Below are 72,089 nucleotides of genomic sequence, written 5' to 3' on the forward strand. Positions count from 1 at the left end.
GGAAGCTGTCCCCATACTGTGCAATCACCCTGTTCAATCATGGCTTTGGCATCTTTGAGAGAAGCCATAGTTGTAGTTGGAGTAGCAGGAATATGCTTGGTGGTATAGACATCTGGAGAGACCACCTCAAATGATTGGCATGGAGTTTCGATGAATTCGTCCTCCAACTCAACATATTTGGAATTGCTTAGGTGACTAACCACATATTCCTCTTCGCCATAGACTGTGACAATCTTTCCTTTTACTGGATATTTTAACTTCTGGTGCAGGGTAGAAGTTACAGCGTTTGCCCCATGTATCCAAGGACGTCCAAGTAAACAGGAGTAGGCTGGGTGAATTTCCATTACGTAAAAGATAGAATCAAAGATTTGAGAACCCACTCTGATTGGGAGATTCACTTTTCCGTATACCGTTCTGGTTGACCCGTCAAAGGCTCTTACCACAACATCACTTGGCTGTAAAACAATCCCTTCGAAGTCAAGTTTTTCTAGTACTGTTTTCGGTAACACGTTCAAAGAAGAACCGTTATCTACTAGCACATGAGATAGAGTGGTGCCATTACATTCAATGGAGATATGTAAGGCTTTGTTGTGATTTTTTCCAGCAGGGGTTAGATCCACATCAGAGAAACCGAGACCATTGCTCACGGTTAGATTGGCAACACAATTCTCAAATTGGTCGACTGAGATCTCTTGAGGCACATGCGCAGCTTTCAGGAACTTCATCAGGGCTTTGGCATGAGCTTCTGAATATTTTAGCAGAGATAGCATTGAGATTTTTGAAGCAGTGTGCCCCAGTTGCTCCACAATATTGTAATCACTCTTGCAGATGATTTTCAATATTTCCTCCATTTCTTGCTTTGACGGATCCTCAGCAGTGATCTCCACCGGGGTTTGAACTTGTTCAACTTGTGGCTCTTTGCCTCGAGCGTTGATATTTTGATTAGGAACTGGGACTCGGACTGGACCAGCAGCAACATTTGGAGAAATTTCTGGTGAAAAGATTCTTCCACTTCTCGTGATCTTGCTGGTACCCACAATATTACCCACAGTTGGAGTAGTTAACTTTGCGGCCTCTTCAGTCGAGGTACTCTGCTTAACTCCATGAACGTAAACATTAGCGTCGTATCCCCATGGGACAGCTTTGTCTGAGGAGTATGGAAATGGAGTTGGACTAGCAATGACTACTGATGCCACTTTGAGTGTAGCAGAAATTTTGAATGGAGCCTTGGCAGAGATTTTGAATGGTAAGCTGGAGATCACTAAGGCATCCTCTATTCTCATCCCGTTTGCAAAGACTTCGCACAGCACGTCCATAGAAGGGAGCCTCTCAAACATAATGATACGGCGATCCATCCACTTTTGAATTCCCATCCTCAGATTTTCACAACCATTGGGCAGGCAGGAGCAGTAAAAGCAGTCGGGGTCACACCCTGGAAAGTAACCAGCTCGGATTAGCTTTCCTTTGACTTCGCAGAGTGGAGTTGATAATTCGTTCACATCATAGATGTAAACAGTGTCCAGGATAGCGTTAACAGTTTTGTCATGCTTTGGCATAGGTGCAGTGATGACATTTGGAGTTTCTGGAGGATCGAACTCAATTTCCCCAGCATCTATCATATCTTGTATTTTATTTTTCAAGGCCCAGCAGTGATCTGCGTCATGTCCTGGAAAGTTTGAGTGGTAGGCACATGTTGCATCAGGGCGATAATTCGGAGAGGAAGTGTTGACATTCTTTGGAGGACCTTTTAATGTGATCAGATCTGCTTTTAGCAAGTGCTGCAATGCCTGAGAGATTGGCATGTTGATTCTGGTGAAATTTCTTCTTGGTGCATCTGGTCGATGCGTATATTTTGGCTGTTGATCTTTTTGAGGTGCAGATGCGGAGATCAGAACTGCGCCTACAGATTGATGCTGCTCGCTTTTGCGACTTTTCTGAATTTGTGTTGCATTGACCTCATTTCTCCCGCTGATGGGCCTTTTTGTAGTACCAGAGGTGGAACCTATTTGAATTTTTCCATTTTGAATGCCACTTTCGACACGTTCTCCGGTCAGTATCAGGTCAGTGAAACCTGATGATGAGCTTCCCAGCAAATGGCTATAGAAAGGGCCAGTTAAAGTGCCCATGAACATGTCAACTAGTTCGCGATCAGATAAGGGTGGTTGAACCCTTCCAGCCATATCTCTCCACTTTTGTGCATATCCTTTGAAACTTTCTTTTGGCCCCATAGACATGCCCCTTAGTTGAGTACGGGTTGGCGCAAGATCAGCATTGTATTGGTACTGTTTGTAAAAAGCAGCAGCTAATTCTTCCCAAGTATGAACCTTGGTATTTTCCAGCTGATAGTACCACTCGAGTTGTGTACCCGACAGACTTTCTTGGAAGAAGTGAATCAACAATTTGTTATCTGTTGTATGAGGTTGTATCTTCCTTACATAGGATCTCAGATGTAGTTTCGGGCAAGAAACTCCATCATATTTTTGCAAAGACAGGAACTTTGAATTTTGGAGGGATAACAACATCCGAGATGAGCCCCAGATCATTGAAATCTAAGCCAGGTATTTTTTGTATCTCCATAGCTTTCATACGGTCTTCCAGCTGTTGGTATTTTTCATCATCCGGTTCGTCCCCAGAATGATCATTTTCTTCATTTGAAGAGAGAGAGGGTTTAGCAGAACCCTGGTTGCTTTGATTGTCTTCTGGTTCATCATCACCGACTGTTTCAGGGATCGGTGGCTTTTTGAACTTTTTGACTGGGATTTTGATCTTCCTTTTCAGGTGACTCAAGCCTCCAGATCCTTTGGGCTTCTTTTTCTTCTTGATTATCAGGGCTTTCAGTTCTTGTTGCCCCTTTGCCAGTTCCAGAATTGCCACTTGAACTTGGGCATTCTGTGCTTCGAGATTCTTGATGCTCATTTCAGATTCCATCTCTTCTGACTGAAATAAACAGCGAGAAGATGAGAAATCCGTCATGTGAACCTGTTATGCAATGTGTATGACTGGATGCCATGTGTATGCAATGTATGAAATGTATGTGCAATGTATATGAATGCAATGTATGAAATGTATATGCAATGCATGAAGTGAAATGTGTGTGCAATGTTTCAAGGATCTTAGAGTTTAGATTTGTTAAAGAAGAAACAAACGTTAGTTAATCAATTTATTTCTTTTTTTTGCTTCTTTTTTCTTTGCCTCATTTGGGCTTACAAGACAGAAATAAAATAAATGATCCTTCAGGTCTCCCGTGGACGCTTTCTCTTTACCCCCAGGAATGTGTTGATCTGCTGTTCTTCTTGAAGCTGTCCGGTGAGCTCCAATATCCTTCTCTCATAGTCTTGACAGTATGATTTGAAGGTGTCTCTTTCCTCTTTGAGTTGAACCCAAGATTTTTGTAACTCTTCTAGGTCAGTTGGCATATCCGGGTGCAGAATAACTTGAGGTTCGTATCCTTCGACCTCTGGTTCGATAGTCACAGGTAGAACAGCGGGATATGGCATAAGGAGTTTCTGAGCATGAGTGCGGACCCATCTGAGGTAGGGTTCCATAGGAATAGAATTCCATTGCCCCAGAGTTTTGCTTTCTATTCTATAGACACTGCCCCATGCATGTATGAACCTTCGTCGGTGTCTATGAGAATCATTCTCGTAATCAAACACAATGCCATGGATAATCATGTCATGAGGACCGTTGCTCCTTGCATATCCGAATTGGCGTAGAGCTAAAGAGGGATTGTAAGTGATGCCTCCTTTGATGCCAAGGAGAGGTACATTAGGGTACTCTCCACAATGATCAATGATAGTAATGTCTCTTTGAAAGAAGTTGTTCCATCGGATATCTGAATGAGACAAAGACATAATCCTGCGAGACCATTGCATTCTTTGTTCATTTCTCAACACTGATCGGGGAAGATGAAATGTAAACCACCTAGCCAGTAGTGGTATACAGCACATGAGAGTTCCTCGTTTCTTCATGGTACGGGTGTGTAGAGAATGTAGAATGTCTCCCAGCAATGTTGGTACCGGGTTACGGATTAGGAAAAGGTTGATGATGTGTATACTTATGAACTGGTCGGGATTTGGGAATAAAACCAACCCATAGATCAAAAGTGCCATAACTTCCTCAAAAGCTGGATAACTTTTGTTTTCTAGCAGTAGTCGAGCCTTTTCCAATAAGAACTTGGCAAGCAAACCCTTAACTCCACTCTTTGTTTCCCAATTGGACTCGATTTCTGATTTCCGCAGATGTAAAGCAGCAGCAATGACTTTAGGTTTTGGAATCCTTTCTAAACCAGTGAAAGGTAATTGATTTCGAACAGGTAATCCCATTAGTTCAGAGAATTCTTCCAAAGTGGGTACCAACTAGTAATTAGGGAAGGTAAAGCAATGATGTTCAGGGTCAAAGAACTGGAACAGGACCCGTATCATGTCTTCTTCAAATTTTTAGGTAACCAAATGGAGTAGGTGACCATGCCTTTCAGTGAATTGAACATTCCTGGGGAATTCTGACACTAAGTCTTTTAGTTCAGATGGTACCATTGAGATGTTGATTCGGATGTAATCTTTGGTGGCGGGATCCATTACCTGCAAAAACAAAGGTAAACTCTTTGATCCTTGAAGTGTTTGGTGCAAAAATGATATGCTTATGATGCAAACATGTGGCACACAAAGACAAATCAAACAATAGCCTTAGGTTTAAAGGCTTGCATGGAGCTAATAGGTGATACCCTCCCTGTGGTGGTCGTTTTCTTTACCTCCCCGTTTCACTTGGGAGGACGGCACGCTAAACCCTTCACGCGAAATTTGGAAGGAGAATGCGCCCGTGGTGGGATGAATTTTGTTTCAGTTCTTCCTACGATATCACACGAACTTTCTTATTTGTCCTACGAGTAGGAAAGGGAAAAAAATCTCAACTAAACCCTAGGAGTTTGCTAAGTGTGGGGATTTACACCTAGACTAGAAATTCTGGAGTCCGGGAGGTCGGTTATACATAGGGAAGTGTTTAAACACCCTACATATCTGTAGTACTCTACAGGAACCTTCTCTGTGTCATTGTGATTGTGTTTGCTGCTAATGATTGGGAAAGTTTCTCCTTTGTATTAGGAGAGAGAATTGAATTGATTTTAAAAGTCAGACAGACAGACAAACTGACTATTTTTGGTATTTTATTAGCTCGCTGAGATTCCTTGTGAACCTCATGCCTACATATCCCTAGTGGAAGTCAGAGCTTAATGTAGTTCGGGGAACTAACTAGGGAAATTAAATGTTTTTGGTGCCTTGTTTGAAGCTCAAGGTTGAAGCTTGAAATTAAATCTCTGTTTACAGTAAAGAGACATGAAATTATCTCTACAGAGAGGTATTAGTACTATTCTACCACAAACATTTAAAGGAGTGACAGAATAACTGAATTCATTTCATTCAAGAGGGGGACCTTACTTGTGTATGTGCAAGTATACCAGTCAAATGCCTCTTTAATGAAAGAAAGATGCTCATCCAAATTAGGGAAAGTTACCACATGTCTGGGTTTTACTGCCAGCTCATGCCTTTCAAAATCCTAAATGGGAGACTTGATTAAAATTGAATTGAAATGTTTGTTTGTTTGAATGTGGTAGAGTAGTAAAAATATCTCTCTATAGAGATAAGCTATGTCTATCTATTGTATAAAAGATTTGACTTTTAGCTGGCTTGTATGAGGCCCAAGCTTGAGGCTTTTTGATTGATTAATTAATTATTATTGACTCTGGGAGATGACTCCACTGGGGATTAATTACAGGGTATTTTAGTGTTCTGTACAAAGCCCAGAATTGAGGCTGACTCTACTTAGGGAGACTCTATTTATGTGCCTTGTACAAAGCCCAAGGTTGTGGCTGACTGTTGAGGATAATTGAATGACTCTATTTTATGTGCCTTGTACGAAGCCCAAGGTTGTGGCTGACTTTTGCTAGGGAAAAACAATATTTTCTGCCTTGTACAAAGCCCAAGGTTGTGGCGGACTCTTAAATAAATGAATTGAGTATGGATGACTATATGGGGAAAGATCCTAAGTGTTAGGAATCTTTGACACATGAAAATATGGTTTATCCGCCTTGTACAAAGCCCAAGGTTGTGGCTACTGAGTGATGAAGAACTCACTGGGGAGACTCTATTATCTGCCTTGTACAATGCCCAAGGTTGAGGCTGACTCTTAATAGGGGAGTTTTATTGTTTGGGTGCCTTGTATGAAGCCCAAGGTTGAGGCTAACTGTTTTTGTTGGTTTTGACTCTACTGAGGAGGTTTTATTTATTAAAAGACTGTTTTTCTTTGGAAGCTAACCCTTTCCAGGGATTTTGACTCAGCTGGTGAATTTGTCTGTTAAAAGACTGACTTTATCATGTTTTTTTTTTGGAGGCTGACCCTTTCCAGGGGTTTTGACTCTTTTGGGGAAATTATCTCCTAAGAGAATGAAATTATCTTTTTGACATTTAATGATTGACTTTGGAGGCTAACCCTTTCCAGGGGTTTTATATTAAAAAAATGAAAGAATGTGTGGAAGCTAACCCTTTCCAGGGATTTTGACATTTTAGACAGATGTTGGAGGCTAACCCTTTCCAGGGGTTTTGACATTTTAGACAGATGTTGGAGGCTAACCCTTTCCAGGGGTTTTGTATTGATATGAATGGCAGAAAGATTATCTAGTGGAGACTTCTTGTTTAAAGCCCAAGATGAAGGCTGACTCAATGCTGAGGATGATCAAACATGGATCCTAGACTCTGCTAAGGAAGATTGATGAAGATAAGGGTGACAGAGACTGTCCATGTCTCTCATTCCAAAAAGTGTACTCAATGCAAAATTGAGACAAACTTAGCTTGTTTAGAGTCTGGTTTAAATTGGAAGAAACTCACCAGGGTAGGCTAAAAGGTGACTAAAGACCTGTTCCTATGTTTATAAGAAACCTGATGGGTCCTTGTATACAAGCTCAAGAGGAAGCTGGAAATGCTTTTAAGAAGCCTGTGGGTCCTTGTACAAAGCCCAAGAGGAGGCTAATCGAGGGTCCTTGTTATAGCACAAGAGAAAGCTATGTAGTTTTGAACTTATTTTGGCTCTAAGCAAATGGGTAAGAGGTTTCACCGGGAATAATTCCTCTTTGGGTAGATGTGTCCTATTATTTGGATTCTAAGGTTTTTGCCAAGATGTTTCACCGGGAATAATTCATCTTGGGGGTTTGAACTACAGATCTCTAATTAGGAAAGAGCCTTCACCGGGAAGACATTCTCAATCCTAGGTCATATTCCTATAATATATATATAGTTTAACTGTCCTAAGGTTTATACTCAAACGCAGTTCTAAACTAATATATGCACAGTTTATATTTGACAGTAATTTAAACAAAGACTGTAAATTGAAAGCTTGTAAAGCCTAACCTGGATGGAGTGGAGGCCTTTGAAGAAGTATGTACAGAGCCTCAACAGTATTTTTGTTGTTTTGTTGATAACAGTTGAATATATATATATGATAAACAGTTAATGGTTTTTGAAAACAGAAGAAGTGAAGATGGACAAAGGTCACATAGGTATCTGAAGAGTTTCACCGGGAATAATGCCCTTCAAATACCAGAAGAATGTTTTGAAAACAGAAAGAAGATTTTGAAAATACAGTTTTGAAAACAAGCTAAGAAGAGAAGGTGTTTGGGACTTACACTCTATTAGAGGCCCAATTAAAAATGGTTTACTGTTTATGAAAACAGTTGAAAAGATACGGGGTTCTGTTGTTTGAAAACCTCGATCGTCTGTTTACTTTGAAGTTTGAACATAATTTGAATTTTGACAAAAGTCAACTTAATTGAAGTACAGACAAAATCTATACCTAATTAAGACCTAAATGATTAGGGTTTTTAACACTAAAACACTTATGAAATATTAGGTTTTGAAACTTTAATGAAAACATATATTGAAATATATTTTAAAATACTTAAAACAACACCATTTTTAACCTAATCAAAACATATAAAATAAATAATATTTTTATGATTTTTTTTGATTATTTATAAAATATATATATTAATCAATAAGTGCATAAAAAATGAATTAAAAAGGAGTTAATTTGATAGGTTAACTAATTGGTTAAAGTTGTGAAGAAATTAAGTGGAAAAGGTGATAAAAAAAATGGTTTTGTCACCTAGAGGGCTTGAACTCGCGCCCTCCAAGTCATTGGCCAAAACTCCCACCATCTGGGCTACGCGCGCAGTTTGTTATTCACACGCATCCAACATAATATATTTTAAAACAAGCCAGAAGATTCAAATTTTGCGCGCGCCATGTTCATCTTCTTCCTCGAGCTCAAAGATTTTCAAATTTCTAACTCTCTGGTTTCTCAACTAAATGGCATGATGTAAACATCAATCTCACTCGTTTTTGGACAAGGAACATGATTATGGGCTCAGAATTCATTTATTCTAAGTGTAACTAACGAATTTCATCATGAACACGAAGAACACATAAACCCTAATTTTAAAATTAAATGATGCACAAGATGAATAAATGAAAGATGATAGAGGGTTTTCAATCCTCTGATGATGCTGAACAAGATAGAATCGAGCTTTACCACAAAGAGTGCTTAAATTAAAGAGGTGGAGTTCAGAAACTTACCTCTGAAAGTGGAGGTCGTGAGGATGATTGAGAGCACCTGGGCTTGAATGAATGATCTCAATAGCTTCTCTGAGACTCAATGATGCTAACTGAACGCTTATTGCAACCTGAATCCTTCTGAATTGTTCTATGGACCTCCCTCGATTTCAGCTTCAAGTGAACATGGAGGGTGTTGATTCTTGAGTTACAGATGAGCTGCAGCCATCTGGTTAGCTTCACTATGACCTGAGGAGTGTGCCTGGATGATTGGCTTGGCTTGAAACCTTCTGAATCACTCCATGGACCTCCAACTGCAAATGCTCCAAAGTGAGAGCAACAATGGTGTTCCTCCACTTACAGAAGTGATCCAGGTGCTTGGATCACCTCAAATGACCTCCCTTGAGATGTTAGAATGCTCACTTCCCAAAGATAAGCTCTGGTTTGAAGAAATCGATTCTTCTTGCCAAAGAACTTTGAAAAACAATGAACAAGAGAAGAGAAAGAGAAAGCAAGTAATATGGTTGCTTTGGTGTGTTTTTTTAATGAGAATGAGGCCTCTATTTATAGGCAAATGTCTCAGTACTGATTGGGAGAGTGAGCTTGCTTAGTGAAGCAAGTTTGGTTTCTTAGCCATGAAGAAATTTCAAAGAATATCCAAGTGTGATCATTGCATTTTCGAGCCACCTCCCCTATCCATTGATTCTATCTGATCTTAGGGGACAATCCAGATGCAAAGTGAGCTCTAATTGGTTGGTGAGAAGATTCCTTGGGTGATTCATCAATTTGCCATAAATTCTCAAAAGTAATCATTACATAATCACATGTTCTTGTTTTAGGAATCTTCTTCAATTATCATGGCATGGTGAAAATGAATGCATGGTATTGTTTCAGACATGTTATGGGTCGTGTAGCATCCATTCATGAAGCAAAATGCACAAAATTGCAAAGTTCCAATTTGCACATGACCTGTAATTTTACTTCATGAGGCCAACTTTGAACAAGCATAACTCCTAGCTCAAATTGAATTTGGAGAAGGTTGAACACAATTTGGAAAGCCCTAAACATCTACTTCAAATCATTAGTTTATGTCTTCTTCAGAATCATTTGGGAAATTTGTGAAAAATGAGCCCAAAGTTGGATGAAAACTAGGTTAAAACACTTAGAAAAATTTCTAAGTGTTTATGACCTAAACTTCAAAATTTCCAAAACTTCATAAATGGTTGATCTTTTGAAAAAAGTTCCCTTGTAAGATGTTGTTTTATTTGGCAAGATCTACAACTTTCATGTTGGAAGTTTTTTGAGTTGTGTAGGTGAAATTTTGAGATCTCACCATGCCTTCAAAAACCCTAATTCCCGACTTTTCGCTCCTTGATGAATTTCTTTGAATTTCTTTGGCCAAATGACTTTGACATCCATATATTGATGATATTGATCTTTGAAAGTCATTTTTTGACCAAAAACCTTAAAAGTCAATGATGATCCTTCACAGTTGACTTTTTCCTGACAAAGTGAATTTTTGGGCTTTTGTGTAGGAATAAGATCTTCTCCCCAAATGGGTGATATAAATGGATTATATGGAGGTAGTAGATATCCTTGAATCATGTCTTGAGTTTTGGATTCATGCCCTGATCAGAAGTCAACTATCTTGGTGAATTAGGTCAAAACCCTAATTTGTCGACCATGTGAAAGTAATGACTGTAGACTTTGAATTGAAGTGTGATGTCCAGTAGACCTTGTGATATGAGTTATTTGAAGATGATTGATGTCTTTGAATGACCCTCTGAGGTTTTTTAGGGTTTCCCAAATGTGATCCCTGATTTCAGTCCTTGATAGGCTCAAAACCCTAGTCTGGTGACCTGAGTAAACCTGTACTCATATGACTGGATGTCTAATCAATCATAGATGAGAAAAGTGAATTTTTTGAGCCCCATGATTGTATTAGAGACTAGTCTTTGTATTGATTGATCCTTTGCCTGAGCTTTCTTGTCTTTGAGCATCCTCGATTAGGTACCAGATGGAGAAATGACTGCTCTGGGTACTTGTCTTGACCTGATGAAAAAATCCTGAAGATATGTCATCTCAGGGGGGTCAAAAATTAGGGTATGACAGATGCCCCTATTTAAGTTTCTTTTATCTGGAGGGAGAGAGATTGAGATCTCGATCTCTCCTGCGTAAAAGAGACTTAAATATCAAAGAATGCCCGAATTTTGGGCGCTCCTGAGATGTTGTAATTGATAAAATCTTTGCATGATTTGATCCCGTTGTCGCACTTGGCGGGGGATGAGGAGACAAACTCCTGCAGAAATACTTGATGTGGATTCTGGTGAATGGATGGCAATGTAGGATGCGCAATCCATCTTCTTTAACTAAGTGTTGATACTTAGAGAAAGGTAAACAACCTCCTCTCGTTCCGGATGTCCAAATCTCGAAACTGGTCTTAGTTGCGTTTGGACAATATCTCAGATAAAGAGAAAATTTCCAAAGGTTTGTTCCCTCGTCAAACTTCTTACCAGCACTTGGAGGTAAGATACCATTTGACGGTAATAAAGAAACTTCAAAGGTTTGTTTCTTCATCAAACATCTTACCAGCACTTGGAGGTAAGATACCATTTGACGGTAATAAAGAAACTTCAAAGGTTTGTTTCCTCATCAAACTTCTCATCAGCACTTGGAGATGAGATACCATTTGACGGTAATAAAGAAACTTCAAAGGTTTGTTTCCTCATCAAACTTCTTACCAGCACTTGGAGGTAAGATACCATTTGATGGTAATAAAGAAACTTCAAAGGTTTGTTTCCTCATCAAACTTCTCATCAGCACTTGGAGATGAGATACCATTTGACGGTAATAAAGAAACTTCAAAGGTTTGTTTCCTCATCAAACTTCTTACCAGCACTTGGAGGTAAGATACCATTTGACGGTAATAAAGAAACTTCAAAGGTTTGTTTCCTCATCAAACTTCTCATCAGCACTTGGAGATGAGATACCATTTGACGGTAATAAAGAAACTTCAAAGGTTTGTTTCTTCATCAAACTTCTTACCAGCACTTGGAGGTAAGATACCATTTGACGGTAATAAAGAAACTTCAAAGGTTTGTTTCCTCATCAAACTTCTCATCAGCACTTGGAGATGAGATACCATTTGACGGTAATAAAGAAACTTCAAAGGTTTGTTTCCTCATCAAACTTCTCATCAGCACTTGGAGATGAGATACCATTTGACGGTAAATAAAGAAACTTCACCATCTTCCCTTTTGACTTGGCATCTTTGAAAGGTTGTCATATGGGCCCGCGCTCTTTTGAGGGGCTAATGACTTTGTTTTGAAGGCAGACGAACTGTTTTCGGGGTGAAAACTGCCATTCGTCGAATGGTGCCTGGGGAATCAACAAACTGTTTTCTTAAGGGGAAAACTACCATTTATCGACTCTGTGGGGAACTAAACATCCCTGAAACAGACAAACTGTTTGAAGAAACTACCATTTGTCGATCTCTTGAGTATTTAACAGACAAACTGTCTTTCCTTGGGGAAAGACTACCATTTGTTGACTCCGCCGGGGATCATGAACTATCTTCTGGATGAAGACTACCATTCACTGATTCTGCTGGGGAATCATTTGTCGATCTGCTGGGAGATTCTGAATTATTTTCTTTGACGAAAAAGAAGGTGGCATCTCTCGACCTTGCTGGGGAAATGCCAAACTTTTGGGGAAGCCCAAAATGCGAAGCAGACTATCTTATCTGAAAAAGACTGTTGAATGTTGCTTTGCAGGAGAATCTCGGCAAAGGAATTCCAAAAGTGAACAAACTATCTCCTTGAGGGAGACTACCATCTGTTGACTTGCTTGGGGAAATCTGAGTTCATGCCCTCATGACTCGGGCATTCTCATGATTAAAAGCCTAATTTGACTATGCAGTTGTGATGTAATGTATGCATGAATATTATGACAATTATAAAATGTAAAGTGAATGTGAATGGAATTGTCGCGGATGTAAAATCCTAATGATACGACTTGAATTCTTGTTGATCAGAAGATGTCCTCTTCTTGTAGTTCGAACTCTGTTTGGAACATCTGGCTACCAGTTGTCTGCTGTCCGAAGTAAATAATATGAATTGAAATAAAGACTCGTCATAGGGAGATGTTCGCAAAGGGACCTCATGGGGAAATCTTGGTTCCCGGAGTCTCAACCGTTCTTGGAGCAACTGTTTGCATTCTTCCTACTGTTTGTAAACCTCAGAAAGAAATTTCACCTTTATTTTTGCAAGTAAATTCATTTTATTTTATGAAAACATTTGTTTCAAGAAAGTGACTGTTAAAATTTAAAATGCATTTCAAGAAACTGAATAAGACTAGATTGCAAAGGAAAAGCACAAGGCTCAAATTATTATATATGGAATGGTAATCAGCCAAATGCTTGATTCCATGGAGTATTTACAAAGTTGGAAATTGGTAATTTTCGGGAAAAGGGCTACGATGAAACGTGACGACCGTTATCTCTCCCTTCCACTCCGAGTTGCGCTGTATTCGTGCTTCGTAGAAGATGACCTACTGCTGATGAACACTCCGCTATGGATTTTGAATGATCAAGTTTTGTCCTGAACACAGTTACTTGCCATATATCCCTAACTTTTGCGTAAACTACCCCTTTCGGGTTTTAAGTCTACCGGGATTGATTAATATATTCTTTTTTATGTCTCTAACTTTTGCCTGAATCGCCCTTTCGGGTTTTCGATTCACCGAGACGCTCTTTTTTGCCTAAGTCGCTCTTTGCGAGTTTTCAACTTAGCGAGCTGTTCTTTTGTTTATTTAGGCGAAGTATTTCTTGACTGCGTCGACGTTCACAGGACGGGTGAATTCTTCTCCATCCATAGTCGTGAGTATTAAGGCTCCTCCTGAGAAAGCTCTCTTGACCACGTAGGGGCCGTCATAATTGGGAGTCCATTTCCCTCTCGAATCTGTGAGAAAAGATTGAATCTTTTTGAGTACAAGGTCGCCTTCTTTGATTGTGCGAGGTCGAACCTTTTTGTCGAAAGCTTTCTTCATTCTTTGTTGATATAGCTGTCCGTGGCATAAAGCTGTCATGCGCTTTTCTTCGATTAAGTTCAATTCATCGAATCTGCTTTGACACCACTCGGCTTCTATTAATTTTGCCTCCATCAAGACTCTCATTGATGGAATCTCAACCTCTATAGGTAGGACTGCCTCCATGCCATATACAAGGGAGAAAGGAGTCGCTCCAGTCGAAGTACGTACTGATGTACGGTAACCATGAAGAGCATACGGGAGCATTTCATGCCAATCCTTGTAAGTAATGACCATCTTCTGAATGATTTTCTTGATGTTTTTGTTAGCTGCTTCTACAGCTCCATTCATCTTTGGTCTGTAAGGAGATGAGTTGTGATGTTCGATCTTGAATTCTTCACAAAGCTCCTTCATCATTTTGTTATTCAAATTTGACCCATTGTCAGTGATTATCTTGCTTGGAATGCCGTAGCGACAGATAATGTGATTCTTGATAAACCTGACGACAACTTGTCTTGTAACGTTTGCATATGAAGCTGCTTCAACCCATTTGGTGAAATAGTCTATGGCTACCAAGATGAAGCGATGTCCGTTGGACGCTTTTGGTTCGATCATCCCAATCATGTCGATTCCCCACATGGAGAAAGGCCAAGGGGAAGAGAGTATGTTGAGAAGAGATGGTGGCACATGAATTCTATCGGCGTAGATCTGGCATTTGTGACACCTCTTTGCGTACTGGTAGCAATCTGACTCCATTGTCAGCCAATAATATCCTGCTCTCAGTATTTTCCTTGTCATGGTATGTCCATTGGTGTGAGTACCAAAGGAACCTTCATGTATTTCTCTCATGAGCATTTCTGCTTCTTTTCTATCAACGCATCTGAGCAGAACCATGTCGAAGTTTCTCTTGTACAGAACATCTTCATTCAGGAAGAATCTACAAGCTAACTTTCTCAAAGTCTTTCTATCTTTCTTTGATGCCCCAAGAGGGTACTCTTGCTTTTGAAGAAAGTTCTTGATGTCGTAGTACCACGGTTTGTCGTCGATGATTGCTTCTACTGTGAAAACATGAGCGGGCCTATCCAGGCGCATAACATCGATCCGAGGAATGTCATTCCAATGATTTATCCTAATCATGGAAGAGAGTGTGGCTAGTGCATCAGCCAAGTTGTTTTCTTCACGAGGAATGTGATGAAAATCTACCCTGTCGAAGAATGGTAATAATCTTCTCGCGTAGTCTTTGTAAGGAATTAGCCCTGGTTGGCGTGTTTCCCATTCTCCTTTGATTTGATTGATGACCAAAGCAGAATCTCCATATACATCCAAGTGTTTGATTCTTAGATCCATGGCTTCTTCGAGACCCATGATGCAAGCTTCATATTCGGCCTCATTGTTTGTGCATTTGAAAGTTAATCTGGCAGTAAATGGAATATGGGTACCCTGAGGTGTAACAATGATTGCCCCAATTCCTCGTCCATAAGCATTGACAGCTCCGTCAAAGATTAAGCCCCACTGGGATCCTATCTCAGGTCCTTCGTCTGGTAGTGGCTCGTCGTAATCTTTCATCTTGAGGTACATGACGTCCTCGTCCGGAAAGTCGAAACTGGTTGATTCATGACCAATGAGTGGGTGGTGAGCCAGGTGCTCAGCTAGAATGCTTCCTTTCACGGCTTTCTGTGCGTGATACTCAATGTCGTATTCTGATAACAACATCTGCCAACGGGCAATTCTCCCGGTTAAAGCAGGCTTCTCAAAGATGTACTTGATTGGATCCATATGAGAGATCAAACAAGTAGTATGTCGAATCATGTACTGGCGGAGACGCTTGGCAGCCCAGGCCAAAGCACAACACGTCTTCTCGAGCATGGAGTAGCGGGATTCACAGTCAGTGAATTTCTTGCTCAGGTAGTAAATGGCATGCTCTTTTCTCTTTGTCTCGTCTTGCTGTCCAAGGACACAACCCATGGAATCTTCTAAGACGGTTAAGTACATTATCAAAGGTCTTCCTTCCACTGGAGGAGACAAAATGGGTGGTTCGAGCAGATATTCCTTAATGCTGTCGAACGCTTTCTGACAATCGTCTGTCCAGACGCAACTTTGATTTTTCCGTAGAAGTTTGAAAATAGGAGCGCAAGTTGCAGTCATGAGATATATGAATCTCGAGATGTAATTCAGACGTCCAAGAAATCCTCTAACTTGTTTCTCGGTTTTGGGTGAAGGCATTTCTTGAATTGCCTTGACTTTGTCTGGATCTACTTCAATTCCTCGTTTGCTGACAATGAAACCAAGGAGTTTTCCTGAATAGACACCAAAGGTGCACTTGTTGGGGTTCAGGCGAAGCTGAAACTTCCGTAAGCGTTGAAATAACTTTGTCAGATTCTGTATGTGATCTTCTTCATTTTCTGATTTGGCAATCATGTCGTCCACATAGACTTCCACTTCTTTATGCATCATGTCGTGGAAAAGCGTAGTCATGGCTCTTTGATAAGTTGCCCCTGCGTTCTTTAGTCCAAAAGGCATAACACGATAGCAGAACGTGCCCCAGGGGGTGATGAAAGCTGTTTTTTCCATGTCTTCAGGTGCCATTTTGATTTGGTTGTATCCTGAAAATCCGTCCATGAATGAGAACACTTTGGATTTTGCTGTACTGTCCACCAACATATCAATATGTGGTAAAGGAAAATCATCCTTAGGGCTAGCTTTGTTCAAATCTCTGTAGTCGACGCACATGCGGACTTTTCCGTCTTTCTTAGGAACGGGAACAATGTTGGCTAACCACTGAGGGTATTCTGAAGTGACGAGGAAACCTGCGTTGATCTGCTTTTGAACTTCCTCTTTGATTTTCATGGCCATCTCCGGATGAGTTCTTCTCAATTTTTGCTTGACCGGAGGGCATTCTGCTTTTAACGGTAAGTGATGCTCCACTATACTGGTATCCAACCCTGGCATATCTTGATAAGACCAAGCGAAGACATCTGAGAATTCTTTGAGTAGCTGTATCAAACTCTCTCTGATTTCTGAACTGAGCGAAGCTCCAATCTTAACCTCTTTTCTGTTTCCATCGGAACCAAGGTTAATGATCTCTAGAGGCTCATTGTATGGCTGAATGGCCTCTTCCTTTTGTTGAAGTAACCGTGAAATTTCCTTTGATATTTCTTCGTCTTCTTCTTCCTCTGCCTCGAATACAGGAAACTCAAAGCTTGGAGAAGTCATACGGTCGTACGTTTCAACGGGGTATTTTATGATTAATCTGCATATGTGTGATAAGTTTTATTTAGACAACGAGGGAAGACTCGGTGTATGCAGTTAATGGAATATTTGATGTTTTTTAAGGGTGTTTTTTAGGATTACCAATTTCCGAAAAAAAGAAAAGGGAAAACTAAACGAAGGAACAGAATGACATTTTTATTTATGGACAGTCATTTCTTGAAACAAAGACCCTATAAAACAAAACTCTATTGCTTTGGGCGAAGCAAAGAGGGACATTTAACTAAGAAATAGTAAAATGCAAAGCCCTATGAAACATCTCTTCACCCTGGGCTATGGTGAGAGGACAAAATAACGGTGAAAGTTCCTACTTAGGAGTGCGAACAACAGTTGAAACTTCAACAGCTGTCCAGTAGTGGCGAACCCCATTGTGCACTAAGTAATCTGGAACCTTAGGCTTAAGCTGGCCTGTGGTAGGTCTTGATTTACCAACCACTGTCTTTGCAACACTCAGACGATCTTCTTCTACTTCAGCAGACTGAGCGGTGTGAGCATACCCCTTTCCAAGTGGAGTATGTCGGACTTTCTTTTGAGGAAACTTCCAATCTTCTGAATGGAGAGACTCGTTGTCGGAGACACTTTCGAGATCATCCTCTTCTGTATTTTGGTCTTGCTCTTCTCCCAAGATGGCATTGACTAGATATGTGAACTCTAGATCCTTAGCCTCGGAAGGTGACTTGGGGATATAATCCTCAATGATGACTTCACCAGTAGGTGATGCTGAATAGCAAGGGTTATACATCTCTTTTGGCTGAGAGAGGTACTCAAAATCACTGTTCCATCCAGTTGGAACAATATCTTCAAGAGAGATTCTTGAACTTTCAGGAGCGGAGTATTTCACCATGTAGTCGAATTTTCCGCTTGGTTCTCCTAATGTATCCCAAGTCTCTTCGGGGATAGGAGGAACTTCTTCTGATGAACCATGACTTCTGGTGGTGAAGCTGTCAGTAACTTCATCACTGCTTGGTTGAGTCTTACTTTCAGATCCTTCATTTGGATAACAGCAAAGTGGTTCAGACTCTGATAGGGAGATGTATCCTGCTTTGTTGAGATAGGATAACCATTCCTCTTCATCGGTGCTTTCCGTATCGATGATATTGACTGTTTGTTGAACAGGTTGAAGAAAACCTCCACTGCAGAAAGTTTCTTGAATTGGGAGAACTACCTCAATCCCTGGAATAGCTTTTGATGATGTCGGAAAGAATCCAATTCCTGTTCTGTTCTTGTTGTTGGTAGGAATATTAATGTGCCCCCAACCACTGGTAGTGCCATCTTTTACAACTTGGATTGCATCTTTGTATGAAGAAATAGACGCTGCTTTCTCCTTTCCTTTGTCTAAGGAAAGTGCTTGGAATTTAGTTCCAATAACTTCTTTTGGTTCTATGTCGGAGAATGATGACAGGTTGCTGACGATTAGAGCTCGTTCTCCACATACGGTTACCAATTTGTCATTCCTTATGAACTTCAATTTCTGATGGAGTGTTGAAGTAATTGCCCCAGCCTCATGAATCCATGGGCGACCTAGCAAACAGCTGTATTGTGCTGGAATATCCATAACTTGGAAAGTGATTTTGAACGTCTGAGGTCCAATAGTTATGGGAAGATCTACTTCTCCGAAAACTGACTTTCTTGATCCATCAAATGCTTTGACGATGACATGACTTTTTCTTAGAGGGTAATCTTCGAAAGATAATCTTGATAATGTTGATTTAGGCATGACGTTGAGAGAGGATCCATTGTCTATTAGGACTCCTGTGAGTGTATCACCCATGCAGCCAACTGAGATATGAAGTGGAAGATTGTGGTCCACCCCTTCTTCAGGAAGATCTTCGTCACAGAAACTTAGGTTAGTTCCGGCGGAGATGTTGGCAACGATGTTGTTGAATTGACTTATTGTAACACTTGGTTCTACGAAAGCTTGTTCCAAAACTTTCTGTAGAGCTTCCCTATGAGCTTCAGAACTCAATAGTAGGGAAAGAACAGAAATCCTAGACGGAGTATGTAGTAATTGGTCTACAATGTTGTATTCACTCCTCTGGATTAACTTCAAGATCTCATCATTTTCTTTCGCTTGAACAGCATTGGTCGGAAGATTGTCTTGCCTATGTGGTACTTCCTCCGAAGGTTTCTCCACATTTTCTGTTGTTCTGTTGAAGACTCGTCCACTTCTGGTGACTCGACTAACATCAGCAATGTTGACAACAGACGGTAATGGTATTTCCTTACCATTTTCAATGAATGTAGCGTTGTACTTGTATGGTATAGCCTTGCTGGACTCATACGGTACAGGACCTGGTAAGTAGATGACTAGTGGTGCAACTGCTGTCTTCCTGCTGTCATACTTAACTTGCATAGGTTCAACTTGATTAATTTGAGGAGATACGGTAAAGACTTCATCATCTTCTCTGTTGGCAAGAACAGTAATGGTATTGTCATCCATCAACTTTTGAATGTCGTTGCGAACACGCAAACATCCTTGTGAATCTCTTCGGCAGATTCTGCATCTACTGTAAGCGTGGAAATCTGTTCCAAAGTAGGCAAGTCCATTTAAAGTTTTGTGGAACCTGACTACCGATCCTTCAAGGTCTTCAACTTTGTAGATTTTGTATTCTCCTGGACATCCTTGAACCATGTTGATGTCATGTTCAGTTCTGACTCGGATATGTTGAATCCATCCCAAGTCCATTTGTTCTTGTAATGCAGCTTGAACTACGGCACATCCTTGATTATTCTTTGGACAAATCTCACATGTGAAGTAGTTGTGCGGTGGTACATGACCGTACCCAGCTTGTTTAGCGTGCATCTTTACAAGATTTTCCCCTATCTGACGAATGTCGTAGATTTGAATGACGTTGGGGTGCTGATCTATCAGATTTACTGAAGCTTCTTTATGCTGCGGCAAAGGATTTGCTTGGACGTTTGGATTAGTATCTTTGAAGGATAGCATTCCGCTCTTCACTAATCGTTGGACGTCAATCTTGAAAGGGAAACAGTTCTCAATATTGTGACCTGGTGCCCCCTGATGATAGGGACAAGATTGGTCAGCCTTATACCATGGTGAGGAACTGTTTGTAGGATTTGGAGGACTCCTCGTCTGAATGAGTCCTTTTGCCAGTAATGTTGGAAACAATTCTGCATACGGCATTGGTACGGGGTCAAAGGCAGGATACCTTGGAGCCCGATTGTTGTAATTTGGAGGTCGAACCTGCTGCTGAGGTTGCTGCGACCTTTGTTGAATTTGTTGTTGCGAGACCTGAGGTTGATAAGCTGGCGCTGAATTAACAACCGGAGTTATTGTTGCAACTTGAGGTTGGAATTTCTTCTTGATTTTGTGCAAAACATTGCTGACATCTTGATCCTTTTTCTTCTGGAAAGAACTTCCATACTTCCTTGGACCAATAGAAGATTCGGGTTCTTTGTTCAAGCGTCCTTCTCGAACTGCTTCTTCTAAACGCACACCCATGTTTACCATCTCAGTAAAATCACTCGGTGCACTTGCAACCATTCGTCCGTAGTAAAATGGACTCAAAGTTTTGAGATAGATTTTTGTCATTTCTTTCTCTTCAAGTGGTGGACAAATTTGAGCAGCAACTTCACGCCATCTCTGAGCGTATTCCTTGAAGCTTTCTCTATCCTTTTGAGTCATGGCCCGGAGTTGATCTCTGTCGGGAGCCATGTCCAGATTGTACTTATACTGTTTGACGAAGGCCTCTCCGAGGTCTCGAAAAGTACGAATCTCTGAACTGTCCAAGTTCATGTACCATTTGAGTGCAGCACCAGTCAGGCTGTCTTGAAAATAATGAATGAGCAATTGTTGATTATCAGTCTGAGTTGACATTCTTCGAGCGTACATCACAAGATGACTTTGTGGGCATGAATTCCCTTTGTACTTCTCGAATTCTGGTACTTTGAATTTGTGAGGAATCTTAACATTTGGAACCAGACAGAGGTCTGCAGCATTCTTTCCAAATAGATCTTGTCCTCGAAGAGTCTTGAGTTCCTTCTGCATTTGCAGAAACTGTTCCTGGAACTCGTCCAACCTTTCATACACGCCAGCATCCTCACTTGGAGCGTGATGATATACTTGTCCGCCCTGCGGGGGAAAAGTATGCATAATCGGCTGTGGAGAAGCCATGACAGCAGATCTTGGTATCTCAGTATTCTGTTGTGCGAAACCCATTGCCGTTGCTCTTGGAACTTCAATTTCCAGAGGTTTGTAACCCTCCGGTGGACGCATATTCATGGTGACTTTTGGAGCTTCAGAAGCTGGAGGTATGTACCCTTCTGGAGTAAAGTTATACGGCATGCCCCAAGGTCGATCAGGCGGCATGGTATATTGAGGAATAGGAGTAGAAACAATCTCGGAAACCACAGTCCTTTGTGGTTCTTCTGGCGTTGGTCGATTCTGCGCAACTACCAAGGCTTCTACCATACTATTGAGTCTTTCAACAGTACCTTTGAGAGTATTAATCTCTTCTCTGAGTTCTTCATTCTCTTGCTCAAAGTCTTCCATTCTTTTCTTGCGACTTGAACGAGTGTTGTATGGATGAGACAGCTTGAAAGTCTTCGTTCACCTCCTTCTCCTCCTCTCTTTCTGGAGAAAGGAAAGCGACTATTAGATCCGCGACAATTCTCGTGTCAGTGCGTACGACTAAAGCGATGTATGATATGCAATTAAGTTATTATTTTTCAAGGAAACACCATAATTACGTTATGAAACATCAAACTTTTATTAATTAAGCGAAAACGCCGTTTTTTACACACTTTGAAAAGGGAAATACAGAGAAACTGAGAGAAAGGACTCTAAAACTTTGACGAAGAGCCGACTTCACGTTCTAACATCTTCTTCTGTTTCTTGAGCTGAGCGTTCTCTGACGTGAGCTGATCGATGATCCAGGAAGCAGGAGGGATATGATGAGAAAGTGATGTTTGTGTCACTTGTCGATCGAGCACTTCAAGTAACTCATCCTTCCTTCTTAGGATGTTATGAATCTCAACATTTTCCGTGTTGACAATTCGATACTTGTTCCTCCAAGCATTCCTTTCTTGGCATACCTTGTTTAATGCCGCTTGTAGTTTTTCAACATCGGTGGAGAAAAGGTAAATTGGTTCCCTTAGGGGAATAGGTTCTTGATGTTGATATGGCATCCTGAGCTTGAATGCTCTGACGCGTACCCATTGAAGGTAAGGATCCAGGGAGATGCAAAGATGTTTTCCTAACAATCTTCTCCCTTTACTGTGAACAAGACGCCAGGCTTGGACAATTTCCTTCTTCAGCATGTTGCCATGATCGTCGATGTTCTTGAAGAACAGACCCTCCAATTGAATGTTACTTGGTATATTTTTCATGGGATAGCCGTATTGACGACGGGCTAAAGCTGGATTGTAACTGATTCCTCCCTTAGTTCCAATAAGGGGTACGTTGGGGAAATTTCCGCAACTGAAGATGATCTTGGTTTCGTCGTTGTCAGGACTACACCAATCAATGTCCGTATGAGTGAGAGACATGATTTTCTGTGACCAGTAAAGGCCATTCCTCATGTTCCAGAAAGTGCTAGACTTTGGCAGGTGCGAAACGAACCATTCGTATAACAACGGTACGCAGCATGTGATTAATCCTCCTCGCTGCAGGTTTCTTGAATGCACAGAGTGATAAGCATCCGCAAGCAAGGTTGGAACTGGATTTCCAATTAAGAAGATCTTAATTGCGTTGATGTCGACGAAATCGTTAATGTTAGGGAACAAAAACAATCCGTAGATAAGCAAAGCCAAGATTTCCTCAAATGCGCTCATATCTTGGATGCTGACGAAGTACCGAGCTTGATCAAACAGGAATTTGGAGGGCAATCCTTGAATTCCTCCTCTACTCACCATATGAGTTCTGATGTCGACTACGTTCAAAGGAGTAGTTGCAGCAATGATAATGTCATCAGGATTCTTTTCCAAACCGGAGTACGGATCTTGCGCGTACACGGGTATTCCAATCAGACGAGAGTACTCCTCTAACGTAGGCATGAGCTGATAATCTGGAAAGGTGAAACAGTGATACGTTGGATCGTAAAACTGTACCAAGGTGGGAAGAATCCCATCCACAATGTTGGTATTGAGCAAAGGCAGAAGTTTTCCATACTTCTCCTTGAAAGCCTGGGGGTTGACCACCAGTTTTCCGAGCTTTCCCAGTTCCTCGACCTGGGGAATCTTGAAGGTGTATTTCCTAGCTCTCTTTCTCCCATAATCCATGGTATAGATCCTTAAGTCCTTTCTCCGTTTCTCTCTTTCTATGAAGTTCAAAACGTTCGTTATTTAGTTTCCTTGAAAAACGACTCGAAAAAGACTCTTTTTGTTTTTAGTTGTTTATTAATGAATGATGCATGAATGCATGAATGCACACACAAGAGTTTTAAACAAACATGGCGTTGAAGGGTATAGTGGTCATGAAGTCCAAACGCAGTCTCCCGCCCCAATGGTAAACTAAGGTTAAGGATTTTTGTACCTGTAGAACGGGTTCTAGGGGTCTCAGAGTTTTTGCTCAACCTTAAAGATACGTTGATTGGTATCTATAAGAGAGTTTTCTCTGAGTGTAGTATCTGCGTGACAATTACTTCCGTAATCACCGCTCTACGTCCTAAAAAAGGCTTTAAGTGGGGTTAATGTGTTTCTAGGTCCTCCTGGTACAAATCAGTCTCGGAATGCAGTGGCGCAGTTAATCACAACCAGCCAGGCAAATCCCAAGAGTAGACTTGGAAACCAAGATTAGAGGGCCTTCACCGGGAAGACATCCTCCATCCTATCTTATGTTGCACTCAAATCCGGGTATAGGATTTCTCACCACAAGGGGGAATCAAGCCCTTTCCCGATACAGAATAAACAAAATAAACAAATATAAATGCAACAATCACATGATATGACACAGAGGTTAGGCAGGACCTCTCTTGTTTGAGGGGGAATTTGGCATCCCTAATTCCTCATTGGGGCTGGACCAGCAACAGGTCAACCATTGGTTTGGATGAAAAACCAAGGTTTTTAACACTTATATCCCCAGCAGAGTCGCCATTTTTCTGTGGTGGTCGTTTTCTTTACCTCCCCGTTTCACTTGGGAGGACGGCACGCTAAACCCTTCACGCGAAATTTGGAAGGAGAATGCGCCCGTGGTGGGATGAATTTTGTTTCAGTTCTTCCTACGATATCACACGAACTTTCTTATTTGTCCTACGAGTAGGAAAGGGAAAAAAAAATCTCAACTAAACCCTAGGAGTTTGCTAAGTGTGGGGATTTACACCTAGACTAGAAATTCTGGAGTCCGGGAGGTCGGTTATACATAGGGAAGTGTTTAAACACCCTACATATCTGTAGTACTCTACAGGAACCTTCTCTGTGTCATTGTGATTGTGTTTGCTGCTAATGATTGGGAAAGTTTCTCCTTTGTATTAGGAGAGAGAATTGAATTGATTTTAAAAGTCAGACAGACAGACAAACTGACTATTTTTGGTATTTTATTAGCTCGCTGAGATTCCTTGTGAACCTCATGCCTACATATCCCTAGTGGAAGTCAGAGCTTAATGTAGTTCGGGGAACTAACTAGGGAAATTAAATGTTTTTGGTGCCTTGTTTGAAGCTCAAGGTTGAAGCTTGAAATTAAATCTCTGTTTACAGTAAAGAGACATGAAATTATCTCTACAGAGAGGTATTAGTACTATTCTACCACAAACATTTAAAGGAGTGACAGAATAACTGAATTCATTTCATTCAAGAGGGGGACCTTACTTGTGTATGTGCAAGTATACCAGTCAAATGCCTCTTTAATGAAAGAAAGATGCTCATCCAAATTAGGGAAAGTTACCACATGTCTGGGTTTTACTGCCAGCTCATGCCTTTCAAAATCCTAAATGGGAGACTTGATTAAAATTGAATTGAAATGTTTGTTTGTTTGAATGTGGTAGAGTAGTAAAAATATCTCTCTATAGAGATAAGCTATGTCTATCTATTGTATAAAAGATTTGACTTTTAGCTGGCTTGTATGAGGCCCAAGCTTGAGGCTTTTTGATTGATTAATTAATTATTATTGACTCTGGGAGATGACTCCACTGGGGATTAATTACAGGGTATTTTAGTGTTCTGTACAAAGCCCAGAATTGAGGCTGACTCTACTTAGGGAGACTCTATTTATGTGCCTTGTACAAAGCCCAAGGTTGTGGCTGACTGTTGAGGATAATTGAATGACTCTATTTTATGTGCCTTGTACGAAGCCCAAGGTTGTGGCTGACTTTTGCTAGGGAAAAACAATATTTTCTGCCTTGTACAAAGCCCAAGGTTGTGGCGGACTCTTAAATAAATGAATTGAGTATGGATGACTATATGGGGAAAGATCCTAAGTGTTAGGAATCTTTGACACATGAAAATATGGTTTATCCGCCTTGTACAAAGCCCAAGGTTGTGGCTACTGAGTGATGAAGAACTCACTGGGGAGACTCTATTATCTGCCTTGTACAATGCCCAAGGTTGAGGCTGACTCTTAATAGGGGAGTTTTATTGTTTGGGTGCCTTGTATGAAGCCCAAGGTTGAGGCTAACTGTTTTTGTTGGTTTTGACTCTACTGAGGAGGTTTTATTTATTAAAAGACTGTTTTTCTTTGGAAGCTAACCCTTTCCAGGGATTTTGACTCAGCTGGTGAATTTGTCTGTTAAAAGACTGACTTTATCATGTTTTTTTTTGGAGGCTGACCCTTTCCAGGGGTTTTGACTCTTTTGGGGAAATTATCTCCTAAGAGAATGAAATTATCTTTTTGACATTTAATGATTGACTTTGGAGGCTAACCCTTTCCAGGGGTTTTATATTAAAAAAATGAAAGAATGTGTGGAAGCTAACCCTTTCCAGGGATTTTGACATTTTAGACAGATGTTGGAGGCTAACCCTTTCCAGGGGTTTTGACATTTTAGACAGATGTTGGAGGCTAACCCTTTCCAGGGGTTTTGTATTGATATGAATGGCAGAAAGATTATCTAGTGGAGACTTCTTGTTTAAAGCTCAAGATGAAGGCTGACTCAATGCTGAGGATGATCAAACATGGATCCTAGACTCTGCTAGGGAAGATTGATGAAGATAAGGGTGATAGAGACTGTCCATGTCTCTCATTCCAAAAAGTGTACTCAATGCAAAATTGAGACAAACTTAGCTTGTTTAGAGTCTGGTTTAAATTGGAAGAAACTCACCAGGGTAGGCTAAAAGGTGACTAAAGACCTGTTCCTATGTTTATAAGAAACCTGATGGGTCCTTGTATACAAGCTCAAGAGGAAGCTGGAAATGCTTTTAAGAAGCCTGTGGGTCCTTGTACAAAGCCCAAGAGGAGGCTAATCGAGGGTCCTTGTTATAGCACAAGAGAAAGCTATGTAGTTTTGAACTTATTTTGGCTCTAAGCAAATGGGTAAGAGGTTTCACCGGGAATAATTCCTCTTTGGGTAGATGTGTCCTATTATTTGGATTCTAAGGTTTTTGCCAAGATGTTTCACCGGGAATAATTCATCTTGGGGGTTTGAACTACAGATCTCTAATTAGGAAAGAGCCTTCACCGGGAAGACATTCTCAATCCTAGGTCATATTCCTATAATATATATATAGTTTAACTGTCCTAAGGTTTATACTCAAACGCAGTTCTAAACTAATATATGCACAGTTTATATTTGACAGTAATTTAAACAAAGACTGTAAATTGAAAGCTTGTAAAGCCTAACCTGGATGGGGTGGAGGCCTTTGAAGAAGTATGTACAGAGCCTCAACAGTATTTTTGTTGTTTTGTTGATAACAGTTGAATATATATATATGATAAACAGTTAATGGTTTTTGAAAACAGAAGAAGTGAAGATGGACAAAGGTCACATAGGTATCTGAAGAGTTTCACCGGGAATAATGCCCTTCAAATACCAGAAGAATGTTTTGAAAACAGAAAGAAGATTTTGAAAATACAGTTTTGAAAACAAGCTAAGAAGAGAAGGTGTTTGGGACTTACACTCTATTAGAGGCCCAATTAAAAATGGTTTACTGTTTATGAAAACAGTTGAAAAGATACGGGGTTCTGTTGTTTGAAAACCTCGATCGTCTGTTTACTTTGAAGTTTGAACATAATTTGAATTTTGACAAAAGTCAACTTAATTGAAGTACAGACAAAATCTATACCTAATTAAGACCTAAATGATTAGGGTTTTTAACACTAAAACACTTATGAAATATTAGGTTTTGAAACTTTAATGAAAACATATATTGAAATATATTTTAAAATACTTAAAACAACACCATTTTTAACCTAATCAAAACATATAAAATAAATAATATTTTTATGATTTTTTTTGATTATTTATAAAATATATATATTAATCAATAAGTGCATAAAAAATGAATTAAAAAGGAGTTAATTTGATAGGTTAACTAATTGGTTAAAGTTGTGAAGAAATTAAGTGGAAAAGGTGATAAAAAAAATGGTTTTGTCACCTAGAGGGCTTGAACTCGCGCCCTCCAAGTCATTGGCCAAAACTCCCACCTTCTGGGCTACGCGCGCAGTTTGTTATTCACACGCATCCAACATAATATATTTTAAAACAAGCCAGAAGATTCAAATTTTGCGCGCGCCATGTTCATCTTCTTCCTCGAGCTCAAAGATTTTCAAATTTCTAACTCTCTGGTTTCTCAACTAAATGGCATGATGTAAACATCAATCTCACTCGTTTTTGGACAAGGAACATGATTATGGGCTCAGAATTCATTTATTCTAAGTGTAACTAACGAATTTCATCATGAACACGAAGAACACATAAACCCTAATTTTAAAATTAAATGATGCACAAGATGAATAAATGAAAGATGATAGAGGGTTTTCAATCCTCTGATGATGCTGAACAAGATAGAATCGAGCTTTACCACAAAGAGTGCTTAAATTAAAGAGGTGGAGTTCAGAAACTTACCTCTGAAAGTGGAGGTCGTGAGGATGATTGAGAGCACCTGGGCTTGAATGAATGATCTCAATAGCTTCTCTGAGACTCAATGATGCTAACTGAACGCTTATTGCAACCTGAATCCTTCTGAATTGTTCTATGGACCTCCCTCGATTTCAGCTTCAAGTGAACATGGAGGGTGTTGATTCTTGAGTTACAGATGAGCTGCAGCCATCTGGTTAGCTTCACTATGACCTGAGGAGTGTGCCTGGATGATTGGCTTGGCTTGAAACCTTCTGAATCACTCCATGGACCTCCAACTGCAAATGCTCCAAAGTGAGAGCAACAATGGTGTTCCTCCACTTACAGAAGTGATCCAGGTGCTTGGATCACCTCAAATGACCTCCCTTGAGATGTTAGAATGCTCACTTCCCAAAGATAAGCTCTGGTTTGAAGAAATCGATTCTTCTTGCCAAAGAACTTTGAAAAACAATGAACAAGAGAAGAGAAAGAGAAAGCAAGTAATATGGTTGCTTTGGTGTGTTTTTTTAATGAGAATGAGGCCTCTATTTATAGGCAAATGTCTCAGTACTGATTGGGAGAGTGAGCTTGCTTAGTGAAGCAAGTTTGGTTTCTTAGCCATGAAGAAATTTCAAAGAATATCCAAGTGTGATCATTGCATTTTCGAGCCACCTCCCCTATCCATTGATTCTATCTGATCTTAGGGGACAATCCAGATGCAAAGTGAGCTCTAATTGGTTGGTGAGAAGATTCCTTGGGTGATTCATCAATTTGCCATAAATTCTCAAAAGTAATCATTACATAATCACATGTTCTTGTTTTAGGAATCTTCTTCAATTATCATGGCATGGTGAAAATGAATGCATGGTATTGTTTCAGACATGTTATGGGTCGTGTAGCATCCATTCATGAAGCAAAATGCACAAAATTGCAAAGTTCCAATTTGCACATGACCTGTAATTTTACTTCATGAGGCCAACTTTGAACAAGCATAACTCCTAGCTCAAATTGAATTTGGAGAAGGTTGAACACAATTTGGAAAGCCCTAAACATCTACTTCAAATCATTAGTTTATGTCTTCTTCAGAATCATTTGGGAAATTTGTGAAAAATGAGCCCAAAGTTGGATGAAAACTAGGTTAAAACACTTAGAAAAATTTCTAAGTGTTTATGACCTAAACTTCAAAATTTCCAAAACTTCATAAATGGTTGATCTTTTGAAAAAAGTTCCCTTGTAAGATGTTGTTTTATTTGGCAAGATCTACAACTTTCATGTTGGAAGTTTTTTGAGTTGTGTAGGTGAAATTTTGAGATCTCACCATGCCTTCAAAAACCCTAATTCCCGACTTTTCGCTCCTTGATGAATTTCTTTGAATTTCTTTGGCCAAATGACTTTGACATCCATATATTGATGATATTGATCTTTGAAAGTCATTTTTTGACCAAAAACCTTAAAAGTCAATGATGATCCTTCACAGTTGACTTTTTCCTGACAAAGTGAATTTTTGGGCTTTTGTGTAGGAATAAGATCTTCTCCCCAAATGGATGATATAAATTGATTATATGGAGGTAGTAGAGATCCTTGAATCATGTCTTGAGTTTTGGATTCATGCCCTGATCAGAAGTCAACTATCTTGGTGAATTAGGTCAAAACCCTAATTTGTCGACCATGTGAAAGTAATGACTGTAGACTTTGAATTGAAGTGTGATGTCCAGTAGACCTTGTGATATGAGTTATTTGAAGATGATTGATGTCTTTGAATGACCCTCTGAGGTTTTTTAGGGTTTCCCAAATGTGATCCCTGATTTCAGTCCTTGATAGGCTCAAAACCCTAGTCTGGTGACCTGAGTAAACCTGTACTCATATGACTGGATGTCTAATCAATCATAGATGAGAAAAGTGAAGTTTTTGAGCCCCATGATTGTATTAGAGACTAGTCTTTGTATTGATTGATCCTTTGCCTGAGCTTTCTTGTCTTTGAGCATCCTCGATTAGGTACCAGATGGAGAAATGACTGCTCTGGGTACTTGTCTTGACCTGATGAAAAAATCCTGAAGATATGTCATCTCAGGGGGGTCAAAAATTAGGGTATGACACTCCCCACTGAGGTTGAGTTGGTTAAAACCTGTCCTAGAATAGTATTCGGGTTCTATGATCCTTGGAAGTAACATCTCAATACGGCGCTCGAGCGGCCGATCAAAATATTCCTCGAGGATAACTAACTTCGATCAATTTCAAAGCTAGCCACTTAATAGGCCACAAGTCAAGTTCAACTAAAAAGGTTCTAAGACAAATTAGTGTTTAATGACATTTCGGAAGCCTAATATACTCCTTGATCGTTTTCAAGGGACATCAGTATAAACCAAAGTATCGCACTAATGATGACTACCAGATCAACCGTATCGGTACATGCCGTACAGTTTCCTTGGTCTATTGTCATATACTTAAGGTATCTCGAGATTCGGGTTAGAATCTTTCACACAAGCAAAATACCCAAACAAACCTTTGAAAAATAGAGCAATCAAGTCAATCAATTGAAAACATCGAAGTGATCTATTCTCTTAAGGTAACCCCTTTTGAAAACATTTTGTTTTTGAAAGTATATCCCCAGCAGAGTCGCCAGTTCTTTGGACCTCCGTTTTTTAATTCCGGGCCATACCTCTGTTCTGTAGAGATACGTGAACTGACTCTTTTTTATCGCTTAATGCTTTCGCATTTTTGAAAATTCACAGAGTCGCCACCGACCTTTTATTTTATCCAATTAAGGAAAGGTTTATAAAAGAAACAGAAAAAAGACCTTTAAGAAATTCTGGGTAAGGGGGTAGGTTATACAAAGGGAAGGTGTTAGCACCCTTTGTATCCATGGTTATCCATGGGCTCTTAAGTTTGCTTAGCTCACTTGTTTTTCGATCACTTTTCAATTGCTCTGAAATTGCTCATATGTGGTTTCAAATACTTTTGTAAATTGAATTTTGTAATGATCCGTGTGTGGATGTATACAAAATGCTTGTTTATCTTTCGAAAGATGTTTTGAAAAGAACGTTAACTTTGTAATAACCCGTGTTTGGATGTATACAAAGTATTGTCTTTTTTGAAAGTGTTGTTTTGAAAAACAACAGTGCATGAGAATTTTGTTTGTTTTGATTTGAGCAAGCAAACTAGGAGGTCTACCCTGAGTTGTAAGGTCTTTATCCTATTTCCTTTAAAAATCTATCCTTTCACCGGATATAAACGCAAGGTTCGATTTTGTACTCAAAATAGTAGAATTTTGACTTTGATTTTGAAAAGAATGAGAAGGGATTACCTTAAGAGGTGCAAATGTGATTTGTGTTTGGATTCAGATATTTTATCTTTGAGGTTAGTGATCTAACGGTTCAATTTTATCTTTGACATACACGCAGTTTATATTTTGCTGGAAATTAAAATGCGGAAATGTAAAGGGCGGAAAGTAAATCTACGCTATTACATCGATTGTGCAGGAAATGTAAACTAGCCTATTTACATGAATTTGACATCCTATACATTTATCTAGGAATTTAAATTGCAAGAAAAATAAAAGGCATGTTTTTTTGGATTTTTTATGATTGGTTTTAATTATAATTAATGCATGATTAATTAAATTAAAATGAAGAAAAAAGATGAAAATAAATTTAAACCTAGAAATTAAGTTTAAAATATGTACAAAATATTTGTTAATTAATTTTAAAACAAAACTAATTTTTTTGGAGTTTTTGAAATTGATTTGAAATTGATTTAAGCTAATTAAACATAATTATGCAAATAATTAAAACTTAAAGAGAAAATTATTCAAAATATGTACAAAATTAGTTTATAATCTATAAACAATATTTTATATAAAGAACAATTTTTTTTATGATTTTTTGATTGGTTAGAATAATTAAAAAGCAAATATATAAATATATACTAATTAATTATGCAAAATATTGAAATTTTGAAGAAAAATAAAATATTTTTATTTCAGAAAATAATATATTATTTTAGAAGTCTAAAAATATTTTTTGTGTATTTTTTTGGATTTTTAAAAAAAAAACTATTTTTAATTAATTTTGTAAAGAAATTAAAATAAAAATAGAAGATAAAAGGATACTGATCAGGTGTGGTAGGCTGGAGAATGCATGGTATGGACTGCTTGTATGATGCGTTGGATTGGCTTTGAGATTGATCATGTGGCTCAGATTGAAGAGAACATGGTACACTTGTGTTGACCAGTCACGTGGGATCATAAAGACCTTTAGTAAGTCAGATTGGCCCCACTTTTGCCTGCGTGGACGAAGACAAGTTGACTGGCGAACCACGCTGGGACGCGTGGTCGTCTTCAACCTCCGTCTCTTTCATTTTTACACACAAATAGCGGGGGTTTTAAACCTCCTCTATTTTCACGATAAAATGCCATTTTTTGGTAGCTTCACAAACCTGCAAAAGTAAGCGTTAGGAATAATAGCAAGTGACCCAGATCCCCTAATTAGGATGCTCTGAGTCCAAATATGATGTTAGTTTCGTTATTTGAGCGTGGTAGCCATGGATTCGATGAAGTTGAAGCTTAAGCATACATGAGCACTCGTTAATGGCATAGAGCTATTCTCACGTGGAAGCTTACATGTTAAGGCCCAGATCTAGCTTATAGGACCTCATAAACTCAGTGGAATGATTAGATTACATTGAGGTTGATTAAATATAGGAAAACGAAAATTAATTATGTATGAACATGAAGAACACTATGCATGTGTTACGACTCTCATGGGACCATATTAAGGGTTCATTCTTACTTTATATGATCTTAGAAGATGATTGGAATGATTGTTTTGTATTGATATTGATTGGAATATGAAATTCGAAAATTACAAAGTGTATGGAAATTTTGAGAAATTTGATGAGTTTTCTTGCTATGCCTTGGCTATAATTTCGTGTGTGTGGCTTCTCCCTTGTTTGGGAAGTATTCTTGCCTTTATATAAGCCATGGAGTGCTTAGAAAATAAGCTAAGAAGTATTCATGAGCTTTGTTGAATTTTTGACTTTTAAGCTTAAGATTTAAGCCAACATTGCTTGATCTCCACACCTCTTGCTCTAGGCTTGACTTGCTGCCTTCCTTGCTGAATAATTAAGTCCCATGTGGAGACTTTAGCTTAGAAAATAAGCTATGCTTTGTCCTTCCTTTTTTCCTTTTTAATTTAATCTTAAATGATAAAATTAAATAAAAAAAAATGGAGAAAAATGTTATGGGCTTGGTCTTGGTCGTGGGAGGCCCATAATATTATGGAAATGATGTTTGAACCATGAAAACTTGGCCCCTTTTGGAAAAAATGCATTTTTGAGCAATGTTGGTTTTATGCATTTTCCAAAATTTAGCCAACTTCAACAAGGTGTAAATCCCTCAATTTTTGTCATATGAAGGAGATCTTGCACCTTTTGGAAACCTTAAAGAGTCCTCTAACCAATGCCTTTGGTCTCATGTCAAAATGATTTTTGATGCTCCTTGTGTGTCCTTTTGAAAAAAGTGTCTTTTTGTTGACTTTGAAAATGACCTGTAATGTCTTTGATCATATTTTTCAAATGGTGAATCCAATGACCATGGGATCAATGGCATTTGAAAGATAATTGAATTTCCTTCAAAATGAGCTTTGGTTTGAATTTTTTGGATGAAGGATGAGAGAGTTATGACCAGTCAAAGTTGAGTTGACTTTTTAGGTAAAAACCCTAATTTTGAATCTTAGGGTTTTGTTGATTTTTGATCTTTCCTTGATGAATTATGATCATCCAATGATCAAATGATGAATCCTTTGACAATATATGGATATTGACAAAAAATTTCATTTTTGACTGTCTGTTGACTTTTTGGTCAAACGGGTCGTCTGTTGACTGTTTGAGCTGCTGACGGTGCGTCTGAGTGAATTGAAGTTTGAAAATTTGTATGATGGTACTTTGAGATGTATGGATGTGTATGAAATCCATTTGAGCTCTCAAAAACTTGTTTCTCCTGTAAAAACAAGAAAACCCTAGTCAGGGACTGTTTATGTAGGAGACAGTTAAGCGTACCTGATTTTTGTGCAGTGTTGAGTCTCTGCTAATCGCGTGATATTCAGAAGACTTCTAGAACAAAAATCTTGGAATTTTGAATTGTGAAAGATTGATTTGATTGATGGTACAAAACACTGAGAATTGTACTGCCAGCAGTTTGGCTGTCAACTGACTGTTCAGATATTGACGTAGCAGTTAGAGTAAAAAATCAACAGTCAAAGTTAATTTTCTTTCTTTTGTTGTTTTTGTTTTTGTTTTATGTGAAAAATGAAAGTTTATTTACATGACTTGTTAAAAAAAACATAGACATAATAAATAACTAATATTTACGGTATGCGGGCAAAATTACCGATAATAACCTTGAAAATCATTTAATGCACAGAAAAATGAATATTTGACTGGCAGAAAACACACAAAATATTATCTTAGTAATTAAGCAATATTATGACAAATAGTACAACATTTAATACTGACAGTACAAATATTACATACTATATTGAACAGTACGACGAATAAACGGTACATTTAAGAAATAAGAATCACGGCAGACTTCAGGAATGACGGTTAATGACCCATGCTATGAACAATAACATGTAGATGATTGGGAGTGCAACCATTGCAGGTCCACACTCTTCAGGACTATGCAGGCAGAAGAAAGTCATGATCACCGTAGCAATGGTGATGACTGTAAGAGACAGTGTCTCTATCCACTTTGCCATTCTTGTCAGGGAAGAAGAGAAAATAGATATGAGGTAGGAATTTGAAAGATGAGTTAGAATTTGATGTGAGATTTTATGGAAAAAATGAGGGGTATTTATAGAATGGAAAGGAGATAGAGACGTTGGGGGATGAAGTGATTCCGTACAAAAGGAAATTTGAGTGGAAGTAAGATTTGAAAGAAAGTGGAGATAGTGTTGGGAAAAAGAGAGATTTGATTTTTGAAAAAGAGATTTGAAAAGATTTTTGAAAATAATGGAATATAGTACAAAAATTAGTGGGAAACAAAAGATAATAATAATCTACTTGTTACCAGTACAGTCTGAGTTTCCTGATTCTGCGCCTGCAAAAAGATTTAACTCTGTACCAATTGTGTCAGTACTATTTATCTGTAAATAAATAAATAGCATGTGTGAAGTAATAAACAGTATTTGGCGTTTGCGTAAGAATAAATTCAACTGCAAGCCAAATTACTGTATAAGAAAAATTCTAAAAACTAAGTATTTCATATGTCAGGATATTTGTTGAAATAAAAATCCATGATTATATGAGACTCTTAATTTTCAGATTGGAGTTTTCTTGAAAAAAGATGCGGGCAAATTTTGGGGTATAACAACCGATCACAACTACGACCACCTATTATCCATGTGATGTCAAGACTCTCCATCCAATGTGTTTTGACGAAGACAAACTACAAGTCAAATAATCATGTCAAAAAGTATGGAAAAGCTTTAAGAACATTGTATCAATTCAAGTGTCCAAGTCTTATCATGAGCAAAAGCTAGCACCAAATTATTCAAGATTAAAGTTGAAGACTAAGCATGGATCTTGATTAATAGAGGTACAAGCATGCAATTATATTGATAATTTTGATGCTCAAATTATTCTCCAAACAGTCACTTGCATGCATTGGTCATTTATGTTCAAAATCATTTTCAAATATAATTTTTTAATCATATTTGAACCATGTTAAATCACTTTCAAATATAATTTTTTTAATCATATTTGAACCATGTTAAATCACTTTCAAATATAATTTTTTTAATCATATTTGAACCATGTTAAATCACTTTCAAATATAATCGATTGACTTGGATAAATCAATAGATGTTGCATTAGGTTGGTTCAAATAATTAGACATTTTTTCAATTTTTTTCAATTTTTTTCAATCACGCAGTTTTTGGTAAATTGTGGCATTTTGGCCTGCTGTTACAACACAAAAATCGCCACAATTTTTTTTTTTGGCATCAAAGAAATTTCATTAAGCCTCAACAGCAGCAGAGAAAGAAACAGCAGCACTATCATACGGTAGGCATCCAATCCAGGTTTTGGAACCTACAGACTTTGCCAAAAAAGCTAAGTGGTGAGCATCCACATTATACATTCTACTCATAAAAACAACAGTAGCTATTCTAAAGCTACCTAACAAAGCCCTACAGTCAGAGGCAATGAGTTCATAGTTTGCTAAAACAGAAACAGCGTTGATGCAGTCCACAGCGCATTTCGAGTCGGACTGGATAACAACATCCTCATAACTCAGGCTTTTTGCAAGGTTCAGACTCCACCTAATGGCCAGCAATTCTGCCATGCTCGGGTCAACATTCCCTACTTCCTTCGTGCAAGCCGACAGCAGCACTCGTTGCTCATGGTCTTTCACCACACAACCAAACGTTATACCATTTTCATCCAACGTCCCGACATCCACTTGGATAACGACAACTCCTTTATGTCCAGATTCGGTAGCAGGAAGAGATTCCACCCTAAGCCTCTCCTTGCTTGAAATAAGGTTAATCCCTTGCTCCAAGGCATACCTCCATGTATTTTCCGCCACGATGGAAGGCTCCGTAGCTTTCTGGTTATACAACAGAGTGTTCCTTGCTTGCCAAGGTTCCAAAGTAAAGTACAAAGAATTTGAGTTGAATAAGAGTCCTTGGAAAGCAGAATGCTTCCAATCCAGTCTAACAAATCCACATCCACCGGAATGCGATAACCGATCGGAGGGGAGAAACAGGAAGCCTTTGCAAAATCGCACTTCATAAAGAGATGATCAGCATTTTCAGGAGCAGCATGACAGAAATCACATACCTGATCAAGAAGGATGCCTTTTGAATGGAGATTCGCCTTTATTGGGAGGATATTCTTAACCAAGCGCCAAATGAAGTTTCGAATCTTGGGAATTACCGGGAGCTTCCAAATGGACTTCCAGAGCTGCTTGTTTGGAGGGGTGGAAGAACCCGGTTTCTGGGCAGCTTTTGTGTGTTGAAGGAGGTGGTACGCGGATCTAACGGAATAAACACTTTTTTTTTCATAATGCCACAACAGTTTGTCCTCTGGTAGCCTTCTGGATAGCGGAATACTCTGAATTTGAAGGGCTTCCGATTGATTGAAGATAGAAGCAATTTGAGCAGATTTCCAAACACCAAGATCACCATCAATGATCTCACTAACTCGGGTCTGTGGATTCAAATTTCCAATAGGGCTCCACACCTTAAAACCGGGATTCTCATGCAGCCAATTATCCTTCCATATTTTCACCTTTTCGCCATTTCCAATTCTCCACCTAGAGCTATTCTCCACCACCTCTCTAGCACTTAGGATACTTCGCCACGCATAACTTGGATTGTAACCCGTTGCAGCCTCGGAAATGGAGCAGCGAGGGAAATATCGACTTTTAAGAACCTTACCAAGCAGAGAGGATTCATCATTGAGAAGTCTCCAGTATTGTTTCCCAAACAAGCTTGTGTTAAATTCATTTATACCCCTGAACCCCAAGCAACCTTCCCTTTTTGCTCGCGACAATTTCTCCCAGCTTATCCAGTGTATTTTCTTTTTGCCGTCTTTAGCTCCCCACCAGAATCTTGCTATCATAGCTTCGATTTCTTTACAGCAACTTTCAGGGATTTTATAACAACTCATGACATAGCTTGGAATGGCCTGCGCAACCGCTTTAATGAGCACTTCTTTCCCTGATCTTGAAAGGAATTTCTCCTTCTAGCCCTTGATCTTCTTCCACACTCGTTCTTTCACCAAGGCAAACACTTCCTTCTTTGATCTACCAATAACCACCGGAAGTCCCAGATATTTAGCATGACCCGCCACTGTCCTCACCCCCGTCTCCCTCCTAATCACGTCCTTAACAGATTCGTCTATGTTGCAGCTGAAAGATGCTTCAGATTTTTCCCAATTAACAGTCTGCCCCGAAGCTGCCTGATACCTGTCTAAAATCGCGGTGAGATTCCTAGCTTCTGTTTCGTTTGCCTCGCAAAAAGAAGGCAGCCATCAGCGAAAAAGAGGTGGGTGATAACCGGAGCTTGTCTAGCCACTTGGACTCCATGAATCTTCCCATTGAGGGATTCCTTCTTGATTAAACCTGAAAAAACATCAGCACACAGTATGAACAGATAGGGTGAGAGAGGATCCCCTTGGCGGAGACCCCTCTCCGGCTTAAAACACGTAGTGGTCTGGCCATTAAGGAGAATCTGGTAGGAGACCGTTGAAATGCAACGTTAAATGAGGTCAACAAAGGGCTTCGGAAATCCCATGGAAGATAACGTAGCCACCACAAAATCCCACTCCAGTCGATCATACGCCTTTGACATATCCAACTTCAGCGCCATCATTCCTTTCTTCCCTTTCTTTTTCTTCTTTAGCCAGTGGAAACACTCTAAAGCTATAAGGGCATTATCAGTGATGAGCCTTCCGGTAACAAACGCACTCTGCTCCTCATCAATTACTTCGGGGAGAAAACGTTTTAGGCGGTTTGCAATAGTCTTTGTCACTGTTTTCATTATCACATTACAGAGGCTAATTGGCCTAAACTCCTTTGGGGAAGAGGGTTTTTTGCACTTGGGTGGGGATAAGAGCAATAAAAGTTGAGTTTAGGCTTCCAGGATCTTTTTTATTATTCAAGACATCCAGCACCATTCTTATAACATCAGAGCCCACCACATGCCAAAACTTCTGAAAGAACAATGCCGGTAGCCCATCCGGACCCAGAGCTTTAAGAGGGTGCATTTGGAAAAGTGCCTCTTTAACTTCTTCTGCTGTGAACCTTTCCTCACACAACATTATCAAATTTGGACTTAGTTTGTTTTTGACAACCTCAGAAGTTTCCGCAACAAACTAGGGGTGCGAAGTAGAGAAAACCTTCGAGAAATGATTAACCAGCAGTCTTGCGCATCTGTTGAAGCCTTTTCACCAGTTCCCTTGTTCATCCTTCAGCTTTTTAATGGCGTTTGTCCTTCTTCTTTGTTCAGCCTTGCCATGGAAAAATTTAGTGTTGCGGTCCTCGTGATTTAGCCAGACAGCCCGACTTTTTTGACGCCATATAATTTCCTCCATCATTAATAAGTTATTCTGTTGGGCCTCGATAGCTTTGTGAGCCTCAATTGCTTTGGAAATGCAGCCCCATCTATCTTCCTCTTTAAGCATCTCCTCAATTCTGTTTATCTCCTTCATAATTGTGCCCAACCTATACTTTTTGAAGTGTTCATCTAGCCCCTGCATAGCTTGAACTCTCTCAATACCCCGTGTACTCGCACCATTCCAGCATTGTTTAACCAATTCCTCACATCTTGTATCTTTAAGCCAGACTTCCTCGAACCTGAATATATGTTTCCTTTTCATGACAGGTTCCTCTATTTCTGCCTCTAGAGCAATACTAATAGCTGCATGATCAGAACCGTGACGATGAAGGTGTCTTACTTTGATTGGTTCAAATTTTTGTATGAAGTTTGTTGAAGCTACTGCACGATCCAGTCTACATTGTATGTTTTCATCCTCACATCTCCCGTTAGGCCATGTAAAGGGGTAGCCTTCAAAACCAAGGTCCAGTAAGCCACACATATCAAGCGTTTGTCGACCTCAAGAGAGTTGTGTATGCGTTCTACTAAGGCCTCCAATATTCTCATGGTCATAAATTATATCATTAAAATCACCGAAACAAATAACCTTTCACCTCCTTTGTTGACCTCCACTTCTAACAGTATCCATGTTTTCTTCTTATTGCTCTCTTCCGGGAAACCGTAGAGACCATTAAAAAACCATTATGTCCTCCCATTATCTTCAATGACCTTCCCACTAATATTGTTGGAGGAGAAAGAAAGAATCTCAATCGCCGTATTTGTATTCCAGAACAGAGCCAAACCACCAGCTCGTCTTCTTCCTTCTCCCTTGCAATTAACCACCTGACAGAATTCAAAGCTAGATTTCCTCATAACATTAGCAAATTCTTCCTCTTTTAGGTGAGTTTCCATTAGAAAAACCACATCCGGGTTCTCCAAACGAAGGAGCCTTAGCAAGGCTCGAACTGCATGGGGACTCCCTAACCCCCTGTAGTTCCAACTTAGGATTTTCATTGAGGTAGGCGGTGTTGGGTTTCCAACACCACCTCTGGTACAGGTTCTTGAATATCCTCTGTTGCAGCTTGGCCTTTCAATTTTTTCTCACCACTTCCACCCTTTTCTATGGTTCCATCAACAATCATGACATCAATTAAATTCCTCTTACCACACTCCATCTCCAGCTTTTTCTTTTGGCTTGTCACCTTCCTCGCAGCTGGCCTTCTAGTCAATTTTTTCTTTTTGGGATTTCCTTCCTTTGAAGGAGCACCTCCCCCTCTCCCCACATTTGTGATATCAACCGCCCCTAGGGATTCTGCCATAGCTTCAATCTCCGGACATCTCTTATATTCCAGAGCTGGATTTAGTAAGGTTAACTCTTTTGATTTGTCTGCCACTTCCTTCTCTTTGATTTGTTCGACCTCCTCCCCTTCTCCTTCCTTCTCTTTTCCTCCTGCCTCGCATCTACTTTGTCCTGAAGAAAGGTTAAACAAAATTTTGCTGCAGGAGCTGGAGTTTGAGTCCTTCTTCCTCGTTTCGTCATGAGTCTTTGGCAGTGGGGACGCTCTCGACCAGGCCTCAAAGGAAAGATCTTGCTCCTCTAAGTCTTCAAATCCTTTTTCGCTTAAATCGCCTACAGCCTCACAATTTTTGATTTGATGTCCTAATCTACCGCACACAAAGCAGAAGGTAGGCATCCGTTCGTATTTAAAATGGACTCTTAAGTTTTTCTCCTTGAAGCGAACCATTGTACCGCTCTTTAGGGGTTTCTTCAGATCAATCTTCACTTTTATGCGCAGAAACCTCCCATTCTTATGAGCCTCCTTTTGATCCAACTCTTCAAAAACACCTAGGATCCCACCTAATTTCTTAGCCATCGCCTCCGACCTGAGCATAAGTGGTAGTTCATACACTCTAACCCAGAAGGTTCCAAAATGCATATTCAAATCAGATGGTTGCTCCTCCCCTGAGACTCGATCCAGCACTAGAAGGTTCCTGTTGAAACTCCATGGGCCATTTCGGAGAACTCCTTCCAGATCTTGCTTAGTCGTAAATCGAAAAAGGAACAGGTTCTTACTAAGTTCTTGCACTTCCACGGGATTTTTGAGTTTCCACGCACTGAGCATCGTACTTGTGAAGGCGCGTGTGTTAAAACTGTTGTCCGTCCAGAGTCTCCCCGTAAGTGTGCGTTTGAACACTTCTTCTTCGCAGATCTCTTCAACATCTGCCGTAATCCCCTCTTCTTCTTCCTTTGACAGCTGAAATTTTTTCCAAGTTTCCATCCTAAGTTGGTTGAAGCTCACAACTACGACACCGGGACTATGAACAGGGAACCGAAACTCCTACACGAGGAGGGAGAGCCCAGAAGGGGGTGAGGAAACCAGTAGTAGCTGGTGATGAAGCCTTTGCAAACCCTAGAAATTGGGTCGGAAAGGAGAGGGATGCACGTTAAGTTTCTAGAGAGAGGGCAGACTTTCTCTCTCTAAAAACACGTGAGACCAATTTTATTTTAAAATCGCCACAATTTACAACGTTCTAAAACATTATTTTTAAATTTGAAATTTGAAAAATCCTGCGAACTTGTTAAGTCAAGTTCCCATTTTAACTGACTTAAGAAGTACTGTAAATAATTCAAAATTATGTTTTTTTTTCATGAACCATTGTTATTCTAAACTATTGCAAACCTTCATGAAAATGTCTCAAACTTTACCATGTTCCGTATAAATACATGAAATTTTAAATTAAAAATCTCCTCTTTCATTGCAATTCAACATCATATTTTTTTCACTCAAATTTTCTAACAAGTGTTTTTGTTCTTAATATTTCATAAATAATTTTCTGCATGTATGTTCATAACATTCCAGAAAATTCATATCATTCTCATAAACACTTGAGCACTATATTGTTATTATAAATTGCTTGTTTGGAAGAGAAGATCAATCCTATTGATTGATATATATTCATCAACTTTATTTACTCAAATAATTTTCAGATTTGGTTGTAATTCCTTGTTGTCCAGGATTGTTGAAAACAAGAGAGTAGAAAGGAAAGGATTGCTTTCTTGTTCTACCTGTTTGGTTTGTTCCTTGCGATTCAGGATTGTTGGAAGCAAGAGAGTTGAATTGGAGAGGATTGTTCTCATTTCAAATTGGTTGAATCACAAGAGGATTATTCTTGTTGATTGTGTTAGAGTCTTGTATAGAAAGACTCGGCGTGTCTTGTCTAAAGATCTAACAATAATAGAATCTCTTACATGTGGTAAGGGGACTAGAGTACTCTTGGATTGTGAGGAGAACCAGGATTTATCACCATGTTCTTTACTTTTTCGCATTTACCGCTTTCACAAATTATAACCATAAAAGAAAGTATCACATTTCAAAACTCTTCACCCAACCAAAAAAATAAGAACAATTTGTTTTTAAAAACAGATAAATTTTTAAAGTCCTAATTCACCCCCTCTTAGGCGCACTCTTGAACTTACAATCCATTTTCTCTATCTATAATCTAAAATTTGATTATCTTTGACTACCACTCTAACCACCACTTTAACAACCTAGGATCATCACTCTTTCCACTTTTGACCAACAATCTAAACACCACTAACCACGATTGATCAACATTATGACTAGGGTCTACCACCACTTCGACAATCCGCGATCACCGCCAATCTCGACACCATATCTCCACCACTCTACTATCGACTACCACTATATAAATTAATTTTAATTTTTAAAATATATAAAATTTAATATTAATTAATTTTATCTTTTAAAATTCTAAAATAAAAAATAAAATATGACACTGAACGTAACCTAAAATTTAAAATTAAAATTAGTCGTTATGTAATCAAGATATACATTTTTTTCAAATAAGAAGTTATGATGAATTTTCTACTAAAGAAGTGGAACATTATCGTTGTCCTTATTTATGTTTGATTCTCATAAATAAATCACAAGAACTTAAAAAAATTGAGTTAAGTTTTAAATTTACTAACAAATTCTATTTTTTTTTTTAAATTTATTCTTTAGAAAAGAGAATTGATTATTCTCTCCTTTTTAAAATGAGTGCCATTTAACAAATAAAACTTGTTTTAAAATGGATGTCATATATAGAAGTCATTGCTAGTTTTACAATTATCTCGTTTAATTATTATTGTATATACTACTGCCGACACAATTTTTAAATGACAAAATAATATATTAATAAAAACGTGAATAATGGAAAAGTACATGAAGGGTAGAAATTGATATCAGAGAGTGCTAAGCATACCACCTCAACAAAAGATACAACAAGCACAAAAGGCAAAATGAAAAACCAACAATAAAACTACATAACAACTAAAAACACTTAAGAAACACATAGATAAAACACATGAGCATCTAAAAACCTCACTCATAGGATTCATGTTAGATCTCAAACTACTAGGACCATCATCAACATATTACACTACAATTAAAGAGAACGAAAAAACCACAAACCACCATCAACCTCGAAATCAAGACAAACTCTCAACCCGCTATTGGTTTAGGTGAAGGATGGAGTTTTGAAGCAAATTAGAGAAAGTACATGAGTCCTCATATGCTCTACCTAAATATCATTTACAAGTCAAAAAGTACTCTTATCCTCATCTTCTTCAATAATTGTTTAGGCACTGTAATACGGTGAACTGACTTTTATAATTGAAATGTCGCGGTAAGCAAGAGTCGCCACCGACTTTTATTTTATCCAAATTAATCAGAAAGGCTAAAAGAACAGAAAAAAACCTTTTTAAAAGAAAACGGGTTCGGGGGTAATTTATGCAAAGGGAAGGTGTAAGGCACCCTTTGCATCCATGGTTATCCATGGGCTCTTAATTTCTTTGCTCTTTGTTTTCAGAAATGTAGAAGAAGAAGAAAAGTGGACTTTAGCTCGTAAATGAGCGTGGCCATTTTTGAAGAATTTTGAGAAAGAATATAGAAAAATTTTAGAGCAAGGCAAAGCAATTAAGAGCAATTACCTTATAGTTTTGAAAATGAGGTTCTTTTAGCCTTTCAGGGTGAAAGGGTCTATCCTTGCCATAAGAGGGCAGGAAGCCTTTCATTTGGAGATTGAAGGGTCGTCGAGTTATCGTTCGCCTTAAGACTGTCCCAGGTCATAGAGAGGCAGGTATTCTAAAGGGAAGGATCAGAATAGCCTTTCGTAGGCAGCCAGAGGATACCTCAGCCTTTTTTGTAGGCAACTTCTGAGGGTCGAGGTCATATTAGCGTATCGAAGGCAGCATCATTAGGGTCGTATGACCTTTGTATTTATCGAGGCAGCATGGCTGAGGTATCCTCGTATTCGAGGGACATGGCTATTCTGCAAAAAAACACAAGGCAACAAGGCAACAGGTAACAGGCAACAGGCAACAGAAAGGTTTACCCAAAAGTGTGCGTGTGTGCAACAATCACGTGGTTAACTTCGATGACATTTATTTTGTAAAATTAGTGATTCTAGATTCAATTCAAGGCTTGCACTCCCTAAGATTACTAACCACGCAGTAATATAAACAGTATAATTAAAGAAATATGGGGAAGGGAAATTGCAACCAGCGGAGGAGAGGGGAACTGAAACCAGCGGGATTTAATTAAAAATTAAAACAGAAAATATTATAGTTAGGGTTTAGGGTTACCAATATTCGAAGCTTTGGCAATTTGACAAACCCTGAAAAGGTAGGAAAACAAACAAAGGTAGGGTGAGTGCATTTATCGGTTCGGAGACAAACAAAGCTAACCCTAAAATGGAAAGATAGAGAAACTCAAAATAAATAAATAAACAGGCACTTAGCTTTGAATTTGAAGGCTGATGGTCGAGGGTTACCTGAAGCATTGACTCTGACCATCTGAGAATTGACAAAAAAAATAAGAAGTGAGTGTATGGGCAGTTCATTGGCATTTAAGAATAAACCCTAATTTAAAAGGGCAAAATAAATATTTAAATAAATATAGAGATCAGGACTTAGCTTTTGATTGGCGTGGCGCGTAGTCGGAATATATTTGAAAGGCAACCCTGAAAAGGCATAGAGAAATATTTTCAGTGTAGGGTTAGTTCTGGTAAACCCTAATTCAGGCATAAAATAAACTAAATAACAATGATCGATTTAATTAATTATTGGTTTCGCAACCTAATTAATTAAACCGAAGAACAGAAAATGATTTAATCAGACAAAAACATTATCATAATTTTTGTGAATTAAAATAAACTAATTATGATTTTGTAAAGAATTTAAATAAACTAAAACTGATTTAAATAATTAAAATAAATCAAATAAAACAAATATAATTAATATAATAAATAAAATAAAGTTAATAAGTATTATAAAATATTATTATAAAATGAGTAAAATAAAATTATTGATTTAAAAGAGAAAGATGGAGAAAAATGTTTTGTGATTGAAAAAGAAATAAAAAACAATTAGAATAATAGAAAGAAACTAGAATAATAAATAAAAAAAATAAAAAGAATTGAGAAAAGGAGACTTAGCGTGTTTGTATATGATGAGTCTGGGAAGGACCATGGTATGTCTCCAAGTTTGTGGACATTGGATCAATCCGGATGGTGATCTGATGGTTGTGATGAAGGACCTCATGATGCATGCGTATGATGCCTCCATACTGATCATCATGTGAGTGCTAACAGATAATTTTAACAAAATATATGACCCCAGTGAGGATAGAACAGGCGCTCCATACCTCCAAAGCCTTGGGACGCATCCTTTTACCACTGGGCCATTGTCAACATGTTGTTATTGCTATGAATCTAGACCATAATATAGGAAAACAAAACGATTAATCAAATTTAAAAAAATTGGATTCGCGCTGTCATACCCCAAATTTGTCCTACCCTTTAACTTCTAACTGGCTTAGGTTTTGCATTCATGTACATACATCACTTAGGTCATAACTCACACTCGTGCATTCATATCATTGGTGCTATTCAAAGGCTAGCAAGAAAAGCTCTATTGCAAAGAATTTTGATCAGAGAATAAGGAGACTGAGGTATAATCATGTGGTTCTATGTTCAAGGAAGCCCTCCTGGATTAGGGTTTTCTCAATCTCAATTCGAGGCATTGGTTGAAGGATACTGGCTTGCAAATCATCTGGCCTCCCAAATCAGGGTTTCTTTGACCAAAGTCAACCAGTTGACTTTCTGGTCAACATTTGATCGGGAGTGGTTTCTATGTGTGAAAAGCTTCTCATACTGACTACGTGGATGTGTTTGTTTGACTGGATTTGACTGGAAGAGGTTTAATCGGGAATTTCATCAATAGTCAGAAAAATCAGAACAGTTGACTTTTGGGTCAAAATCAGAAGAATTATTCAAATATTGACTTTTGGTGGAAAATTAATCAAGAAAAGTCAAAGAATGGATAAAATCGGGAGTTCGACAAAAAGTTGCCAAAATAGCAAAAAGACAAGTTTCCAACACTTAGAAATTTTTTTGATGCTTTAAACCTTGTTGAGCAGTCCACTTCAGCACTAGATTACACGTGGCAAATGGCATTTTTTGAAGAAAATTCCAACATCAAAGTTGTTCCTCTCATGGAGGAGAACAACTTTGTAGTTGGACACTTTTTCATTTGAAGCTTGTATGAAGAGTTAAAGTGGTGTGAAGTTTCTGAACATTCATTTAAGCCAAGTCATAATCCAAGTCACAAGTCAGGTCATGACCTGGCATTTTAACAAACACATGGCATGCCAAATCTCCAGCCATTTTTAGAGCTCTACAGAAGTGCCATGAATGCAAACTTGGTATCACTCTCTTCCTTGCCATCTCCTCTATACATTGAAACAAGAATTGGAATAATTGAACAAATATTGAGTGAGATACAAGCTTTCAAATTGGTGCCCCAACCCTGACTGAACTCTGCAGGCAGCCAAGGCACAAAATTCTGGGCACGCAATGCATTTCAGCAAACACATGGCGGGCCAAATGTCAATGCCTCTTTCTTCCTCCACAAGTCACTATCTTGAACAAGTTTGATTCTAAGTCACTCTTTGCCATGTCCTCTATCTATTGAGCCCAGTATCACCAATTTTGGACATGCGTGGGGCAAGTTGCAAGGCTACAAAGTCACTCCTCTACCTAACTGCATTTCTGCCAAGGCCAGTGCACAAGTTCAAGCCGCACGCCCAGGCACTCAAGTGTTTTGAACCAGCATGTTTGCAAGCCCCTCACTCCATGTACAAACCTCATCTCAAGAAGCCTCTAACACCAACATTGTTCCATTACATGCCCTCTTTACAGTGAACCCAAAAATGAATCAAATAGTGAACTATAGCTTGAGATATAGATGAGCAAAGTAAGGGACATGGACATGCATGGGACAAAGCTTTGGTTTGAATCTCTGGTGCAAGGATAAGGCTGCAACATGCATTAAAGTGTATTGCCACCACCTCTTGCCATTAATGCCCGTGCATTCACTGATTCCATAAAGATGATACAAAGCTTACCACACTTATACAATGCTTGCTCATTAAGCTTTGCACTCCAAAGTCCCATACCCGAGAAAAACAAAACTGTTGCAAGGGCACCAACTTGCACATTAAATGTAACAAAGTCCCACACTCAAAGAAGCTTTCTCACTCCCTTCACCCTCACCCTATAAAAACAATCATCACCTTCACTCCCCACACATTCACGATCCACAAAAACTCACACACTCTCCTGTCTCTCACTCTCACTTCCATTCATTTTTTAATCTCTTCCCTCATTTTCCCTCGTGCTCTCTTCAATCTCTTCTCCTCTCATCATTCCTCCACTCTCATCTCCACTCCCTCCGCCTCTCACCACCCTAACCACCTCCATAACAAACTTCTCCGACCACCATAACCCTCCCTTCTAACCAACTCCGGCCACCGTAACTACCTCTCACTACTGTTTCTCCAATCACCACCCTCACCAAACGCCTCTGTTAACCTTCTCCGATCATCATTATCACGGCGCTGCACTAGATCGAGTCATCATCACCATCTTTGCAAAGCTAAGTCTCAAGAACAACAACTCTATCTCTCATCCGGAGTAAGGACTCTTCGTGGAGCTAAGTTCGTCTCATCCACGGCTTGAAAGAGACTAGTAGATTCTTCAGATCCAATACTCGCTTCAAGTAAGTTTCTAAGTCCTTCTTAGCATGGAAACAATCTGTATCAGGAGCATGTGCATATAGTGAACTCATAAGATGATGCTCTGCTATTTTCTTGAGAATTGTTTCCGTTTGTGTGAATATTGTTTGTTTTGAGCTATCTTGATTACTGTTTCCCGATTTGCCTAGATCCGTTGGTATGCTTGATGTTCGATGCGAATGTTAGCTTGTTTAGTGTTAATTTCGTTGAAGTTTGTGAGATAGAGTTCGTGAGATGTAGCTTGATTTACGTGATAGAGTTAGAATCAGAAAGAACTAGTATCAGATCTGGATTCGGCACGGAAAAACGAGTTGAACGATGTTAGTCTTGTAAAATTCTGGAAGACTTGTGCGCCGCTTCGCCGTGAGGTCATCGGAGAAGGTCATCGGAAGTTTTCCGGCGCCGGCGTTTTGTTTTTAGGGATTATGCTTCTAATGCTGACATGGCTCACATGTACTGGCTGATTTTTTCTTTAGGATAGAGCTTTGTCTTATTCAAATGATTGTAAGCTGGATGTGTTAATACGTGATTGGTCTTCAAATGCTTTTGGCTTTTATGACTTAGAAAATAACTTGACTGGTTGATACCATGTTATTAATTTTTGAGTCACGTTTTCTCTAAACCACATGCATATATATAAATAAAAGTAATAAGTGAAATAAAGTACAATAAAAATAGGATGGTGCAAGGCTGGGCCATGCGCCTTTGGGCCTGGAATTTTTCTGAACCACACCACTTAACTGCTAATACACCACCCTGCTCTGGACTGGGCCCTTGTGCGCCCATACTATCTTCACCCCCTTGTTTTGAGCCTTTTTTGCTATAACTGTTTTAGTTCATAATACTAATTACTGATACACCCCCTTTGCTGTTAGTAGAAAACAAGTAATAAAGTTGTTTTTTCTTTTAATTCTTTTTGCATATTAATTGAGTTTTACTTAAATAAAAAATAACCAATACATTTTTCATCCAATTAGATTTTAGAATAATATTTTCTTTTAATTGATTTTTAATTGTTGCTTTCTTTGAGTGCTAATTGGCTAATAAACCATAAATAAATAATTGTTTCATTTGTTCCCCTTCAAAAATTAGTCTTCTCACATAAATAAAAATGAAGTTGCTTGTAAATAATTCTCTTGAATAGTTTAGATTTTAATTCTTTTCTCTTTGTGAATATTTTCAACATATTGTGAAATACCAAAAATATCTTCTTCCTCATTAGAATTAGAATAACATAGATTTAGAAATTAGGAATAGTTCCCTCTTTTCATTCTTTTTCTTTTACAACCATAAAACATCTAATAGATACTTGACTAAAATCCCCTTTAAAAAAATACAAAGAAAACACTTAAAACACTAATAATCAAAGTGAAAATTCTTAAAAAGGGAATGGAAGCTTGAACGTCCCTTGCTTAAGGGAATGTTCGAGTGCTTGGATCTCCCTTGCTTAAGGATCCCATTCAGGCGTAAGTTCCCAACTTCTAAAAGACACAAACCAAAGAGTAACTCGAGTTTCCCTTGGTTAAGGGATTTCCTCGAAACACTCAAACTCTCTATCTCCTCTCCTCTCCTTTCTTAAGGGCATCGTTATCTCCGCTCCATTGTATCCTAGGCTGTCCCCTTGTGCAAGAGCGCGAGCGTTAACTCCGCCCAACTAAAAAACACAAAAACAAACAGAAAATATTGAGCCGAACTACGGCGCTCTGATTCCTGAAAAGGATACGTAGGCATCAAGTCGCGGGGCTTGAACGAGCACATTTGTAAATAATTCCTTCTTTTCCCCGTATTTCTTTTGCATTCATTCGCATGTAGACATAGACATAGTACACACCCTTTAGATAGAAACAAACATAGGTGGATACCATCGAGTACGATGGGCGTGAGGGGTGCTAGTACCTTCCCCTTGCGTAACCGACTCCCGTACCTAGATTCTCTGGTCGCAAGACCTTGTTCCTTCCTTTGTTAGGTTTTCTGATATTCCTTTCCCTTATGGGATAAATATATTGGTGGCGACTCTGTTCATTTTTCGCGAGCGTGCGACACGCGCCCAGCAAGTTTTCGTCTTCCTTGGGTCTTCTACACAAAGAGAACACTTTTCTTTGGCCACGGTTTTGTGGCGTGGCCGTAGACCTTTGTTCCCATAACCTGCAAATCATCAACAAAAACAACAAGGAAACAACCCAGATCGACCCAGATCGAGTATATGCTCTCTCCCGAATTCAATGCAACCTTTAATTTGGTCCAATTCGGGTTATATCTAAGAACCCTAATTAAGAACTTCGAAAACCCTAAAATGGTGAAAGGTTCTAATCGCGATGAAAATCAAATTGAACACACAGAGACGGTCTAAACATCAATCTAAAAACGAATACACAACCAAAATTCATTTATGATGCATGATGAGTCGTAATCGAAAATTAAAAAAAACATGTCTAAACCGTGAGTTATAGGGTCCCGTTCTCGACTTGTTGCTCGAGTATGATGATTGGTACAGCACCAGGATCGTCCCAGGAACACGTTTGAGGCCTCGGAATGCTTTGAATCTCCCCTAATCTCTCCAACCGAATTCAAGATTTTGTTGAACTTCTTTGAGTTTTTTAATCAGTCTCCTAGTCTGCAATCCTTGTTTTTTCGTCCCCTCTGCATCTGAATCGTTTCAGTACTTATAGTAGGAGCATTAGGGTAACAGAATTTTGAACAAATCTTTGTGAATCTTTGATTTGCAAATTATGAAAAATTGATTGAAATATGCCTCCAATCTTTCTAATTTTTGTCCAATTTCAATATTCTCTTCCCAATATTTTTAATCACAAAATCTGATTTAATTATCTTGATATTCTCATCACATAATAGACCTAAAAATCAAATCTTTGATTTTCCATTATTTATTTCAATTAAATTGAATTTTAAAATGAATTAAAAATCAAGATAAATAAAATAAATAATAAAATGGCATGGGGTTGGGCCATGAGTCTTCTAATAAGATTAGAATCATGTTTGGATCAAAGAAGTATGGGCCCATTTGGAGATATTTGGAATTTTGGCCTCTTTCTCTTCATGCATACTCTTGAAAATAGGCGAACTTGTGCACCTTACCATTTCCTCATATCTCATTATTTTTTCAAGTTCTTGGACTTTTTAGAAACCTTGAAGAGTCCTCTAACCAGTGTTTTTGGTCTCGTATCAAAATGATTTTCCATGCTCCTTGTATGTTCTTTTGAAAAAAATGACTTTCGGTTGACTTTTGAAAAGGACCTATAATGTTTTGGTCCATATCTCTCAAATGAAGCATTTTTAGACTTGGCATGTGAGAGATAAAGTTGTAGCGAATTCAATTTCCTTATAATTGAGCTTTGGATGGAAAATTTCTGATGTTCCATGTAGGAGTTATGGCTGATCGAAGTTCAATTGACTTTCTCCTATGAAAAACCCTAATTTAGAAACTTTTGGAATTGTTGATTTCTGATCTTTCCTTGATGAACCATGATCAATTATTGATCAAATGGTTAATGATACTTCAATATGAGTATTTTGACCAAAAATCAGGAATTTTGACTGTACTTTGACCACAGTTGACTTTTAGGTCAAATCAGTCGACTGTTGACTTTCTGAGCAACTGAGGGATCAACTCTTTGAATTGAGCCCTGAATTATGTCATGGAGATAGTGTGGAGTGTCATAGGCCATATGGGATGTCTTAGAGCCATTGATTCATTGATTTTCCTTCAGAACAATAAAACCCTAGTTCTCTGAGCCTCGTTTAGGAGAGAGTGTCTTTGAGCTTTATGCTTTGATTTGAATTTGAATAGGAGAAATAGTATGGGCAAATTTTGGGGTATGACAGCTGCCCCTGTTCAATCTTCTTATACCTGAGGATGTAGATTGGCTTGTATGCTAGTCGGTATCTGAAGGTAGAAGAGGATTGAACACTAGAATACCCAGGAATTTGCCCTTAGCTGAAGTAGGGACTTTTTGTAGGAGATGGGCTTAAAGATGCCATCTGATCTTTGGAAGAGTATAAAGCAGATGCTTTTCAGACTGGATCATATTCATTGATCGTATCTGAAGTAGGGATGAAGTAATGTCTTACAGAATACTAACTGGAGAGGTTTTTGAATAGATAGATCATTGACTGATGTAAAAGAGATTAGGCTTTAAACAAAGCTCGGGAGGAAATGTCTTAGAGAGGACTAACTAAAAAGCTCCCTAAAAGGGCAAGAGATGTCTTAGAACGGATTGGATAAATGTGTTGAAGAATATTACCTAGAAAGGCTGAGATATGTTTTAAATAAGATTAACCTAGAAAGGTATGATACGTCCTAGAAAGGTATGATATGTCTTAAACAAGACTGACCTAGAAAGGCTCCTAGAAAGGATATGATACGTCTTTAACAAGACCACCTAGAAAGGCTCCTAGAAAGGATGAAACATCTTAGAAAAGATTACCTAGACAGGTTCCTAGAGAGGATATGAATCATCTTAGAAAAGATTACCTAGAAAGGTTCCTAGAGAGGATATGAGTCATCTTAGAGAAGATTACCTAGAAAGGTTGTGATATGCCTTAAACAAGACCGGCCTAGAAAGGCTCCTAGAAAGGATATGAAGTTCTTTGATTGTTTGTGAATTATCTTTGAAGAAAGACCCGGAATGAAGTGTCAGAATTGTATTTGTCTTGAATGAGTGTGAATCATTGATACGACTGTATTTGCACCGCACTTGGATGATAATATTTTTGATTATGAGATGACCTGAAAAGGAAAGATTAGTTTTATGCAATATCATGATGCATGTATTGAGATTCTCGAAATAAACGAGATTATTATATGTTGTGCATGTATTTATGAATGATGCAGAGATGGATTATATAGTCGAAGCATATTGGTAATTTTTGTATAGCAACTGCTGGTTGAGAAACTAAATCTCTGTGTGCTGTTGGAGATAATGACAAGAGAATTCCTGTCTTTCGTTCAATGATATCCAGCTGGGGATTTTTGTTCTTCGCTTGGGGATGAGATTGACTTGAGTGATCTGATCATGATGTATCCGGGGACAAGAGAGAAGAATAGTATTCTGATATACCATCTAACCAGATTTCCGAGCGTCCGTTTTAATGGAAATAGCGAGTTTGAATAAACCATGCTAGAGAAGAAGATTGTGTCGGAAAACCGGCAATGTCGGAGGTATGAAATCCGTTGGGGAACCAAGTTTCTGTTGGGAATAGATTGCTTGAAGATAACTTCTTAAAGTGCTATGTGGGGATATACTATGAAAACTAACTCTGTGGGGAAGGTTCCCAGAGATTTTCAATTTTTCATTGCCCCTTGTCTTTGAATACTTACTGTTGAAAAACACTTGCGAGAGTATACATGCCCATGGAATAAATAACTTGGTATGCTTGATACTTGAATTTGGAATTATAACTTCAAAGAAGAGATGGATACTGAGCTAAATGGTATTTGTTGAGATTTGTGACTGATGTGGCATGCCCCCAGTGATGGACTAACTTCTCTGGTTTTTTTAGTGCCTCTGAGAGACTCTATGAATTGTTATGCCCCTTGTATAAACAAGTTTTTAGCTGATCGAGTCATGCATGCGAGACGTCTCCGCAAATTTATTTGTCGGGAGGATTTTTAGTCATTAATTATGCCCCTTGCAAATTCTTCCTGATGCCAAACATTTGAAATTACGTAGACAAAATTGTTTTATAATGACACTCATTAAAATGCAATGCATATGTCTGTCTTGGAGTTTAAAAACAATTTTAGTAAAACAAAATATGTGAGAAAGTGATATTTGTAAAAACATGATATCAACTCAGGATTTTTGGTAAACTTTAAGGCATCAGGATACCCTTTTTGTGACAGTACGCTTTCGAACTAACCATGCCTCAGTTAGGACTTTCAAGGGTTGTAACGTGGCTTGGTTCACGGTTTAAGAAACAAGGGATAAAGGCTCAAAATTTAATTTATACCCATCCCAATCTTCGTGATGTTCTTCGATCCTATGCTCAGTTAACTCTGCATTTAAGTTCTAGCAGAGTTTTGAAGTCGTAATATTGAAATTTGATGATGGTTAGAGCACCGGAACTTTTATTTGGACAGACAGTCATCCTTTCTGGTAATACTTTCTTTCTGTCGAGGATTTGTAGTGACCTCCTTTTTGACTTCGTTATCCCTAACTTTTGCCTGAACTGTTTATTTTGAGATTACAGTCAGCGGGATGTTTTTGATTTTTGATAAGTCTCCTTCGTAGGTTTTGACTTAACATCTTTTTTTTTTGGTGGACATTGACTGTCTGACTTAATGGTTGCGGGGAACCCATCATTATTTGTGTAAACAACAGCTAGTACAATCAAGTTAACTGAGTAACTACCCTGCCCCAGGTTATGATTAAGGGTTTAATTTGTGTGAGAAAGAAACTTCTACTTCTTCGGCTCAAACGGGGTTGACGAGGGATTAACATCCTTATATCTCCACTATTTATGGATTGAAACAATGCATGTACATCATCAACATAGTCCGTTCAAAAGCATACTGTATGAGGTTGCGGTATCATTTTCGTCATCCTCCCTCAAAAGGCTTACAGCTTTAGCGAGAATTAAATATCATAAAGAAAACCAAGTAAAAACAAAGTTTAATATAGCAATAGGAAGAGAAATAAATCAAGACAAACGTATGCAATGCATTAATGATTATGATAAAATAAATAGAGTCTGACATAAGACAAATGTTTAAACAAACAGGAAAGAGATTGCAAATGCGAGTAAATTAATGATCTAAATAGCCATCCTTTAGACTTTGTGTGGCTCCTCTGGTTGGCCAAATTCGACGACCCCTTCTTCAATCAAGTCTTGAATTTTATGTTTCAATGGCCCACAATCTTCTGTATCGTGACCAGGACTATTTGAATGGTAAGCACATCTTGCATGATGCTTGTACCCAGGGACGGGATTAGCATGAGTTGAGTATGGAGGCAGTAGAGTTATCAGACTCCGATCGAGTAAGTGTTGCAAAGCTTGAGCCAATGGCATGTGTAGTGGGGTAAATGACCTATTGGGTTTGGATTTCCAAGTACGTTGGCCACCTTGTTGCATACGTCGATCTGTCTTTTGTTGTTGTTGTGTTGGAGCCTGACTAGGGACCAAGACTGTCCCAACAGTGTTGGAGTCATTCCTCCCATTGTATGGCTTTTTAATAGTACCAGAAGAAGTAGCCACCTGAATTTTTCCGCTTCGGATACCACTTTCAACACGTTCTCCAGTCAGTATGAGGTTGGTGAAACCAGACGAGGAGCTTCCAAGTAAATGGCTGTAGAAAGGACCAGTCAGTGTATTCATGAACATATCGACCAATTCTCTGTCAGTCAAGGAGGGTTTGACTCTTCCAGCTAGATCTCTCCATTTTTGAGCATACTCCTTGAAACTTTCCTCAGGTCCCATAGACATGCTTTGTAGTTGCATGCGAGTTGGTGTGAGGTCAGCATTGTATTGGTATTGCTGGTAGAAAGCAACAACCAAATCTTCCCAGGTACGGATGTTGGTACTTTCCAGTTGATAGTACCATTCGAGTTGAGTTCCAGATAAACTCTCTTGGAAAAAGTGGATCCATAGCTTCTTATCAGCAGTATGAGGTTGAATCTTTCTCACATAGGATTTCAGGTGCAGTTTAGGACAAGAGACTCCATCACATTTTGCAAAAGGTAGAATCTTGAATTTCGGAGGGATAACGACTCCAGAGATGAGTCCAAGATCTTCAAAATCCAGTCCAGGTACTTTCTGAATTTCCATGGCTTTCATACGTTCCTCCAACAACTTGTATTTGTCATCAGGATGTTCATTCTCATGGTAATAATCTTCTTCTTCCTCAGAAGGCTTGGCAGCATCATGGTTACTTTTTGCCTCAGTCTTGATACTAGTGTTAGAACAAGATTTGTTCTGATCAATATTCTTAGTTTTGATGATAACAAGGATATGAATTTTGCTCAAGATAATGTGGTACTCTAATCCTATGCAATTTCCTTTTCAAGAAATATATAAAGAGTATGCACAAACCAGCGCTCAGAAGCTTTGTCTCAGAAGGTTCAGCATGCAACATCAGAACATGGTCTGGCAAGACATCAGAAGATGGTCAAGGCAGAATCAGAACATGGGTCTATGGAAGCATCAGAAGAACTTGAGATCAGAAGCAGAAGCACTTAAGTTCTCATGGTATCACGCTCAGAAGCACTTCAAGGTCAGAAGACAAGAAGATGCTTTGCACCAAGCTGTTTGACTCTGATGATATTCAAACGTTGTATACACAAACATCAGATCAGAAGAAAGTACAGGTGGCAGGCTACGCTGACTGACAAAAGGAACGTTGGAAGCTATTAAAGGCAACGTCAGTAGACACAGCGTGAACAAGGCTCGAGGTAGTTGACAAAAGCGTGAAACATTAAATGCAATGCTGTACGGAATACGCAAAGCATTAAATGCTCCCAACGGTCATCTTCTCAAGTGCCTATAAATATGAAGTTCTGATGAGAAGCAAAGTTACCGAATATTCTGATAATTAACTTGCTGAAACACTGTTCAAATCAAAACTCAGAAACTTCATCTTCATCAAAGCTCACTACATTGTTGTTGTAATATATTAGTGAGATTAAGCTTAAACGTTAAGAGAAATATCACTGTTGTGATTATAGCTTTTCAGAAGCATTTGTAATACTCTTAGAATTGATTACATTAATTTGTAAGTAACTAGAGTGATCAAGTGTTGATCAAGAAACTCTAGGAAGTCTTAGTTTGTGTCTAAGCAGTTGTAATTAGAGTGATCACGTGGTGGTCAGGATACTCTAAGAAAGTCTTAGCTTGTGTCTAAGCATTTGTTCCTAGAGTGATCAGGTTGTGATCAGGATACTCTAGAAGACTTAGTCGTGGACTAAGTGGAAAACCATTGTAATCTGTTGCGATTAGTGGATTAAATCCTCAGGTGAGGTAAATCACTCCGTGGGGGTGGACTGGAGTAGTTTAGTTAACAACGAACCAGGATAAAAATAACTGTGCAATTTGTTTTTTATCGTTCAAGTTTTTAAGACTACACTTATTCAACCCCCCCCCCCCCTTTCTAAGTGTTTTTCTATCCTTCAATTGGAATCAGAGCGCCGGTTCTAAGGTGCAAGCACTTAACCGTGTTTAGAAAAGATTCAGGAAGAGAAAAACGCTTCAGTAAAAGATGGCTGGTGAAATTCCAACAGATCCACCTGCATCTACAACGGGCTCTGCTGAGCAATACAATGGTAACAATGGTTATACTAGACCACCAGTATTTGATGGTGAAAACTTTGAATACTGGAAAGATAAACTGGAAAGTTACTTTCTTGGTCTAGATGCTGATCTATGGAATCTTCTGTTGGATGGTTACAAACATCCTGTTAAAACTACTGGTGTAAGGCTCACGAGAAGCGAAATGACTGATGATCAAAAGAAAGATTTCAAAAATCATCACAAATGCAGGACTGTTTTGCTGAATGCTATCTCTCATGCTGAGTATGAGAAGATATCTAACAGGGAAACGGCCCATGATATATATGAGTCATTGAAAATAACCCATGAGGGAAATGCTCAAGTCAAAGAGACTAAAGCCCTTGCTCTAATCCAGAGATATGAAGCCTTCAAGATGGAGGATGATGAAAACATTGAGAAGATGTTCTCAAGATTTCAAACGCTAACTGCTGGATTAAGAGTTCTGGATAAAGGCTACACCAAGGCTGATCATGTAAAGAAGATTATCAGAAGCTTACCCAGAAGATGGGGTCCAATGGTGACTGCATTCAAGATTGCCAAGAATCTGAATGAAGTTTCGCTGGAAGAGCTTATCAGTGCCTTGAGAAGCCATGAAATAGAGCTGGATGCAAACGAGCCTCAGAAGAAAGGTAAGTCTATTGCATTAAAATCTAATGTTAAAAAATGCACTAACACTTTTCAGGCTAGAGAAGAAGATCCTGAAGAATCAGAATCTGAAGAAGAAGATGAACTGTCCATGATCTCCAGAAGGGTAAACCAACTCTGGAAGAGCAAGCAAAGGAAGTTCAGAAGCTTCAGAAGTTCAAAGAGATTTGAACATGGAGAATCTTCTGGTGACAGAAGATCTGACAAGAAGAAGGTTGTCTGCTATGAGTGCAATGAGCCTGGACATTACAAGAACGAGTGTCCAAAACTTCAGAAGGAGAATCCCAAGAAGAAGTTTCATAAAAAGAAAGGTCTTATGGCAACATGGGATGATTCTGAATCAGAATCAAAATCAGACTCTGAAGGAGAGTAGGCCAACTTTGCGCTGATGGCTACAGAAGATGATGGATCAGAATCTACATCAGAATCAGATTCTGAAGAGGTATTTTCTGAACTATCTAGAGAAGAGTTAGTTTCCAGTTTAACAGAACTTCTGGAACTCAAGGCTCATCTTAGTATCAAATACAAAAAGCTGAAGAAGCAGTTTGAATTTGAAACTAAGAAGCTGGAAGTGGAAAATTCTGAACTGAAGGAAAAAGTTTTAAATCTATCCAAAGATAGTGGATCTCCTTCTGAAACAGAAAAATCCATTCCTAGCATGAATCATATTCTGAAAGAATATGACTCGAGCTTCAGAAAGTTCTTATCTAGAAGTATTGGCAGAAGTCATCTTGCTTCTATGATATATGGTGTTTCTGGAAACAGAAGGTTTGGTTTTGGCTATGAGGGTGATACCTCACATAAATTTGAACCTATTGATGATCTGAAGATCACATACAGGCCATTGTATGATCAGTTCAAATATGGCCATGCACATGATATTAGGCTCACTTCACATGCACAGAAATTTAACACTGTTCACACCAAGAAGCATGTGACACATCCTAAGAAATATCATGCTGACAAACCTAAAGAATATCATGTTGTTCCTCCTGTTAAATATTTTGCTAAACCCAAGTTCAATCAGAACTTGAGGAGAACTAACAAGAAAGAACCCAAGAAATTGTGGGTACCTAAGGAGAAGATAATTTCTGTTGCAGATATCCTTGGCGGCAAAGAGGACAAAAAGCAAAATGTCATGGTACCTGGACTCTGGGTGCTCGCGACACATGACGGGAAGAAGGTCTACATTCCAAGACCTGGTGCTTAAACCAGGTGGAGAAGTCAAGTTTGGAGGAGATCAGAAGGGCAAAATCATTGGCTCTGGAACCATAAGTCTTGGTAACTCTCCTTCCATAACTAATGTACTTCTTGTAGAAGGATTAACGCATAACTTATTGTCCATAAGTCAATTAAGTGACAATGGTTATGATATAATCTTCAATCAAAAGTCTTGCAAGGTTGTAAGTCAGAAGGATGGCTCAATCCTATTTACAGGCAAGAGAAAGAACAACATCTATAAGATTGATCTTTCTGATCTTGAGAAGCAGAAGGTGACTTGTCTTATGTCTGTTTCTGAGGAGCAATGGGTCTGGCACAGAAGATTAGGACATGCTAGTTTGAGAAAGATTTCTCAGATTAACAAACTAAATCTGGTCAGAGGACTCCCAAATCTGAAATACAAATCAGATGCTCTTTGTGAAGCATGTCAGAAGGGCAAGTTCTCCAGACCTGCATTCAAGTCTAAGAATGTTGTCTCTTCCTCAAGGCCGTTAGAACTTTTGCATATTGATCTGTTTGGCCCAGTCAAAACAGCATCTGTCAAAGGGAAGAAATATGGATTAGTCATCGTTGATGATTATAGCCGCTGGACATGGGTAAAGTTCTTAAAACACAAGGATGAGTCTCATTCAGTGTTCTTTGAATTCTGCACTCAGATCCAATCTGAGAAAGAGTGCAAAATCATAAAGGTCAGAAGTGATCATGGTGGCGAATTTGAGAACAGATTCTTTGAGGAGTTCTTCAAAGAAAATGGTATTGCCCATGATTTCTCTTGTCCTAGAACTCCACAGCAAAATGGAGTTGTAGAGCGAAAGAATAGGACTCTACAAGAAATGGCCAGAACCATGATCAATGAAACCAATATGGCTAAGCATTTATGGGCAGAAGCAATAAACACTGTGTGTTATATTCAGAATAGAATCTCTATTAGACCTATTCTAAATAAGACTCCTTATGAATTATGGAAGAATAGAAAGCCCAACATTTCATATTTCCATCCTTTTGGATGTGTATGTTTTATTCTGAACACTAAAGATCATCTTGGTAAGTTTGATTCTAAGGCACAAAAGTGTTTCCTTCTTGGATATTCTGAACGCTCTAAAGGCTACAGAGTATACAATACTGAAACATTGATTGTAGAAGAATCAATCAATATCAGGTTTGATGATAAGCTTGGTCTTGAAAAACCAAAGCAGTTTGAGAATTTTGCAGATTTTGATATTGATATATCAGAAGCAGTAGAACCAAGAAGCAAAGCTGCAGAAGCTGGCAGTCTCAGAAGCAATGGATCAGAAGAACAAGTTGCTGCATCTTTAGAGAATCTCAGGATTTCTGAAGAACCAACAGTCAGAAGATCACCTAGACTTGCCTCAGCTCATTCAGAAGATGTGATCCTTGGAAAGAAAGATGATCCTATCAGAACCAGATCATTTCTTAAGAATGACAATCAGAAGCAGTGATCAGAATCAGAAGGAGTAAAGTCTATTGAAAAAATTTTACAGCTGTCATCTATTATCTGATGGTGAACACGTGTATGTACGGTTAGTACAAAGCGTGCAGTTGAAAAGACGCCGACCTAGGTAACTGTGTTAAATCATTTCATTTACCGTGTTCTCTCTCCTAATGTCATTTCTCATTAAATGCATAATGATTTCTTTATTTTAAAATCTTTTAAATAACCCGCTTCACCTTCATTCCTTCTTTTTCTCTCTCTCTCTCTTTTGTGCATCCCTTTCGTTGCATCTGCTTTTCAAACCCTAGTTTTTAATTTGATCTCAAAGCATAATCATCATGAACTCATCTTCATGTTCATCAAATCCAAAGGAAAGACTCACTTCTACACAGATCCTTCTACGCAAATATGAGTATGCTCCATTGAAAACATGCTTAATTCCCACGGAAGAACTGGAAGTTCTATGTGAATCTGCTATGGACATCAACAACCTAAAAGCAAATGGCTTTAAGTGTGATGCAAGAATCTTTGAGCAAGGATGGTCTAAATATCTTGATAGATTGGTTGGTCCAATTTATCCTGAACTTGTGAAGGATTTCTGGGTACATGCAACGGTTACTCCAACTGCCATCATTTCATTCGTGCTAGGGCATGAAGTGGTTATCACTGAAAAGCTCATCAGGAAGCTGTACAATCTGAATGATGAAGAAGGTTGGTCTGGTCTTCAACATGCAACAGTTGACTGGTCTAAAGTTGAAAAACAAATCTCTCTGGTTTTTGGAATTGATTCTCATAACACGGGCACCTTAAGGCCATTTTATAAAGCATGGGCTGAGATTATTCTGGGTTCCCTTCACCATAGAAAGAGGATGCTCTCCTCCTCCTACATCAGTCCGGATCACAAGTATACTCTTTTCTGCATTGGCAAAAAGACTGAGATCAACATCTCTCATATTCTGTTTGAGAATCTGAAGACTTCTATCTTTGAGTCAAGAGAAGATGAAAGGGCGAAGTACCCTCATATTCCAAGAACGACTATTCCGTTCGGAAGAATGATTTCAGACATTCTGATTGAAAGCAAAGTGCTGGACTCCATCAGAAAACTCAATGCGTCCCATTTTTTTGGAGTAGTTCAAGGTCCCATCTTCAATGGTGTGGATTTGCTCAGACTGGAACTCATTCAAAATGTACCTTCTGTGTGCACAAGCTTTCCTGACATCCTATCAAGAAGAGTTGCTGTTGAAGGTTTTGCCTCTTTGTTTCATAAAGAACTGCATCAGGTTGTCAAGCTTTACTTGGAAGATTGTGTTAGGAAGCAATCAGATATTGATCCTGCTTGGATCCGTGGCAGAGTACTTCCGTCCAAAGCTGATCTTCTGAAGAAGGATCATAAGGAAGAAAAGGCTAGGCTAAAAAGAAAAGCCCGAGAAGATGAGGTTAAGAAAGCCAAGAAGTTGAGGGTCACCTATGATCCTAACAAGGTGGACTCTGAAGAACGAAGGGAGAAAACGATCAGAGATTCCTTTCACAAAACCAGATCTTCACATGCTTCTTCTGTACAAATCTCCAGGCAAGTTTTTACTCCACCTCCTTCTGTCCCTAAACCATCTCTCCAATCACCTCCATCTGAACCAAAAGTAAACTTCACTTTACCAAATCCTTCTCCATCATCTTTTTCCTCTCCCATTCTAAACCCCACACCTCTAAGTATTCTTCCCCCAACTCCTTCTGATAAATCTTTCTCACCAATTCCCTTTACAAATACTCCATCCTCTTCTCAATCTATCCTTTCTGATATTTCATCCTCATCAATCATTCTCTCAGATATCCCTTCTTCCTCATCCACCGCACCTCCATCTTCTATATCCCATCCCTTACCTACCAGAAAATCCAAACCCTACTGTCTTCTCTACCCTGACTACAAATTCACCTTCAATCCGCCTGAACCTGAACCCTATACCTACCTGGAACTATTCAGACATGAGGTGATTAGCAGTCTAGACCTTCTGAAGGATGCCTTTCTAAATGGTCTGGATGATGTTTCTACAAGAAATCTCTGGAAAAGCTTTCGCAAGAATTTTCAAGTAGAAGCAATGGGAGTACAGAAAAGACTAGTGGCTGCTGCCCCTGGTTACCCTGGTTACCTTCTGGAGGGTGATAATGGCATATACTACCATCCTCTCAGAAATTGTGTTGCTGCTGAGGAGAAGCAGTTTGTGGATGAGATGGAAGAAGCGAGACTGGCTGCTGCATTGGAAGCTAATCCTTGCAGGGAGATTGTGGTCTGGATACCTCAATATCCTGTTCTACTTGGGGATTTCAAGACTCTCTTTGACTTTCTGAGGGAAAACCCTTCTAAGGAAGACCCAAGCTTGGTCATTCCAGAAGTTGTTGACCCACCAGAAGTTGAAGGTCCTTCTGCCCCCAGGAATCTAGCTGCCATTCTTCAGGCACTTGAGAATGGAGATTCTGAGATTCCAGCTGCAGAGTATGGAGATGCTTCTATGCAAGAAGCAGATGTAGAAGATCATGTTGCTGAATCAGTTCCTGTTGAGGAAATCCCTGCAAATAATCTCTCAATGGAAGCTACAGATCACAATGCCATCCCGTTGGATAGAAGCTGTGAAACTTCTTCTAATGAACCTTCCCGTCTTGCAAGGACTCTGGAAGTTCTTCAGAAGAACCAGGATGAGCAAAGCTCAGTCAATGCTGAGTTTAGAGCTTTCATAGAGAAGCAGAATGAGCATAACAATGGGGTTCAAGAGATGCTGGCCAAGATCTTGTCAAGGCTAGGGTCATCTTAGATTGAGTCTTAGTTGTTTTGTTTTTGCTTTTGCTGCATCTGTTTTTGTGCATCTGGTCTTCCTTCTCTTCGTGTACTTCTGTACTTGTCTGTTTGAACTTCAATGGAAATCATCCTTTTCTTCCGTGTGTTTCTTTTTGTTTTTATCTGAATCTTTTATGTTTTTGATGATATGACAAAAAGGGGGAGAAATATGTGATAAATGATTTGATTTAATCAGTTGCTTTACTAACAGAACTTGCAAAGTTCTATGCTTTAAGTTGTGTTGTTGCAGGAATTGAAGATTCAAGATCAACATGAGAAGCAACAAGATGAATCAAGTTCTTGGATTCTTGAAGCAAGCTGAGTGCTATGAAGCTTCAGAATCAGAAGCAGAAGCAAGAAGGAAGAATGTTCAGATATTCTGATGATAGAATATGATCTGAAACATTATGTCTAGTTGTTCTGATACATTCTATATGGCTTATATGGCTCTGATACATATTATGTGTTCTGAAACATATTTTATGTTCTGATTCATTCATGCTGACTTTTGTCGTTTAGTTTTGTTCTGTAACATTTCAGGATGTAGAGATGCTCTGATGATGCTCTAGTACATTCAACAATGTTCTAATACAATCTAGTATGAAGTGATGTAAGAAGAAATTCAAGCTCTGAAGCTGTCCCAATGGAAGCAGGAATCAGAAGCTGTGAATGTTCTGAAGATCAAAGAAATTCAAGTTCTGAAGCTGTCCGATGGAAGCAGAAGTCAGAAGCTGTGAATGTTCTGAAGATCAAAGAAATTCAAGTTCTGAAGTTGTCCGATGGAAGCAGGAATCAGAAGCAGTGAATGTTCTAAGGATCTAAAGAAATTCAATGTTCTGAAGCTGTCCTATGGAAGCAGAAATCAGAAGTCATGAATGTTCTGAAGATCAAGCACTGTGAACGTCTCTACCGAAATAATCAGGGAAGTCTTTTATTTATAAAATTCTTCTAGTATTAATTTCAGGGGGAGATTGTTAATCTCAGGGGAGACATATTCACATGCTTATGCTTTAGCTGTGTAAATTGTCTTTAGCTGTCCGTTCTTTCTGATCGCAAATTCATATCATTTATATATGTTTTTGTCATCATCAAAAAGGGGGAGATTGTTAGAACAAGATTTGTTCTGATCAATATTCTTAGTTTCGATGATAACAAGGATATGAATTTTGCTCAAGATAATGTGGTACTCTAATCCTATGCAATTTCCTTTTCAGGAAATATATAAAGAGTATGCACAAACCAGCGCTCAGAAGCTTTGTCTCAGAAGGTTCAGCATGCAACATCAGAACATGGTCTGGCAAGACATCAGAAGATGGTCAAGGCAGAATCAGAACATGGGTCTATGGAAGCATCAGAAGAACTTGAGATCAGAAGCAGAAGCACTGAAGTTCTCATGGTATCACGCTCAGAAGCACTTCAAGGTCAGAAGACAAGAAGATGCTTTGCACCAAGCTGTTTGACTCTGATGATATTCAAACGTTGTATACACAAACATCAGATCAGAAGAAAGTACAGGTGGCAGGCTACGCTGACTGACAAAAGGAACGTTGGAAGCTATTAAAGGCAACGTCAGTAGACACAGCGTGAACAAGGCTCGAGGTAGTTGACAAAAGCGTGAAACATTAAATGCAATGCTGTACGGAATACGCAAAGCATTAAATGCTCCCAACGGTCATCTTCTCAAGTGCCTATAAATATGAAGTTTTGATGAGAAGCAAAGTTACCGAATCTGCTGATAATTAACTTGCTGAAACGCTGTTCAAATCAAAGCTCAGAAACTTCATCTTCATCAAAGCTCACTACATTGCTGTTGTAATATATTAGTGAGATTAAGCTTAAACGTTAAGAGAAATATCACTATTGTGATTATAGCTTTTCAGAAGCATTTGTAATACTCTTAGAATTGATTACATTAATTTATAAGTAACTAGAGTGATCAAGTGTTGATCAGGATACTCTAGGAAGTCTTAGCTTGTGTCTAAGCAGTTGTAATTAGAGTGATCACGTGGTGGTCAGGATACTCTAAGAAAGTCTTAGCTTGTGTCTAAGCATTTGTTCCTAGAGTGATCAGGTTGTGATCAGGATACTCTAGAAGACTTAGTCGTGGGCTAAGTGGAAAACCATTGTAATCTGTTGCGATTAGTGGATTAAATCCTCAGGTGAGGTAAATCACTCCGTGGGGGTGGACTGGAGTAGTTTAGTTAACAACGAACCAGGATAAAAATAACTGTGCAATTTGTTTTTTATCGTTCAAGTTTTTAAGACTACACTTATTCAAACCCCCCCTTTCTAAGTGTTTTTCTATCCTTCAACTAGCATCATCATCTTGCTCATCTTCGTCACTGTCTTCAGAGGCTTCGACATCCCTGAGTTGTAAGATCGGTCTAAGCTTTTTCCCCAGAGTCTTCTTACCCTTCTTCTTCTTCTTGGTGAGGAGTGCTTTCAGTTCATCTTGCCCCTTGGACAAGTTCAGGATCAGATCTTGAAATTGGGCGTTTTGAGCTTGAAGGTCTTTGACTGATTGCTCGAGATTCATGATGCTGAAATAAGCAGCGAGGAGGTGAGAAACCTGTGGTGGAAACCTGTGATGCGATGTTTATGAATGCAGATGCAATGTTTTCAAGGATCTTTAGGAATTTAGTTAGCAACTTTAGAAAATGATTTGGTCGCTTCTTTGTTTGAAGAACTCTGATTTCTGGATGTTCTTCTATGGGAATCAAGCTCACCATATCTAGTGGGTCATAGCCTCTGATTCGGGAACTTCTGAATTTGAAGGTACATGGCTAGAGGAAAATAAATCCTCTTGCCCCTTGATAGGTGCAGCGTCTCTGAATTGGAAGGTATGTGGCCAGAGGAAAATAAATCATCTTGCCCCTTGATAGGAATTCAGTCTTTGACAAAGGCACCTGAAATTGTGCACCCTAAATTCCTAAGATCCTTGAAAGGGTTAGTTAAATCATGTTATGCTTATGATGTCATGATGTTATGCGAATGCAGTTCATTAGGCAAAGCGTAAGACAGTAAGGGCGAACAAGTTCTTTTAACAAAACCTGCAAGGAAACGAAGGTTAGTAGCAAACACAGGCAAGTTACGCAAGTCACACAAGTCACACAATTTTTGGCTTAAGGCTTGCATGGGGTCTGATCAGGTGTCCTTCCCAAGGGTATTTCTATGGATAAGGAGATTTCAGCAACAGGTTCTATAAGTTATCCAGAATTGTCAGCCCTTCTAAAGCACCCTCGGACATGATGCATTCGCACCATGCAATGATACTTTAAGAAAGGACCTATCTGAATTGTAGCATCGGGTAGCGACTAGTTCTCAACATTTGTCAAGAGTAGTCCCCCCACTACGTTCCTAAAGGCCAAGATGGGTTAAGGGTAACTAAAGGTCCTTGAGCTCCGGCGCACCCACAGACACATACATAGACCCCCCTCATTTGAGAAAGGTGTGCATATGCTATGGAGTCCTAACTCAAGTGTGAACTTCATATTGACTCATCTTCCACATATGTGAAAGAGGTCGCCATGACTATGCCACTCCTAATCTTAAGTGTTCTTGAATCCGGGTATAGGATTCGTCCTTCAGTTATTCCCGAAACGCCCCTGAAAAATAAAACAAGCAAAGCAAACAATAGAATACAATTAAGGTGAATCCTAAACTTTTAAGGTAACCCCTCTTTTATTCGAAGGAATCCCCAGCAGAGTCGCCAGTTCTGTAATACGGTGAACTGACTTTTATAATTGAAATGTCGCGGTAAGCAAGAGTCGCCACCGACTTTTATTTTATCCAAATTAATCAGAAAGGCTAAAAGAACAGAAAAAAACCTTTTTAAAAGAAAACGGGTTCGGGGGTAATTTATGCAAAGGGAAGGTGTAAGGCACCCTTTCCATCCATGGTTATCCATGGGCTCTTAATTGCTTTGCTCTTTGTTTTCAGAAATGTAGAAGAAGAAGAAAAGTGGACTTTAGCTCGTAAATAAGCGTAGCCATTTTTGAAGAATTTTGAGAAAGAATATAGAAAACTTTTAGAGCAAGGCAAAGCAATTAAGAGCAATTACCTTATAGTTTTGAAAATGAGGTTCTTTTAGCCTTTTAGGGTGAAAGGGTCTATCCTTGCCATAAGAGGGCAGGAAGCCTTTCATTTGGAGATTGAAGGGTCGTCGAGTTATCGTTCGCCTTAAGACTGTCCTAGGCCATAGAGAGGCAGGTAGTCTAAAGGGAAGGATCAGAATAGCCTTTCGTAGGAAGCCAGAGGATACCTCAGCCTTTTTCGTAGGCAACTTCCGAGGGTCGAGGTCATATTAGCGTATCGAAGGCAGCATCATTAGGGTCGTATGACCTTTGTATTTATCGAGGCAGCATGGCTGAGGTATCCTCGTATTCGAGGGACATGGCTATTCTGCAAAAAAACACAAGGCAACAGGTAACAGGCAACAGGCAACAGGCAACAGAGAGGTTTACCCAAAAGTGTGCGTGTGTGCAACAATCACGTGGTTAACTTCGATGACATTTATTTTGTAAAATTAGTGATTCTAGATTCAATTCAAGGCTTGCACTCCCTAAGATTACTAACCACGCAGTAATATAAACAGTATAATTAAAGCAATATGGGGAAGGGAAATTGCAACCAGCGGAGGAGAGGGGAATTGAAACCAGCGGGATATAATTAAAAATTAAAACAGAAAATATTATAGTTAGGGTTTAGGGTTACCAATATTCGAAGCTTTGGCAAATTGACAAACCCTGAAAAGGTAGGAAAATAAACAAAGGTAGGGTGAGTGCATTTACCGGTTCGGAGACAAACAAAGCTAACCCTAAAATGAAAAGATAGAGAAACTCAAATAAATAAATAAAGAGGCACTTAGCTTTGAATTTGAAGGCTGATGGTCGAGGGTTACCTGAAGCATTGACTCTGACCATCTGAGAATTGACAGAAAAAATAAGAAGTGAGTGTATGGGCAGTTCATTGGCATTTAAGAATAAACCCTAATTTAAAAGGGCAAAATAAATATTTAAATAAATATAGAGATCAGGACTTAGCTTTTGATTGGCGTGGCGCGTAGTCGGAATATATTTGAAAGGCAACCCTGAAAAGGCATAGAGAAATATTTTCAGTGTAGGGTTAGTTCTGGTAAACCCTAATTCAGGCATAAAATAAACTAAATAACAATGATCGATTTAATTAATTATTGGTTTCGCAACCTAATTAATTAAATCGGAGAACAGAAAATGATTTAATCAGACAAAAACATTATCATAATTTTTGTGAATTAAAATAAACTAATTATGATTTTGTAAAGAATTTAAATAAACTAAAACTGATTTAAATAATTAAAATAAATCAAATAAAACAAATATAATTAATATAATAAATAAAATAAAGTTAATAAGTATTATAAAATATTATTATAAAATGAGTAAAATAAAATTATTGATTTAAAAGAGAAAGATGGAGAAAAATGTTTTGTGGTTGAAAAAGAAATAAAAAACAATTAGAATAATAGAAAGAAACTAGAATAATAAATAAAATAAAAATAAAAAGAATTGAGAAAAGGAGACTTAGCGTGTTTGTATGTGATGAATCTGGGAAGGACCATGGTATGTCTCCAAGTTTGTGGACATTGGATCAATCCGGATGGTGATCTGATGGTTGTGATGAAGGACCTCATGATGCATGCGTATGATGCCTCCATACTGAATCATCATGTGAGTGCTAACAGATAATTTTAACAAAATATATGATCCCAGTGAGGATCGAACAGGCGCTCCATACCTCCAAAGCCTTGGGACACATCCTTTTACCACTGGGCCATTGTCAACATGCTGTTATTGCTATGAATCTAGACCATAATATAGGAAAACAAAACGATTAATCAAATTTAAAAAAATTGGATTCGCGCCCAGCAAGCCTTCGTCTTCCTTGGGTCTTCTGCACAAAGAGAACACTTTTCTTTGGCCACGGTTTTGTGGCGTGGCCGTAGACCTTTGTTCCCATGACCTGCAAATCATCAACAAAAACAACAAGGAAACAACCCAGATCGACCCAGATCGAGTATATGCTCTCTCCCGAATTCAATGCAACCTTTAATTTGGTCCAATTCGGGTTATATTTAAGAACCCTAATTAAGAACTTCGAAAACCCTACAATGGTGAAAGGTTCTAATCGCGATGAAAATCAAATTGAACACACAGAGACGGTCTAAACATCAATCTAAAAACGAATACACAACCAAAATTCATTTATGATGCATGATGAGTCGTAATCGAAAATTAAAAAAAACATGTCTAAACCGTGAGTTATAGGGTCCCGTTCTCGACTTGTTGCTCGAGTATGATGATTGGTACAGCACCAGGATCGTCCCAAGAACACGTTTGAGGCCTCGGAATGCTTTGAATCTCCCCTAATCTCTCCAACCGAATTCAAGATTTTGTTGAACTTCTTTGAGTTTTTTAATCAGTCTCCTAGTCTGCAATCCTTGTTTTTTCGTCCCCTCTGCATCTGAATCGTTTTAGTACTTATAGTAGGAGCATTAGGGTAACAGAATTTTGAACAAATCTTTGTGAATCTTTGATTTGCAAATTATGAAAAATTGATTGAAATATGCCTCCAATCTTTCTAATTTTTGTCCAATTTCAATATTCTCTTCCCAATATTTTTAATCACAAAATCTGATTTAATTATCTTGATATTCTCATCACATAATAGACCTAAAACTCAAATCTTTGATTTTCCATTATTTATTTCAATTAAATTGAATTTTAAAATGAATTAAAAATCAAGATAAATAAAATAAATAATAAAATGGCATGGGGTTGGGCCATGAGTCTTCTAATAATATTAGAATCATGTTTGGATCAAAGAAGTATGGGCCCATTTGGAAATATTTGGAATTTTGGCCTCTTTCTCTTCATGCATACTCTTGAAAATAGGCGAACTTGTGCACCTTACCATTTCCTCATATCTCATTATTTTTTCAAGTTCTTGGACTTTTTAGAAACCTTGAAGAGTCCTCTAACCAGTGTTTTTGGTCTCGTATCAAAATAATTTTCCATGCTCCTTGTATGTTCTTTTGAAAAAAATGACTTTCGGTTGACTTTTGAAAAGGACCTATAATGTTTTGGTCCATATCTCTCAAATGAAGCATTTTTAGACTTGGCATGTGAGAGATAAAGTTGTAGAGAATTCAATTTACTTCTAATTGAGCTTTGGATGGAAAATTTCTGATGTTCCATGTAGGAGTTATGGCTGGTCGAAGTTCAGTTGACTTTCTCCTATGAAAAACCCTAATTTAGAAACTTTTGGAATTGTTGATTTCTGATCTTTCCTTGATGAACCATGATCAATTATTGATCAAATGGTTAATGATACTTCAATATGAGGATTTTGACCAAAAATCAGGAATTTTGACTGTACTTTGACCACAGTTGACTTTTAGGTCAAATCAGTCGACTGTTGACTTTTTGAGCAACTGAGGGATCAACTCTTTGAATTGAGCCCTGAATTTTGTCATGGAGATAGTGTGGAGTGTCATAGGCCATATGGGATGTCTTAGAGCCATTTATTCATTGATTTTCCTTCAGAACAATAAAACCCTAGTTCTCTGAGCCTCGTTTAGGAGAGAGTGTCTTTGAGCTTTATGCTTTGATTTGAATTTGAATAGGAGAAATAGTATGGGCAAATTTTGGGGTATGACAGGCACCATTAAAGATACCTTTGTAACGAACCTTCTAAATAGACAAGTCATTAGCATGTCAAATCATAACAGAACCACCCCTAGACTTAGCCCTACCATATAAAGAGAGGAAATACTCAAATAAAATTTTATGGTAACTAGGAATAACCACTTTTCAACCTAACCAATGAAATATCTTATACCACATTGACATTACTAAATCACAAGTGACAAAGAGATAAGAGACCGACTTAACCATACCATCACTAAAAGGAAAAACAATCTCATTTAAATCACCCCCTTTTTAAACATGTTTTCTCTAGAAGGAAGCCTTCCTTGAAGAAGTTGTCAAGAGAAGACACCACCTTAGAAGGAGCCTAGTTAACACAAATTAAGGGGAGGGTCAAATTAGTAGTCAGCTCAGGAGAAAAGAAGGGATAAAGATGCATAACAGAGGCAATAGAGAAAACACCATCTTTTGAAATAATTTCACTATCACTTATCTTTGTTTTAAGATAGATTCTAACTATAAAGTGTAGGGAGAAGGTCATCAACTATAGGTAACTCGTGGAGAAAAAAGATTCTCCCCCGCCTAAGATCCCAGACAAGATTCACATTCTCCATCATGTCAATCTCTCTCACCAAACCATCTTGTTAAGTAGAGATCAAATAAAGAGCAATGAACTTTTTCTTAAGGGAGGAAGGCTCACCCGAGGATCCTCACAAAAATAAGTCTGAAGACTCAAACACACAATCCTAAAAATATCATATATAAATCAATCAGACAGGTCATCCTCCTTGGATTCAAGAAGAGACACGCCTTTCCACCAAATCAAAGTCGATCAAAAACATGTTGTTCTTCCTCCCCAAAGAAAGAAAACAACCTAGACATCATATGCTAATACAATATCGCTTTGAACA

At 38.7% G+C, this 72,089-nt stretch overlaps 1 protein-coding gene across 1 annotated transcript; it reads right to left on the reverse strand.

Annotated features, from left to right (window-relative positions):
- Positions 1-39,938: 39,938 nt before the first annotated feature.
- LOC131661702 (uncharacterized) lies at positions 39,939-41,207 on the reverse strand. Its single transcript, XM_058931311.1, has one exon. The coding sequence runs from the start codon at positions 41,205-41,207 to the stop codon at positions 39,939-39,941; it is 1,269 nt and encodes a 422-aa protein (XP_058787294.1).
- Positions 41,208-72,089: the final 30,882 nt, after the last annotated feature.

This window comes from Vicia villosa, linkage group LG1 (genome assembly GCF_029867415.1).
Source record: "Vicia villosa cultivar HV-30 ecotype Madison, WI linkage group LG1, Vvil1.0, whole genome shotgun sequence".
NCBI lineage: Eukaryota > Viridiplantae > Streptophyta > Magnoliopsida > Fabales > Fabaceae > Vicia > Vicia villosa.

Bases quoted from the DNA above. Each gene is read 5' to 3' on its own strand.
- LOC131661702 (XM_058931311.1), bottom strand. From the start codon at position 41,207: ATGGAAACTTGGAAAAAATTTCAGCTGTCAAAGGAAGAAGAAGAGGGG.